The sequence below is a fragment of the Phragmites australis genome, chromosome 12 (genome assembly GCF_958298935.1).
Source record: "Phragmites australis chromosome 12, lpPhrAust1.1, whole genome shotgun sequence".
NCBI classification, from domain to species: Eukaryota; Viridiplantae; Streptophyta; class Magnoliopsida; order Poales; family Poaceae; genus Phragmites; species Phragmites australis.
In genome coordinates this window covers 13,927,392-13,999,480 of record NC_084932.1, presented here as the reverse complement: position 1 = coordinate 13,999,480, position 72,089 = coordinate 13,927,392, and positions in this window count along the sequence as shown.

Here is a 72,089-nt window from a genome sequence, read left to right as displayed (position 1 = left end):
AGGGCTGGGGCTTCCGGAGGTCATTTTTTGGGAGGCTTCGGCAGGTCGAGCCGGCAGAGCCAAGGGAAGGCTTCGTAGGTGCGAAGGGGTACCGTGAAAGGATCTGATGATATCGGAGATCGAGCTTTCAATAGAGGGTTCGGAGATCAAGGCTTCGAGGGACCTGGATGGTAATCTTCAACCATTATCCTTAGGCTGGTTTATTTTCCCTCCAACATTAGCAAAGAAGAATGAGAGCTCCACTGGGACAAGGGTGCTGGAGCGTTTGGCAGTGCCGGAGGAGCTTTTTGTTCAAGAAGTGGTGGAATAATAGGATAGGACATCCATGGATTGACTGGTGTAGTCAACATTGCCCTCTTTAGGCATGTATATGATTTTAGTGATTAATGACACCATAGTTAATGAGACTAACTTGTTTGTAAAGTATATGCTTTAATTGATCTCATGGATGCAATACATGAAGAAACCATCACAGCCCGAACAAAGATTAGGTGAATTGGAGGAGTCCCACGAAAATTGACTACACCAGAAGGTCTAGAGTTGAGTCATTTGTACACACTGGAGTATTTCTGTCAGAAGGAATTAGAGAAGATTACACTAACCTGAAGGTCCGATGATGCCCAGCATGTACACATCAGAGTATTTTTGATAGAGTGAGAAATACCTCATCGAATGGTTCGGTGCTCAGCATTGAGCAACACCGAAGTATTTTGCATTAGGGCAAAATAAGTTGAACTCACTGGAAGGTATAGCGTACTGAGTTGTACTCACCGGATGATATGTGACAGAGTATTTGTTGCAGAGAGGCTTCCAAGTGTTGAAGATTGAAGGTCAATGCACAGGATGGTCTGGTGCTTAGAAGTTCAACATACCGGAGCAATTCTTGCAGAGAAGATTTTAGTGGCTCAGTCAAGCTCAAGAAAACACGTCGGATGGTCTGATCATGAAGTGAAGAACACATTAGAATGTCCAGTGTTCATAAAGGATTTGAGTGGGGTTCCAACGACTAGTTTTTGAAGGATGTACATGCTGGATGGTCTAGTGAGTAGAATGTTGTTTACAATGGATTATCCGGCATATGCAGTAAAGTTGAGCCATTGGGGCAATGGCTAGTCCATGAGGTTGAGGCTATAAATACCCCTCCACTCGATCATTTGAAGGTGCTAGAGTCCAGAGAAGCTCACATACACTTGAGAAGACATCCAAGCCACTAAAGTGCTTAAAGTGGTCATCCAAGGCAAATAAGCACATGATTAGAGAGTGATTAGTGCTAATAGGTCTATAAAGAGTTGTGTCTAGGTGTTGCTACCTAGAGAGGGGATCAAGGAGTGATCCTAGCTTGTACCAAGTGGTACGCCGACACCTTAGAGTTTTGGTGACTCGCCGACACATTGGACCTTGGTGACTCAAACTTGTTGACCCTCCAACTTTGTGTGGAGTGGCAGGAAGACTCTTGTACGGGGATACGGAGACCCTTGCCTTGTTGGCTCAAGTTCTGAAGTGAAGAGGGTGGCAAGTGACCGGAAGAGAGGCTTGTGGTAAGGCTTTATCTTGGTGGCTTGGTAACTCAATCTACTTGAGGCCTAGGTGGCTAAAGGGCCGTGACATGGTGCCATTCAGGAGCTATAGCCTAAGTGGATACTCCAACATAGACTAAGGGTGGCGTTTATGCCATCGATACCATGGGATAAAAATCCCTAGTGCCGAGTTTGTACTCTCTACCATCTTTACGTTTCCGCATTTACTTCTTTCAATCTATCCTTGCATGTTTACCTTCATAGAGTAGTTTTCTAGGTTTGGCTATAGGTTGCAAAACTTTGAACGGTAGAGTAGACACACTAGATTAACATAGAGCACATTTAGATAGAAATTGAAACATGTTTATCTTGTGAAATTTTTGCAGTCAATTAGTTTTAAGTGTCCTAATTCACCCCCCTCTTAGGATGTCTTTGATCCCTTCAATTGGTATCAGAGTCTCGTGCTCTTGATAGGTTTATCTGCCAGAGTTCTAATGTCCATGGTTGGGATGGATACCCATAGTACTTGACACTTTGATGGCAGTAATTTCCCCCAATGGAAAGTTCTAATGACTTGTTATTTGCAAGCCTAAGGTTTAGACGTTTGGAGAGTCACCGAGGAGGGAATGAGGCCACGTCTCACAAACAAGGAGAGGCAATGCAATGCATTGGCAAAGAGTATCCTTTTATCATGTTTAAATGTTGATACATTCAATCATTTTTATTCTCTCAATAAATACATGAAGGCACACTGGATGTGTGCAATGAAATGTATCATGTGCTAGTCTCTAAGCTCAATAGTATCAAACAACTTTCCCATGAAAGTGCTAATGATATGTACTCATGTTTGAATATTCTTGTCAATGAGATCAATGGGCTGGGTTTGACACCAATTGGAGACGATTAAGTAGTGAGAAGAATACTTCAAGCTCTTCTTTGAAAGTACAAATTAATAGTCTCCAGTGAATTGGGCTCTAATTAGAAACTACTTCTACAAAATTCTAGAACAATTACCAAACTTAGCCTACATGGAAAGAAATGCGACTACACAATCAACCAAGCTAGAATACAAAGTAAACGGAATTTGAAAGCTTGCAAGAATGTAAATGCTCAATGTAAATGCTTAAAGTAAATGTGGAAAAGTAAAGAGATGGACAAGAAAAGACCGATTTTTTCCCAAAGTATCGAGGAATTAGCACTCCCCCATAGTCCTTGTTGGGGCATCCACTAAGGATATCACTCTCCCTTGAGCCACCGAGACTCAACTGCTCTCTCATGGTTGCCACTTCTCCACCTTCGAATTGGCGCACATCAAACCAAGTACACCTCTCTTCTCAAGGCTTCAACAAGAACTCCAAGAGCTCACCAAGACACCTCTAATCACCAAAGACCAGCTAAGTATTTTCAACCACCAAGAGATACAAGCCAATAGCTTCACTTGACCAAGATCAAGCCTAAACTACAGCTAGATGCACACTTGCTACTCTATATGCACTAATGATGTCCTTAATATTTAATTAAGAAACTTTACAATCACTCTAGTGCACTCTCTTGCTTCTTGATGACACGCAGTGTATATGCCCCTCTGGGTAAGAAGGAGTCATTAGTGAGACAAAATGAGGAGGTATTTATAGGCTACATGTCGAAATCTAACTGTTGCCCAACCACTCATATTTTCTGTGAACGCCAGATGATCTGGCGTGCACCATCTCACACACACTGGACTATCCGGTGTGTACCTTTTCCAGACATTGGCCACTATGAGCTGTCACTAGCCATTACTGCTCTGAAATGCTCTGGCGAAGCCTCCTGTTCACACATCGGACCATTCGACATGTGCAACCATGCCAAATAGACATTGAAACCTTCTTTGGAAAAATTGCTCCGTTGAAGTTACTAAGTGAACGCTAGACCATCCGGTGAGTAATAACTGCATCTTCTGAAAATTGCACATCCCCTGTGAAATACTCTGACATTCTCTTCACACTAACATTGGATCACCCGGTGTAAGACTTGTGATTTTTCCAGTAAAAAATACTCCGGTGAGAGTAACTTTTCGATTGCCAGACCATTCGGTATACTTATCATCTCTCGGACTTGATCCAAGAATGCTTCGGTGTGTTTAATTCATTGCGCATCGGACCATCTAGTGAGAATAAATTTTTTTGAGCTCATCGAATTCAAACTTTCTAGAGCTCTAACTTCTCGACATCTCAACCATGGGCTTCTCTGAGCTGTCTAGTGCTAGAACTTTACAAGTGTGCATCTAACCAAGTCTAGAATCAACTTAGTCAAGCTGCTACTCTTAGCCCCTACTTATAGTACGGCTAAAAGATTAAGAAAAGAGACATATACTCCTCTAAGTGTCTTTCATGTTATTGTGACACTTAGAACTAGAAGATCCTTAATCTTGATGATCATATCCTTTGGTCGTCCATAGAATTAACTTAGAAACCAAGAATACCCAATCATCATTGTGAACTAAATTTTTGATACCCTTCAAAACTAACTTGTTAGTTACAATGGTACGATTCTTATTAATTACCGAAACACTTACCACTTACCTAGGGGCCTATATGCTACAATCTCTCACTTTTTGGTGATTGATGGCAACACAAATAAGAAGATAAAGATATGAATTGTAGTACAATATATCAAACTAGGCAATTAACATCATAGAACAATTAAGCAGGGAAAGCCTAGCATTAGAACAACCGATCATGCTAGTAGAATAAGGAATAAACTGAGCACAAAAGGAAACATAATGTGATGACAAGCGAAACACATGAAGAGAGAGAGAGAGAGAGAGAGAGAGAGCCAAATAGCCTATCATTACATCAAAATCCAATAAGATCCAACAAGCCGAACCAAGCTACCCAAGCTAAACTCCCCCTGAAACTAAGAAACTCTCTATACACTCAAGCTAGCTCTCTCTCTCGACTCCCCCTAACACTAGACTCTCTCTTGTTTTGGCATGTAAGCACCAAAAAGAGAACACATCTAAACACACAGGGCTAGAGGAGACAGAGGAGCCAACGCTGCCGAAGAAGGGTGCACCATGAGCTGAGAATCAGAATCTAACTCAGAGTTGAACGCGGAAGAATCAAGCTCGGTGGTAGCGGCTTCAAAGACAGGTGAGAGCAATCTCGCTGAAGGCTAACATAAGCTGACGGAGCAGGAACCTCTGATGACACTGCGTCAAGTCGGGGGTCAGAGCTAGAAGTACTGGGACCCTGAGCACCCAACTCCTGAAGTGTGAGCATCAAACGCTAACTACATAGCTGGGGAGGCTCAACTGACAGTTGTTGACTAGGGACGATCAGCTGTGGTGGGTCCTCGAAACTGAGAGGTCCAGTAGTCAAAGGTTGGCAAACACTAGCCTCTGCGAAGTCTTGGCAGGCAGTGAGAAGACTCCGATAGATAGGAGTGGTGAAAGCAAGAAGCCTGACACCAAAGTACCCAAAAGACCATTGGCACTGCCTAGTAGAGGATTCGGGGTTGGAGCAAGTGCTCGAGGTGCAGTTGGCAACTGAAGGCCTGAAGCTTGAAACAGAGATCCCAAACAACCTGAGATGAAACTGAACATTATGTTGTTGTTCTTTCTATCGGACTAAAGTGCTACAACCATGGCTTGCTGCTACTGGTAAAATGACTACATAAACACCAACTATTGCTCCTGTTGGCAAATCATATATGCCTGAAGTTTCATCTACATCTCTACATGTGCTGCCTACTGCTACTGCATCTTCTAAAGAATAAGTGTGAACTTTGAAGGCTGTGTTGTAGAAGTAACGGGAGGTACCTTCTCAGGTGCTAAAGAGGGAGGCACCGAAGTCTATGGTGCTTGCTGAGAAGACCCTCTTGTCTCGGTGTTGTGTGACCTGACGACTGGAGGGTAGTACTCAATGTCATTGTAGTCCAAGTCATTGTCACTATCAATGTCGAAGATAGCCAATGAAAGCTTTGCTTCACCCTCAGCTAGGGTCTGGTCCTCAACAACTGCCCTCTATCACTCATCGACTGGAATCTGCTCCTAAGCATAAAACATAGCACAATAACCATATCGTCTGTCTGAAGGTGCAGTGTTGCGTATTTGCCCGATCCTCCGAAAGGTAATATGATAAGTCGATTGGTGCAGTTTCAACGTTGATGATCCAAAGGCTCCCAATAGAACAGATCGAGAACTCTCGCAATAACTACACCACTACTTTGTGGTTATCAACTGTGCTACGACACGGTTGACCTCGCCAAGAAGGTTTTTCCTACCAGGGAATCGAGAACACAAGCAAGAATAGTAGATGCAATCTGAATATTGCTAATTACCAATGAAGTGCTCGAGTTGGGGTTTCACAAACCAAACATGCAGTGAAATTGTATAAAATAGAATAATCTAAGCAAAACCAAGCCTAAACTACAATGGCTATTGTGTATATAGCAGGATGTGAGGAGGTCGACCTAGGGTTGTGCAGCTGTGGAAAGAGGTGTACACAACCTGGAATCCGACCCCGACACGATTACAAGACCCAACTAGGTCCAAAACGGTGGCGCAACACATTATTTCTTTGACTCTAACTAAACTATAAGGAATATTTGCTCAAGCTCATATCCATTGGAAAGGGCTAACCGTAGGATTTCCATAATGTCCAAGATTTCCTAAAACGGACTTCGTATGAGAGAGTTATGCCCGTTTTACTAACATGTTGTCCTGCGACTCGACCACAACCACGACTTCGACCACGACCACAACTAGAGCTCAGCCTCGAGTCCGAGTAGACTTGGCATTCAAGGGGTGATGTTTGGGTAAGGTTGTGGTGCTTCTCCCACGTTCCTAAGCAATATCACATCACAAGAATTTAGTAGTAATCCATCCAAGGAAGCATGAAAAGCGAGAAACGAGTTCACCAGGTGGTCTAATTTTCGTGCACGTGCTCTTGTAATTGGACCTTGTATGATTTGAGGCTTAATGGAAGTATTGATCATATTCGAAGGAGCCATGGGCTCATCATCCTCCCCCTCTTGAATTGGAGTCGTCGTCGACTCAAGCTCTTGTTCTTCTCCCATGTAGGGCTTCAAATCTTAAATATTAAATATGGGACTAACCCCAAAATCTACAGGTAGGTCCAATTTGTATGCATTGTCATTGATTTTCTCAATTATCTAAAATATTCCATCAGCTTTAGACATCAACTTTGACTTTCTTAGTTCTGGAAACCTATCCTTCCTCAAATGCAACCAAACTAAATCACCTGGTTCAAATTTTATTTCCTTCCTACCTTTACTTCCAGCAATCCTATACTTTTTAGTCATGCTCTCTATATTCTTTTTAGTGGTTTCATGCAACTTAAAAATAAATTTAGGACGTTTCTTAGCATCTAAATTAAGTCTTTCAAAAGTAGGCAAAGGTAGTAAATCAACAGATGCACGGGGATTAAATCCATACACTACTTGGAATGGACTTACCTTGGTGGTGGAGTGTACCAACCTATTGTAAGAAAATTCAATATGTGGTAAACACTTTGTGCCACGATCCTAGACGATAGTATTATGCACTTTTTGTAGTCGAACGATTTCCCTAAAAAATAAATCAGCTATGTTTGTCAAATCATCACTCTTATAGCAAGGTATAAAATGTGCCATTTTAGAAAAAACGATCCACAACTACAAATATGCTATCCCTCCCCTCTTTGTCCTAGGCAATCCTAAAACAAAATATATGGAAATATCCTCCCAAGGTGCATTTAGAACAGGAAGATGCATGTAAAGACCATGTGAATTTAAGCGAGACTTACCTTTATTGCAAAAGGGGCAATATGACACGTAGCGCTCGATGTCACGCCTCATCTTTGGTCAAAAGAATTGAGCGGCTAGCACATCTTCAGTCTTCTTTGTTCCAAAATGAGCCATGAATCCTCCTCCATGCACCTCCTGCAACAACAAAAGATGAACGGAGCTAGCTAGAATGCATAGCTCGTTAGCACGATAGAGCAAACCATCATTTAGCACATATTTATTCCATGTTCTCCCTTCTTTACAATGTTCAAGCATTCTTTAAAATCTAAATCAGCAGCATATAATTCTTTAATGGTCTCTAAACCAAAAATCTTATGATTCAATTGAGATAACATGGTATATCGCCTAGAAAGCGCATCAGCAAACACATTGTCCTTTCCCTTCTTATGCTTGATGACATATGGAAAAGACTCAATAAATTTTACCCATTTAGCATGTTGTTTATTCAGTTTAGCTTGACTTCTAATATATTTCAGCGATTCATGATCAGAATGTATAACAAATTCTTTAGGCCATACATAATGTTACCAAGTTTCAAGCGCACGAACTAAAGCATACAATTCTTTATCATAAGTGGAATAATTCAGACTTGGCCCACTTAATTTCTCACTGAAATAAGCAATAGGTTTACCTTCTTGAATTAGTACACCTCTAATTTCAATCCCACTAGCATCACATTCCAGTTCAAAGTTCTTACAAAAATTAGGGAGTTGAAACAATGGAGCATGGGTGAGCTTCTCTTTCAACAACTTGAATGCTTGTTCTTGTGCAGGACCCCATTTAAAAACTACTCTTTTCTTTGTCAACTCGTTTAATGGAGTAGCAATGGTGCTGAAACCCCGCACAAATCGCCGGTAGAAACCCGCAAGACCATGAAAGCTTCTCACTTGTGTAACAGTCTCAGGAGTTGGCCAACTCTTTATGGCTTCTATTTTTGTTTCATCCAGCTCTATTCCCTGTGGAGTAACAACATAGCCAAGAAAAGAGACTCGACCCGTGCAAAAGATGCACTTTTCGAGGTTACCAAACAAACATGCATCTTTCAAAGTGTTAAAAACAGCATGTAAGTGATCAAAGTGTAGTTCATATGACTTACTATAAATTAAGATGTCATCAAAGTAAACCACCACAAATCTCCCAATGATAGCACGTAAAACTTCATTCATCAATCACATGAAAGTACTAGGTGTATTATTTAACCCAAAAGGCATTACTAACCACTCATACAAACCAAACTTAGTTTTAAATGCAGTTTTCCATTCATCTCCAAGTGTCCTTCTAATTTGGTGGTATCCACTTCGCAAGTCAATTTTAGTGAAAATTATAGGACCACTCAACTCATCAAGCATATCATCTAACCTAGGGATAGGGTGACGATATCTTATAGTAATATTACTGATGGCTCTACAATCAATACACATACGCCAACTACCATCTTTCTTAGGAACCAAAAGAACGAGAATAACACAAGGGCTAAGACTTTCTCGTACATACCCGTGGTCCAAAAGGTCTTAGACTTGTCGCTAAATTTCCTTAGTCTCTTTCGGGTTGGTCCCATATGCAACACGGTTTAGCAAAGTTGCTCCTGAAATCAAATCAATTTGATGTTCAATCCCTCAAATAGGTGGTAATCCCAGGGGTGCCTCAGCTGAAAATACATCCACAAACTCCTGAAAAATATTGGCAACAACAGGAGACAAAGAGCTAGATATATTCTCGAGTGAAACTAAAGCATCGTTGCATATCAAAGCATAGCATGGCAGCTCATTATCACAAATTTCAGTAAGGTCAGATTTAGTAGCAAGGATAACACACCCTTTTAGTCTAATTCCATAGAACTTAGAAGTTTTTGTTGCTTTCTCCATTTTGGGTGGAAAATTGTTTTCCGCTACTTGCTGATTTTCAGATTAATTCTCAAACCCTTTTCTCTTATTTTCAGCTATCTCTTGTTCATATTTCACAATTTCAGCAGGGGTTAAAGGTAGGAAAGTTATTTTCTTTTCTTTATGCATAAGGGTGTACTTATTAATTCTACCATGATGTGTTGCATCAGTATCAAACTCCCATGGTTGTCATAACAAAAGTGAACATGCTTGCATGGGTACTACGTTGAAATCAGCAAAATCATGGTATGAACCAATAGAAAAATGTCCCCTAGCTGTTTGCATTACCTTCACTTTGCCACTGTTGTTGAACCATTGAATATGATAAGGATGAGGATGGTTTCTTATCAGCAAGGCAAGCTTCTTGATCATACCTGAACTTACCAAGTTGTTACAACTTCCTCCATTAATAATGACTCGAACACGATAATCCTTGACTATGAGGAACATCTAAAATAAATTGTGGCGTTGTAGCTATTCCGCTTGCTCCATTTGAGTGCTTAACACTCGCGGCACAATGAGGGTCCTATAATCCTCCGTGACAGTGGCATCGAACACTTCCTCATGGTCAATATCCATCTCACGTTCATCCTCATCACCTGCATGGTTAGCTGCAAGTACATATTCATCCTCAACATCACTAACACTTTCATACCCACCATCTTCTATTGCAATGCACGCTCGCTGACTTGGGCAATCTTTAATGACATGGCCCATTCCCATGCATCGATGGAATACAATCCCGATCGATCGGCCTGTAGAAACAACTAAAGAAGAGCTCTTGGTTGGACCCTGCACACTTACGGATTTGCTTACCTCGGGAGCGTGTGACGGTGTCGAAGGTACTGTTGTACGCGCCCTACTCGAGAAGGGGGCAGCAGACCGTGTAGCTAAATGTGGGGCTATTTTGACTTGTCCTAGTGTTGGTTTTGAAGTGGTCATGCTTCCAAAATTGCTCTTTGGCCTCTATTGTCGTCCCTACAATTCTTTTTCTACCACACATGCAAGTTAGAACAATTTAAAAACACTATTGTATTCTTTGTAATCAACTATATCACAACACAACATACTAATTTGTAGCTCCTGATCATATTCTTCTACGGATCTATCACCTTGGCTTAAGCGCTACAATTTCTTATGCAAATCACATTTAAAAGTGTGTGGAACAAATCTGGTACTCATAGCAACCATTAAAGCATTCCACGTGGTAGGCGCTAATCTATCGATGCATACTCTATTCCACCAGATAATTGCAAATTCTTTAAATTCACTAGTGGTTTTCCTAACTCTATGCACTTTAGGAACTAAATGAGCATTAAACTTCTGTTCTACCATCATCTCCCACTCTAAATACTTTTCAGTAACATAAGAACCAGCACAAGATGGTATGGTAAACTTAACCTTAGCAAATGAATCATCATTAACACGTAGGTTATGTTGCTAAAAATTATTACCTCTCGTACCTTGATGATTGAAGTTTAATCGGTCCTATTGTCGTGCATCAAAGGTGTCTTGTTCTTGCCTCAAAATTTCATCATCTACGACGAACTCCTCATACTCATGGGCTGCGCCATGAGGATCCACACGCCCATGGTTTGGTGGCTGATTAACCACTTGACCAAAGCATGTATTAAGCATGGCAAAACTATCATTAAGTCATTGCAATGTAGTGTTTGTCTCCGCAAGCTTCTTATCGAAGTTGTCAGTAATAGCTTGTCGATGATCACTCAACACCATTGTGAGTTCTTCCCTCAAAACACACTCCTGTGCATCCGATACTTCTCCTGCCATGGTTAGTCGAAGATAGAAAACAACAAAAGATAAATTATCCCTATCAGCTACTAGGTGGTGGAGGTGAAGTCACACACTCTCAAGCGTCTTACCATGCTCTTGCAAGTGTTCTTACCAATCACCACAGTTGGCACAACTGGTGGCTGGTTCGTGATACCTTATCGGGTGCGAGTGAGGTAGTTGTAAGGGGAGAAACCGTTCTGATCGAGATAAGGTGTAACTTGGACAGGTAGTATTTAGGAGCAAGGAATAGCAATAATTGAAATTAGATTAGCAAATCTGAATAAATGTCCATAGTACTCGTCATAGTTGCTGGTCGAACACATTCCTAGAACTAGTGCAAACAAGCCAAAAACTATAACAGACACAAGCACAATGGAACAAAATTTTCAATGCAAAAACTGATTCTCTTTTTTTTAATTCTCTCTAATTTTTTGCACTCTTTGCTTCTTTTTTTACACTCTTTGCTTCTTGCTTGCTTTTTTTGCGAATGTGACACAAACTCAAAAACTCTTCTATTGCCTTTTCTAAGACCAATGAGGTACATGGGTCACAAACTTTTTCCAGAGAGTAGGGTATAAAGGTAATAAAAAGATTCTCTCTCTCTCTGAACTTTAGCTACCTCTGTTTTGGCTATGGAGGTCGGATCTGTGAAGGTGGGTGACTCTGGCTAGGTGGGCGAATCCAACTAGGTGGTCGCGATGACTAGGTGGTCGGACCCGAGTGGGTGGTTGGAGTGACTGGTCGGAGTGACTAGATGATCAGAGCAACTAGTGATCAAACCCGAGTTGATGGTCAAAACAACTAGTGGTTGAACCCGAGTAGATGGTCGACTCGGTGAATGATCGAGCTCGACTAGATGGTCGAAACGACTAGTGATCAAACCCGAGTAGATGGTCGAAATGGCTAGTGGTCGAACCCGAGTAGATGGTCGACTCAACTAGTGATCGAGCTCAAGTAGATGGTTAAAGCGACTAGTGGTTGAATACGAGTTGATGGTCGACTCGACTAGAGACACAATCTCGTCTATAGCAGAATAGGGCAAGCCGAGTAACTTGATGACTAAATTAGCAAAGACTCGACGCTAGAAACTAGAACACGATGACTTGACCAGCAATAAAGATACCAATGATAGACTCAAACTCAAGAACGCAAAAACTGAAAACAAAATTGAGAAAGCACAAAGTGGTTTGGACAGCAGAAAGAACTAAGATCTAAATATTTTTGTGTGGCAATTTTCTGGACTCTAGGTAATGGAAAATGATGAAACAAAGGGGATAACTAAGACTACCTAACGAGCAACTGAGACTCTGATACCACTTGATGTGTGTTTTCCTGATCTTCTTAAAGGTAATATGATAAGTTGATTGGTGGAGCTTTGACGTTGATGATCCCAAGGCTCCGAACAAAACAGATCGAAAACCCTCATAACCACTACACCACTACTCCGTGGTTATCAACCGTGCCAAGATATTCTCTCTCTCTCTCTCTCTCTCTTTGAACTTTGGCTACCTCTGTTTTGGCAATTGATTGCTACTCAAACTTTAAATGCTCAATATGAAGGATGCATGGGGGTGTCCGAGACCAGTCAAAAACAAATATACTCGACTAGACTGTGGAGGCAAAATTGAATGGATAGTAGAATTCAAAAGGATGGTCAAATCCAACTAGTGGTCGAATCCAAAGAGGTGATAAAAAATGACTAGTGATTGAACTTGAGTAGATGGTTGAAGCGACTAGTGGTTGAACCCGAGTAGATGGTCGACTCAACTAATGCTTGAACTCGAGTAGATGGTTGAAGCGACTAGTGGTTGAACACAACTTGGTGGTCGACTCGACTAGTGGTCGAGCTCGAGTAGATGGTTAAGCGACTAGTGGTCGAACCCAGTAGAGGTGGTCGAAAATGACTAGTGATTGAACCCAAGTAGATGGTTGAAGCGACTAGTGGTCGAACCGGAATAGATGGTCGACTCGACTAGTGGTTGAACTCGAGTAGATGGTTGAAGCGACTAGTGGTCAAACACGAGTTGATGGTCAACTCGACTAGAGACACAATCTCGACTATTGCTGACAAGGGCAGGCTGAGATACATGATGACTAAACAGCAAGACTCGACATTAGAAACTAGATCACGATGACTCGACTAGCAACAAAGACACCAATGATGGACTCAAAATCAACAACATGAATACTGAAAACAAAATTGTGAAGGAACAAAGTGGTTTGAATAGCGGAAAAAGTAAGCTCTAAATATTTTTGTGGAGTAATTTTTTGGACTCTAGGTAATGGAAAAAGACAAAACAAAAGCGGATAACTGATATTACTTAACAGGAAACTAAGGCTCTGATACCACTTGATGTGTGTTTGTCTAATCTTCTAAAAGGTAATATGATAAGTCGATTGGTAGAGTTTTAACATTGATGATCCAAAGGTTCTGAACATAACAAATCGAGAACCCTCGCAACCACTACACCACTACTCCGTGGTTATCAACTGTGCCAAGACGTGGTTGACCTTGCCTAGAAGACTTTTCCTACAAGCGAATCACGAACACAAGCAAGAACAAGTAGATGCAATCTGAATATTGCTAATGACCAATGAAGTGCTCAAGTTGGGGTTCTATAAACCGAACAAGCGGTGAAATTGTATAAAATAGAATAATCTAAGCAAAATCCGAGCCTAAAGTACAAGGGCTACTATGTATATATAGGGGGACACGAGAAGGTCGACCTAGGGTTGTGCAGCCATGGACAGAGGCGTACACAGCCTGGACTACGACCTCGACACGATTACAAGACCCAACTAGGTCCAAAATGGTGGTGCAACACATTATTTCTTTGACTCTGACTAAATTTTAAGTAATATTTGGTCAAGCTCATATTCATTGGAAAGGGCTCATCGTAAGCTTTCTAGAATGTCCAAGATTGCCTAAAACGGACTTCGTATGAGAGAGTTATGCCCGTTTTACTGATGTACTATCCTGCGACTCGACCACGACCACGACTAGAGCTCAGCCTCAAGTCCGAGTAGACTTGGCTTTCGAGGGGTGACGTTCGGGTAAGGTTGTGGTGCTTCTCCTAGGTTCCTAAGCAATAAAACATCACAAGAATTTAGTAGTAATCCATTCAAGGAAGCATGAAGAGCGAGAAACGAGTTCACTTGGTGATCTAATTGTCGTGCACATGCTCTTGTAATTGGACCTTGCATGATTTGAGGATTATTGGCGGCATTGATCGTATCCGAAGGAGCCATGGGCTCATCATGCAGTAGGATAATACTGTGTAAAGTAAGTAGAAGACTGCTCGTAGGTCTAAAGAAACTCAGGACACCTAACAGAGTAAGCTAGCATATATGAAATGAAGTGTGAAAGGGCTAATGTCATATCATGGTCATTACATCTAGAATCACATCATCTATCTCACAAAGAATAAGATCCGCAATGTCAAACTACTGGTGAGTGAGGATGGAGAGGATTAGCCACTGCTGAATACTAGTGATCGACTCCGCATATCCAATCCTAGGCCACAAACTCCATTTCATGACCATATGAATAGCCTTCGCCTCAGGTGTGAGCATATCTGGCAAATGAGGGGAACCTGGGACGAAGGGCTATCAGAACAGAGGCCTGATCTCATCATCTGTAGGAAAGATGCCTCCAAGAAGAGCACGGCATGGCGGTGCATCGTCTAGGTGAACAACCTCGTGAAGATACCTGGCACTCGCCTGAACCCCTAATGCCTCAATAATGTTGTTCCTGTATAATCTAACTTGCTCTCCCTAGAACATAAACTGAATGAAGTTGCTCTCTAGACATATTCACACTATGGCGTAGAACAATCTAACCCACTACTCGATGTTTCTATCCACGTCCATGAGAAGAGTTGATAAACCAATGAATGCATCAAAGTGCTATCTCATGTCCACTCCTCCTGCAGCCAACTACAGGTGATGCTAGTTGAGGGTCTTGTGCATGCTTAGACTGACCTTCCTCCTCAAATAAGAAGCATGGAAGCTCTCCTTCAGAATTGTCCAAAACCTAAGATTTACCCCCTCATCTCTCTATAGGGGTAAACCACTCACTGACCGCCACAAAACCTAGCTTCTTAATCCTCGGAGATTTGTAAGATGTTAAGTCGGAGATTTGTAAGCTGTCAAGTCAAGTAGGTGAATCTCTACCTGAGCTGGTGGTTGCTCTGACTACTACTAAGTCGGCTACTTGTCCTCCTCCTCTTGAGGCTCTGGCTCCTGACGAGCCATCTTTTGGCAGCCTGACTGGCCAAAAGGTGTCGAGCCCAACCCTGTAGCAGAACAGCTGTGGGTGGAACAACATGGCGGAGAAGTGTCATCTCTAATCTGAATGCCTCATTGAACATCAAACGCATCTGCTAGTGCAAAGACATGATCCCACTCTTTCTAAGCCCTTGTCTTCTTCTTCTTCGGTTGCCTGAGCCAATTTCTTAACACCGGAAGGTCCAGTGAAAACATTTTTGTACCCATTGGACTATTTTTCAGATTTGTTTTTATTTTGTTGCCATTGATTGAACACCGGAAGGACCGGTGAAGAACACACAGGACACACTGGACCTTTTTCAGGAATATTGTAGACCTAACAGAACAAAAACACCGGATGGTCTATTGAGAAGAAAGAGAGGAACACTGGACCATCCGGTGAGAAGAAAGACTCTCTGTTGAACTAAAATCTTTCACTAAGTCCAAACTTCAAATAATCACTATTGGGAGAAATGCCCCAGCCCACAGGCATTACCATGAAGTTGCCGACTGGTGCCACTCCATAGCCGTAAGGCTCCAGACTCCCCACCAATTATAACCTTCAATGGCCGTAAGGGCTCATCAGGCCGCTCCTTCTTCAGGCAGGGGTGGCAGCTAGCCTCCGGAGGAAATATCAACAAAGAAAGGACACCCTCTGCAGTCATCTAACACGAAATAACCGTCAGTTAATGCCAGTGCAAGTGGAGGCTATCCTGACACCTAGTACAATGCGATGCTATGCCACAATTGACGATCGGCCCAATATCGCACCCTTTCAGTTTCTTGTACCACTGTAGTTTCCATAATAGATAACATCTTCTAGGTAGGGGTAAAAGAATTTTTACAAGACTCAGGCCATGTAAGTTCGACTGCTCCTAGGCCCTGCAGTATGGCGGTAACCTATAACGTTATTTCTGTAGGGTGACCCCTGGCCACCGGACCAGGGGGACACAAAAATCCTTTAATGATCAATACACAAGGTGTTCCTTCCCCTCCACATTTTCTCCAAGCTTGAGCCATTCATGTGAATATTCTCTCACTGTGCTTGTTCATGGAAGACATTTTCTTTCACTAACAATGGCACTGTCCATGGGGATCTAAATATAGAAGTACAAAGAGAGGTAGGACACCACCAAAGACCACCAAAATGCTAGCCCTAGCATCCATTACCATTTCCACACCCATGAAGAAATATGCATGGCAGCTACGACCAAGCACACCATGTGCCCCCGCCTTCTTAACAATTGGGCGGAACAACGATCCTCTGACCAACGATGAACCAACAGCTTGGGTTGGCATGGAGGTCCAAGCTGGTGTGGAGGCCTTCCAACAGTGGCACGACAAAGACCTCGCCGAACCATGGGAGGTTACGGCCAAGACTGCAGACACACATGCTGCTCTCCAATGGTATTCATGCTTGGGCCCAGCTCCGAGGCACCTCTTCTGACAAAACTTGGGACACCCTTACCGAACCAACATCTTCAGAGAGTCTGGTTGCCTGGTATCCTCCTCGAACCCCTCTGGAGGAGAGGAATCCAAAGGGGACTAGGACTCTGGGGCACGCAAACCCCACCAACGCCATCAACGCAATAATCGTGACATCAACCATGTGAAAGAGGCTTTGAGTCCATCTCGGTTGAGAAGGCATAGTTAGGACTACTCCAGCTCCAAAAGTCGGTTCGCCCGATACCCTCGCCGGCCTCCCAGATGGAAAAGGGCTTCGGGGAAACCATCGGATCCGGTGCGCATAGCCCCCGCCGACACCCTCGACACCGACCATAAGCTTCGGTACCACCAGAAGTGTGCGGGTGTATCCTGCACGGGCCTAGACATGGCCACAATAAAGAGGACTGTCGGACCCTCATAACTTTCTGGGAGAAGTACCTCGGAAGGCAATCATGACACGTGACAGGGGAGAAATCTAGCAATAGGTGACACAGGGGTTGTAGGATTGAAGTGCGCCCCCGGGTAGGTCTCCGGGCCTCTGACCTCACTCTTCTGTCGCCAACTCCGCCGCCAATGATACAATACCCCAATGATGAGGGTTGAACCACCCCAACTGCCCTAACCATAATGGAGCTTGGCAGGTCACAGACACAAGGGGCCCCACCTTAGGTTGTGGACGGTCGGAGCTTTTGATGGGCCTCCCCTATCAGGCTCAGTACGGGAATGGTCAGCTGGGGGAAAGGATGCTGAGCCCCGACAAGAAGGACCTGGGTGCTCCGAAGGTCCGTAAGAAACAAAAACCTTCGATGGATGACTCAGGCCAGAGGAACCAACCCTTCCCCCGCCTCAGAACTATGAGGGCTTCTGGGCCTCTGACCTTGTGGCGGAGACCTTATTTTGGCATAGGTACGCCTATTCCCATTTAGCAATATTTTGCCTAGCTAGTACATAGCCTAACTGTTGTAAGTCTGTACGACAGATAGCTACCAGGTGGAAACAGTAGAGATAAAATTATATCTCTATTTCCACAGTAGATAGTAAAGCTTAAGTCATATTCTTGTTCACAATAGACAATGAAACTTAAGTTATATCTTAGTTTGGCATGTGCTGAGAATAGTCTTCTGACCTAGTCATGACTTGTGTCACAGCTAGCCTTTCATTGACAACAGTAGACTATCAAACTTAAGCTATATCCCTATTGAAAGAGTAGGTAGTAAAGACTTAGTTTAAGTTATGCCTTCACTTAAATGGTACACAACAATGAAAGCCTACACACCTACAGGCGTAGCATGCCTAGGTCACCTGGATGGCATTGCATAGCCTTGGTATTGTAGATGCCACGCCCCAGAGGGACATCATCAGTAGCAGAGATACGACGCACCCGAGGGACATCCTCGGTGGCGGACACGGCCACACACCATAGGCATAGCATGCCTAGGACACCTGCATGGCATCAAGCCTAGGTAACAAGGAAGGCATTGCATAGCCTTGGTAGGCAGTCAAACCTACACACTTGCATGCGCAGCATGCCTAGGTCACCTGGAAGGCATATTATGTCTGAGTCACCTGAAAGGCATTGCATAGCTTTAGTCGTGTAGATGTCACACAACAGAGGGACATCCTCGGTGGTAGAGATGTGACACATCCGAGGGACATCCTCAGTGGCAGACAAGCCCATGAACAGTAGGCATAGCATGCCTAGGTCACCAGGAAGGCATCAAGCCTAGGTCACCTGGAAGGCATTGCATAGCGTAAGTAGGTAGTGGAGCCTACACACCTGCAGATGTAGCATGCCTAGGTCACCTGGAAGACATATTACCCTAGGTCACCTGGAAGGCATTGCATAGCCTCCGTAATGTGGATGCCACGCACCAGAGGGACATCCTCGGTAGCATGGGTCACCTAGAAGGCAACAAGAATTTAGCTTTGCTCACATCCAACTTGACAAAACACCCCTAGAGAATCACATCAACCGGTTGCTAGCGACTGCGGGATGCGAGGGGGCCAGGAAAGGAGACAACCAAAGCATTGGTGCGACAAAAAATGTAAGGCAAAAGGTGAAGTCAATACATTCCAATTCCATCTATACGTATTCATATATCATACATAAAGAACATACCAAATATTAAGTAAAAGTCCACTCTGTGTGGCATGAAAGCAGGTATGGACTCCTTCGCTACCCACTACCTGACCATGGAAAAGGGCCAAGGGTGTCGAGGACCCGCCTTCCCTGGCCCAGTCATTAGCTTCACCTCCGGCAAGCGCTGTGGGGTTGCGGATGGCCCTGCCTCCAGAGCCTAACTGCGGCTAAGGGTTGAGGGGGTTGCAGACCACCTTCCCTGGCCCAGCCATCGGCTTCACCTAAGGCAAACGTCACGGGGCTCCGGGTGGCCCTTCCTCCGTACCCTGACCGTGACAAAGGGCCGAGGGGTTCACAGGATACCTCCCCTAGCCCAGCCATCGGCTTGACCTCCAATAAACATCGCGGGGCTCTCGATGGCCCTGCCCCTAGAGCCTGACTGCGACTAAGGGCTGAGGGGGTCGTGGACCACCTCCCCCAGCCCAGCCATAGGCTTCACCTCTGGCAAATGTCACGGGGCTTTGGATGGCCCTGCCTTTGGAGCCTGACCACGACTAAGGGTTGAGGGGGTCAAGGATCACCTCCCCCGGCACAACCATCAGCTTCACCTCCGGCAAATACCATGTTGCTCTGGATGGCCTAGCCTCTGGAGCCTGGCCGTGGATAAGGGACGAGGGGATCACGGACCACCTCCCCCGGCCCAGCCATTGGCTTCACCTCCAGCAAACACCGCGGTGCTCTGGATGGCCCTGCCTCCAGAGCCTGACTATGGCTAAGGACCGAGTGGGTCACGGACCACCTCCCCCAGCCCAGCCGTTGGCTTCACCTTCGGCAAATGTCATGGGGCTTCGGATAGCCCTACCTATAGAGCCTATCCGTGGCTAAAGGTTGAGTGGGTCACGAGCCACCTTCCTTGGCCCAGCCATTGGCTTCACCTTCGGCAAATGCCATGGGGCACCGAATGGCCCTGCCTCCAGAGCCTGACCATGGCTAAGGGTCGGGGGGGGGGGGGTCTTAGACCCGCTCTCTTTGCCTAGCCATCAACTTCACCTCTGGAAATGACACGGGGCTCTGGATGGCCCTGCCTCTAGAGCCTGACTGCTATTAAGGGCCGAGGGAGTCGCGGACCACCTCCCAAGCCCAACCACCAGCTTCACCTCCGGTAAATGCCACGGAGCTCCAAATGGCCCTACCTCCTTAGCCTGACTATGGCAAAAGGAAGAGGGGGTCACAGACCACCTCGACAAATGCCCCAGGGCTCCGGATGTCCTTGCCTCCAGAGCCTAACCGTGGCTAAGGCCCAATGGGGTCATGGACCGCCTCCTCTGGCCCAGCCATCAGCTTCACCTCCGCCAAATGCCAAGGGGCCTTGGATGGCCATGCTTCCAGAGCCTGACCACGGCTAAGGGCTGAGGGTGTCACAAGCCACCTCCCCCAGCCTAGCCATTGGCTCCACCTCCGGCAAACATCACGGAGCTCCGGATGTCCCTACCTATAGAGCTTGATTGCGGCTAAAGGTCAAGGGTGTCACGGACTACCTCTCCTAGCCCAGCCATTGGCTTCACCTCTGGCGAATGCTGCGGGGCTTCGGATGACCCTGTCACTAGAGCCTGATCGTGGCTAAGGGCTGAGGGGGTCATGGACCACCTCCCCTGGCCTAGCTATCAGCTTCACCTCCAGCAAATGCTACGAGGCTCCGTATGGCCTTGCCTCCAGAGCCAGACCGCGATTAAGGGCCGAGGGGGTCATGGACCGCCTCCCCTGGCCCAACCATCAGCTTCACCTCATGAAAATACCATCATACTCTGGATGGCCCTACCACTAGAGCCTTTGCCTCCGGAGCTTAACTACTATAAAGGCCGAGGGTGTCACATGCCGCCTCCCTGAGCCCAGCCATCGGTTTCACCTCTGACAAATGTCACGAGGCTCCGGATGGCCCTGCCTCTAGAGCCTAACCGTGGCTAAGGACTGAGGGGGTCACGGACTGCCTCCCCCGGCCCAGCCATCGGCTTCACCTCCAGCAAATGTCGCCGGGCTTCGAATGGCCCTGCCTCCATGCCTGACCATGGCTAAGCGCTGAGGGGTAGCGGAGCACCTCTGCCATCATAGCAATCGGCTTCACCTGTGGCAAACACCATGGGCTTCGCAGGGCCCTGCCTTCGGAGCCTGACTGTGACTAAGGAGCGAGGGGGTCGTAGACCGCCTCCCCTAGCCTAACGATCAGCTTCACCTCCAAAAAATGCCATGGGCTTCGGATGGCCCTTCCTCTCTAGCTTGACTGTGGCTAAGGGCTGAGGGGGTCACAAACTACCTCCCCTGGCCCAACCATTGGCTTCACCTCCAGCAAATGTCGTGGGGCTCTAGATGGCCTTGCCTCCAGAGCCTAACTATGGCTAAGGGCCGAGGGGGTCACAGACTACCTCCACCAGCCCAGCCATTTGCTTCGCCTCCAGCAAATGCCGCGGGGCTCTAGATGGTCCTACCTCCGGAGCCTGACCGTGGCTAAGGGCCGAGGGGGTTGCAGACCACCTCCCCTGACCCAACCATCAACTTCACCTCCAGCAAACGCTGTGTGGCTCAGGATGGCCCTACGTCCGAGCCTGATCGTGGCTAACGGACCACCCCCCGACCTTGCCATTGGCTTCACCTACCTTAACTCCTTCAGTGCACCACCCCGCGGCTCAAGGTGGCCCCGCCTCTGGAGCCCATCTAGTGAGCTTCAGGTGGATCACTTTGAACTGGAAATCTGCAACAAATTTGGAGAGGAATCTGAGTCGACATCAGATAGAAGAAAGGGTATATCATGCTAAAAACACACAAAGATGTGTCTAGCCACATATTCAGAGAATCACCATACACTTTGTTCCCAAAAAAAAACACTAAGCGGTACCAAGGATTTAGTTACATTACTAAAAACTTGCACATCCAAAGTACACTTACAAAGAGGAGCACCGACATACAGAAAACAAATCTTGAGAGAATAAACCAGAGGGAGAAAGAGTACAAGGTGACAAAAAAACTCCAGAGCCCTAACAACGCCTATGCATGAAGCGGCATATGTGCTTCATTTTTGGCCTACCGCTGTGAACGCTGAAGTAGTAGCCAACCCCCAGGTTCTCAGAAGATGAGGATGAGGACGATGAGACGTCCTCCACAATTTTCTTTCCCTACTCCTTGGCCTCTTTTTCTATCTAGGCCACCCCTTTCTTCGCTTTCACCTTCTCCTCCTCATCGATCTCCTTCCTCAGGAGATCCCAGTTGACCTCTCCTTCATCGCTGGAGATATTGATGATCTCGACAGGAGTGACCACTCGGATTGGATGTTGAGCTAGAGCAGTGGGAGGTGGGCCCCTCTGCAAGGATGCAAGCACAATTATTATCGGTTCCAACCATGCAAGCACTAGGTCTAGCCTTGCAAGCATGCCCGCGAAATCGATCGCCTCTGAAGGCGCCGCGGCAGCAGATCCAAGGCAAGCGTCGGAGGTGACGAACCAGTCGAGGCCATCATCATTTCTGATGGTGAGGAGGAAGAAGGCGCCATGCTCAAGCCAAAGAGAAGTGCTCCCTCACACAACAGTGAGGGATCAGCTGGGTGAACCCTGACGTTTTATAGTCAAATTGATCAGTCATGCACGCCTAAGGAAGAAAACAGAATAGTTGCGGGCGTCGCTTTGTGGCACTTCCCATTACTCTCCTGGAGGCCCGTGGCTACATCCTGGTCAATGCCCGTACATGTGGAAACATCATACGGTGACACCCTAGTTTTTGGCGCACATGTCTCATTGTATTTATAGCTCAGGCCTCGTTTTGGTGCATGTAAGGGCCGCGGGCACAAAACCCCTGGTGAATCAACACGTTACCTAGTCAGATGCACCACTGTCACTTCATGTCCTTAAATCCTTAGGCCAAGAAAATGAGAAGAATACCTTGCTTCCGTACGCAATCTTCACAGCGACGATTCAAGTGGTGAAAGGACTCACCATCAGGGGGGTGAAGGGCTCACTCTGCCCACCCACCCCCCCCCCCCCACATGGGCTTCGGAGCACATGCCTCTGTTGCAACCTCGATGGCCTTTGGCTCCAACGACGGCCACGCCTCCAGTCTCCACATAAGCCCTGGAGCCCAGGGGAAACCAAGTAATTCCATTACTCGCGGTCAATAAGGAGAGACTCTCCAATGGTGAGGGGTTGTTCAGGAGATCTTGACAATGAGATTGGGCTAGAGCTAATTCATTCTAAACATCTGCTCACCCCTTCAAACCTTGGGGTCAACAGATCTGGGGGTACTATTAGGGGAAATGCCTCAGCCACAGGCATTACTAGGAAGTCGCCGGTTGGTGCCACTCTAGAGCCCTAAGGCTCCTCGCTCCCCACCAAGATTACAACTTCTGGAGGCCGTAAGGGCTCATCAAGCCGCTTCTTCTCCAGGCAAGGGAGGCAGCTAGCTTCCGAAGGAAATATCAGCAAAGAAAGGACACCTCATGCAGTCATCTGATACAAAATGACCTCTAGTTAATGCCAGTGAAAGTGGAGGCTATCCTGACACTCAGGACAGTGGGGCGTCGTGGCGCAATTGACAACTAGCTTAGCATTGCAACCTTACGGTTGCTTGCACTAATGTATTTTCCATAATAGATAATATCTTCTAGGTAGGGGTAAAAGTATTTTTACCATGGCTCGGTCTGTGAAAGTTCGACCGCTCCTGGACCTTGCAGTATGACGGTAACTTGCACCATTTTTTCTGTAGGGACATACTTGCACATTTATACCCCGAATGTCACTATAAATATAGACCCCTGGCCACCATACCAGGGGGATACAAAAAAATCCTTTAACGATCAATACACAAGGTGCTCCTTCCTCTCCACTTCTCCAATCTTGAGCCATTCGTGTGAATGTGCTCTCGTTGTGCTTGTTCGTGGAAGATATTTTCTTCCACCAACAACCACACAACAAAAACACAAATTTGGATTAGTTTGAGTGAAGACATTACCCTCTCAAATATTCATTTACAAATATTTTCCCAAAAGGGCTATACCATACATAATTTCGCAATAGGCAATAAGAACCAATAAAGAAAGGAGGGAGAAAACTCCAAGGAAATATATGAGCCATATTGCCTATCAATTCAAAGATTAAGACTTTAAATTCGCTAGGACATGACTCAATAGGCACTAAGCACAACATCTTTTTTTATCACACTTATAGAGGTGTATGTCCACATTGAAAGCAAACAACAATATCAAAGAGTGATATTCTCTTTGTGATCTCTCTACCGTCAATGCACAAGCAATGCAAAACTAGTGCATGAAAGTAAACATGAGTACAAGCTATACGACATGTGAATGAGTAGCATAAAATAAATCTATCTTGTCATATTACTTCCCTTCTCAAGATTCTTAATGGTGAACCCAATAACATACCTTGAGTAAAACTAGGGAGTCACCAACTCAAGCACAACCCATGTTCACCACTATCTTGAGAAGGTTAGACAAGCACCAACATGAATGCATCTATATGACAAGTATTACATGACGTTTGAAGCATCTATCACATTCAACTCACTTCGCAATCTACAAAAGGTAACTTCATCTAGAGGTTTTGTGAAAATATCTGCCAATTTATCTTCCAACCTTACACTACTAAGAGGAATATCATTTTTGGCCACATGGTTTTCTAAGGAAATGATGATGAATATCAATGTGCTTTGTGCGAGAGTGTTGAATGGGATTGTTTGCAAGTGTTATGGCACTCTCATTGTCACAAAGGATTGGAACCATTTCTAGACAAACACCAAAGTCTAACAAGGTTTACTTCATATAGAGGATTTGGGCATAACATGCTTCGGCAGCTATGTATTCGGCTTCAGTGGTGGATAAGGCTATATAGTTTTGCTTCCTCAAACACCATGAAACTAGGGACCACCCTAGCAAGTGTCATCCACCCAAGATACTCTTATAATCCACACAACATCCGGCAAAGTCCAAATCAGAGTAACCCAAGAGTAAGAAACTAGGGTTTTTAGGATACCACAGGCCTATGCTAGGTATATGCTTTAGGTATTTAAGAATCCTCATAACCGCGCTAAGATGCGGCTCCTTAGGATTATCTTGAAAACAAGTGCACATGCATACACTAAACATAATGTTGGCCCTAGATGCGGTAAGGTAAAGAACTGACCCAATCATAGAACGATAAAACTTTTGGTCAACCGGTTTACCTATTTCATTCATGTCGAGATGTCCATTAGTTGGCATGGGGGTCTTACTTGTCTTACTATCATCCATCTTGAACTTCTTGAGAATGTCATTCGTGTACTTCTCTTGATGGATGAACGACCCTTCCTTCAATTTCTTGATTTGAAATCAAAGGAAGTAGTTGAGCACACCAATCATTGACATCTCAAACTCCCTAGACATCATGTCACCAAATTATTTGCAAAACTATTTGTTAGTTGAACCAAATATTACATCATCAATATAGATTTGACATATGAAATGCTCATTGTTGATGATCTTTGTGAATAATGTAGTGTCCACCCTCCCAATCTTGAATCCTTGGTTGATTAGGATGTCACGTAGGAGTTCATACCAAGCTCTTGGGACTTGCTTGGGTCCATAAAGTGCCTTGTGCAACCTATAAACGTGATTAAGATATCTAGGATCTTTGAAACCGGGGAGTTGTTCAACATAAATAAGTTCATTAATGAAACCATTTAAAATTACACTCTTCATATCCATTTGATAAAGCTTAATGTTATGATGTGAAGCAAATGCAAAGAAGGATACAGGTGACTTGAATCCTTGCCACAGGAGCAAATGTTTTGCCAAAATCCAAACCTTCAACTTGTACAAAACCTTGCATGATAAGTCTTGCCTTGTTGTGTACCACCACACCATCTTCATCTTGCTTCTTGCAGAAGACCCACTTGGTTCCAATCACATTCTTGTCTTGATATCTATTTTCAAGAATCCATAGTTTATTGCAGGTGAAGTTGTTAAGTTCTTATTGCATTGCAATCACCCAATCCAGATCCTTTAGAGCCTCATCTATATGTATGGGTTCCAAATGAGAGACAAATAAGTAATGTTCACAACATGATGCATATTAACAAGAGTGAGTTCTTACTCCCCTAGATGGACTCCTAATGATCAAGTCAATGGGGTGATCTTTGAAAATATGTGTTCGCTTCATTTGTGGTTCTTGAGGTGTATCTTGAGATGGTCCAACATCTGGAAGTTCCTCTTGGGAGGTATGGACATCTTGTAATGGAAGTGGTTGATCATCCTTCTCATCACCTTGATCAACTTGAGACACCATGGAAGTGTGTGGAGTTGAAGTAGAAGGTACATCTTCATCCTCCTCATTTGGCTTGATATCCCCAATTTCCTTCTTATTCATTGCCTCTCTCAAGGGTTCATCACCTATATCATCACACGAAAGACCTTCTCCTTAGGAGCCATTAGATTCATCAAATTCCACATCACATGTTTCTTTAACCAAACAGATGGTATTGTTGAATACTCGATAAGCTTTGGAGATAGATGCATAACCAACAAGAAAACAATCTCACCATGATGCTCAAACTTCCCTAGGACCTCTCTTTTCTTGAAGATGAAGCACTTACACCTGAACATCCAGAAATAAGAGACATTAGATTTTCTCCCAATGAAAAGCTCGTATGGTATCTTCTTCAAGAGTCGTTGGAGGTACACTCTATTAGATGCATGACACGCCATGTTGATTGCTTTTGCCCAAAACTTCTCTAATGTACCATACTCACCCAACATTGCTCTTGCAAGAGAGATCAACATCTTGTTCCTTCTCTCAACCATGCCATTTTGTTCAAGTGTGTAGGTTTATGAGAACTCATGCTTGATGCCTCTATCATCACAAAATTCTTTTAATTTGTGTGTTTTTTAACTCCGTCATGTTGTCACTCTGGATCTTCACGTGTGGCCTCAAATTCATTTTGAGCCCTCGTCGCGAACTTCATGAAGATCCTAACAATCTTGCTCTTGTCATCTAAAAAGAAAGTCCAAGTGTATCTTGTATAATCATAAATAATTACAAGGCAATAGAGATTACCACCAAGATTTTTGTAGGTAATTGGTCCGAAGAGGTCCATGTGTAGAAGATCTAGGGGTCATGATGTATACATCATGGACTTGTATGGATAAGAGCTTGCAACTTGCTTTCTCGCTTCGCAAGCACTACATAACTTGTCCTTCTTGAATACCACATCCTTTAAACCAAACATCATTCCATTCTTGAACACCTTCTTGAGTTGTCTTATTCCAATGTGTGCAAGTCGACGATGCCAAAGCCAACCCATTGAAGTCTTGCTGAAGAAGCATGTTGTCAAGCTAGCTTCATTAGAGGAAAAATCCACAAGATCGATATGCCCATGTATAGAGCCTTTAAAAATAAGATAATTATGCTTCTTGCTAGTTATGACAACATCAACATCACTAAATAAGCATGTGAAGCCTAAATCATAAAGTTGAGCTACATAAAACAAGTTAAAACTAAGAGACTCTACTAGAAGAACATTGGAGATAGAAAGATCATTGTAGATTGCCACCTTACCCAAACCTACCACATTTTCCTTAGAATTATCACCAAAAGTAACTTTTTTATGATCGCCCACTTCATCTTCTAGTGAGGTGAAAATCTTTATATTGCTGGTCATATATTGTGTACATTCTCTATCAAGCATCCAATGCTTGCCACCAACTTTGTAGTTCACCTAACATAAGAGATGAAGCTTGTTTTTTATCTATCCAAACAAGTTTGGTACCCTTGATATGAGCTTTAGACACCCAAAGTTGATTAGGAACCTTGGCCTTAGCTTGAGTTGCAATGAATTTAGTCATAACTTTTCCATTTTTAAACTTATGCAATAGGAAATGATGATCATTGAAAGTGGACTTATATTTAGAAGGCAAAGTAGGAAGGGATTTGGTAGGAATTAGACACTCTCTTATATGGTGGCCGGTGATTTCACAATGTTGGCAATATGAACCTACTTCCTTGATAAAGCAACTCTTGATTTTTGGGTGACATGGTGATCTCTCTTGATTTCCGGTGACTGCGTTGAGTAGCACCCAAGACCTCTTTTGTTGTAGTACATTGCATTCTTCATGAGAATTTTTTTGTGCTTGTACCCCCCCTTAGTCAACTGAGTCACACACAAATTGAGACTTTCAATCTCATCTTTGAGCTCTTGTTCCCTTGCAAGGTTAGTCTTAGAAAATGATATAGTATCACATGAAGAGGAGCAAGGTATATCAAGAAGATCATCACAAGAAGTAGATGCATTGACTTTAATAATATCAATTGTAGACAATTCATTAATGCTAATATCAATAGCATCATAAGCTAGCTAAAGTTCCTGATATTTGCATTTCAAGTCTACATGCTCAAGTTTTAGCTTCTTGTTGATCTCTTCAAGAGACTTGCTAGATGCAACTACTTCATCATATTTTTTAAGCATATTGTTGTATTTAGCAAGTAACTCATCATGACTAGAGCTAAGCTTAGCATTAATATTTTTAAGAGACTTGATTTTAGCTTTTTTCTTCTTGATGATAGTAGCATAGGTATTCATAAGCTTAGATAGATCATTAGGAGAACGACAACCATCATCACTACTACAATCATCTTCGTCGCTACTCACCTTGTTGTTACCTTTTGCCATGAGTCACATAGGCGGTGGAGGAAGTAGTGAATCATTGGTGATGGTGAGGTTCACGAAGTTGTTGCTTTCATCATCGCTTGAATCATCACTTGAGCTCTCACCGGAGTCCCATTCACTAACAATGTAAGACTTTTGGCCTTCACCCTTCTTGTTGAAGAGCTTCTTCTTCTTCTTCTTCTTCTTCTTCTTCTTCTTCTTGTCTTGACCCTTCTTCTTGTGCTTGTCCTCAACATCACTTGCATCATTTTGTTTGCTCTTGTTCTCATTTCTCTTGTCGGGATGAGGACAATCATATGACATGTGGCCATAGTCCCCAAAATTGTAGCACTTCTTATTTCCACCACTAGACTTGTCAAATTTTCTTGGGTGAAATTTGTTCTTCTTGAGATCATAGTTGTAGCCCTTCTTGCCAAATTTGGATATCATCCTTATGGTTCTTCTCATGAGGATGGCAAACTCGGTGTCAGAGTCATCATCATCATCATGACTTTCACTTGATGATGGAAGCTTCATCTTCTTCTTCTTCTTGTCATGCATCTTGGCCTTGAGAGTAAGATTCTTCCTGGATGAAGATTGATCACCTTGATCTCCAAACAATAACATATCATGAGTACAAATCTTCCCAACATTATTGGTGATGGTCATGTCATTGATGTCCATTTCATGAAGAAGAGAGATGACAGTGTTGTACTGCGGCTCAGAAAGCACCATCAAGATCCTACGAATAATGCCTCCTTAAGACAATTGAGTAAGTTCAAGTGAATTGATTTCAACAAGCATATTAATACGAGAATACATATCATTGCGTAACTCATTGTAAACATCTTAAATTGATTAATATTGTTCATTAGCACATGATATCTTTCCTCCTGAATTTCCCTAGAACCCTCATGAATTTCACAAAGACCAGTCCAAATATCATGATTTAATTTCTTGCTCCTTACTCTAGAAAATATCTATTCACTAATTCCCTCAAATATAGCATTTCTAGCGTTAACACTTGATCTTACTTGTTGTTCAGTAAAAGGTTGATAAAACCTAAAGGAAGTGGCTAGCCAAACTTTGGGGGAAATAGCCTCGAGATAGCTCACCATGAGAACTTTCCAATACGCGAAATTCTTTCCCTCAAACCTTGGCATACTACTTCCATTCCTGGGGGACATTGCTCTAAGTTGTTAAGCTTATCAAGAGAATGAGGCTCTGATACCAATTGAAATGATCGAATGGCCCAAAAGGGGGTGAATTGGACTCTAAGCCGCGTGGAGAATAGAAAGATTATCAGTTCAAAAAACTACTTCTTCCAAATTCTAGAACAATTAGCAACCTTAGCCTAGATGGAAAGAAATGCAACTACATGATTAAGTGAGTAATCAAGTAAGTAGAACACAAAGTAAATGCAGAATTTGAAAGCTTACAAGAATGTAAATGCTCAAAGTAAATACGAAAAAGTAAAGAGATGGACAAGAAGACACCAATTTTTTCTCGAGGTATCTAGGAATTGGTATTCCCCTCTAGTCCCCGTTGGAGCATCCAATAAGGATATTGCTCCCCCTTAAGCCACCGAAGACTCAAGTGCTCCCTCATGATTGCCACTTCTCTATCTCTGGATGGGCAGACATTAAACCAAGTATATCGCTCATCTCGGAGCTCCCACAAGAACTCGAAGAGCTCACCAAGACACCTCTAATCACCAAAGACCAGCTAGGTGTTACCAACCACCAAGAGTAACAAACCAATAGCTTCACTTGAACAAGATCAACCCTAAACTACAGCTAGATGCACATTTGCTACTCTCTACGCACTAATGATGTCCTTAATCTTCAATTAAAGAACTTTGCAATTCACTCTAGTGCACTCTCTTGCTTCTTGATGACACACACAGTGTATATGCTCCTCTGGGAAAGCAAGAGTTATAAGTGAGATGAAATGAGAAGGTATTTATAGGTTAGAGATCTAAATCTAGATGGTACCTTACCATTAACATTTTCTGAACGTCGGATGATCCGACGTGCACTATCTGACACATACCGAACCATCCGGTTTGTACCTTTTCTAGACATTGGCCACTACCAGCTGTCACTAGCTGTTATTGCTCTGAAATACTCTGGTGAAGCCTCCTGTTCACGCGCCAGACCATCCAGCGTATGCAACCACACCAAACAGATGTTGAAACCTTCTCTGGAAAAATTGCTCTACTTAAGTTACTAAGTGAACACCGAACTATCCGGTGAGTAATAAGTGTATCTTCTAAAAATTGCACATCTCCTGTGAAATACTCTAGCATTATCTTCACAGTAACATCGGACCATCCGGTGTAAGTCTTGTGATTTTTCTAGTAAAAAATACTCCGGTGGGGGTGTCTTTTCGATCGTCGAACCATGCGTTGTACTTATGATCTCTCTGACCTGATCCAAGAATGCTCCAGTGAGTTTAATTTATTGAGCGCCGAACCATCCAGTGAGAAAAAATTTTCTGAGCTCGCCTAATTCAAACTTTTTTGAGCGCTTACTTCTCGTCATCTCAACTATGAGCTTCTTTGAGTTACCTAGTGCTAGAACTCCACAAGTGTAAATCTAACGAAGTCTGGACTTAGCTAGGTTAAGCTACTACTCTTAACCCCTCTTTTTAGTACGGTCAAAAGACTAAGAAAAGGGACCTATACTATTCTAAGTGTCATTCATCTCCTTGTGACACTTAGAACTAGAAGATCCTTAATCTTGATACTCATATCCTTTGACTGTCCATAGAATCAACTTAGGGACAAGAATACCCAATCATCATTTTGAACTAAATTTTTTATAACCTTCAAAACAAACTTATTAGTCACAATGATATAGTTGTCATTAATCATTGAAAAACTTACCACTTACCTAGGGGTCTAGATACTATAATGTCCTTATAAGGGATAGCCACTTCCTCTTCTATCTCAACTCTCGGATTAGATGATTAGCTTAGAGTTGGATACAGTCATTGATTCAAACTTATTACTCTTGGTGCTTGTCTACACCTAGACGGCTTGGCACCGGTCAAATAAACTAAGTTTGTAGAATGGCCACAAGCATTGTGAGTAGGAGTGGCCTGTGCCAGAGCGGCAAAGCACTACTTTAGTGAAGACAGTGGTGAGCATCCGGGTGCACGTAGTAGTAGACCCATCAATGTTTGGGGATATTTGATGGTAAGATTCACAAAGTTATCTGACCCAGGAGATTGTCCCTTGCAAGGAGCACCAACATGGAATAGAGGTGAGAAAAAACTCACTAATACCACCAGAAAATATCATCTTGCCGACTTTATGCTTTGTAACTCATTTACATTCCACACTTATTTATTGTACTAATTACTTTCCGCATTTACCTTTCCTAGAATTTACATGTGTAGGTTGTAGGATTGGAACCTAGATACAAAACTTTCTTGCATCACAGTAGATAAAACTAGAGTACATTTAGATTAAAATTGATTTAGATTTATCTTGTTAAATGAGCTAAATGGTTTTAAGAAACCATAACTCACCCTCTCTTAAGGCATCACCGGTCCTTACAAATATGACTACATTCCTATTACACTCTCCAATGAGTTTGACTTTCACTAATTTTAAATGGATCAAGCTGACCTTCCTCTTGATGTTCAGATCTGGCTCCATGGAATCCAGCATATTGTACTTGTAATCACAAATTCGGGACCATCATGGGTACCTCCAGGAATGCCATAATCCTTCCAATATACATGTCCAGCTCCACCTTTTTATTCTCTAAGCAGATAATCATCCATTTTTAAACCATGCCCACTACGGGGGCAGTATAATAACTTTTTATTCTCTAGGCAGATAATCATCCATTTTTTAAACCATGCCCAGTTGACCACTACGGGTGCACTTTCTACGGTGCTGAAGCCAATTGTGTACGCTGGATTGGGATAATTCATACTCCACTACTCCGCATGTCCGCTTTCAGGAGATGCTGCATCTCTGGTTTGACTTGGGATATGCCACTGCTTAACGTAAAATTGTGTTGATTAGCTGCAATTAACGGGGAAACATATTTCACTACATTTTTTACTTATTTCCAAGAAAATATTTCCTACCGAAAATCAAACAGAAGTGGTAACAATGTAACCACTGCATATTTAGCTAAAGTGAGGATTTTTGGGTGTTATTGAGCCGGGAACGACCTCTTGTTGGGTTAGCAAGAATCAGCCTACAAGGGTTCAAATCCCAGTGCTTGTCAGTAAGTTCAACGTTACATAATATTATAGGTGTGTGATAAGAGGCGCTCTCACATTTGGTATCAATGGTTTGTATCCATGTGCGTTTTCCTTGTAATTAAAAAATAACAGCAACAGAGCCACTTATCCCCTTTTTTTCTTGTCTTTGAGACTTCTGTTCGATTTAGGCATTTCATATTTTTTTATGTATAATAGGTATAGTTGTACTGCACAGTGATGTAACATGATAAATAATATGTTACGTAACATATTGCTGTCGTACATAAAACCAAATCAACATGGCACACAGGAAAGAACAAAAAATGATCTAATACATTTGAAAACAGAAGGTACATGGATGTCAAAGTAATAAAGCTTAACAGCTAAGGTACTTTCAGATCCATGAAACTCTGTTTAGGAAATAGGACACCGCATTTATTTATTTCCTCACAGGGCATTGTCCGATCCATACTGATCCACCCTGCTGTGAGCAAACCTTGGGGCGTGCAGTCTTTTTCTTAGCTTTGTATTAATGGAAAATAGTTTAAAGGTTACACAACAGCCTGAACGGCCATGGCCCGAACAAGCTAGAGAAGATTACAAGAAAGGAAAACCGAACTAAAAACAGGCTATACTTAGATAATACAGCCATAAACCAACAACTGTTCTTTGAGGATCGCCAATTGCTTAGATCCGGCACCGCACCAGCATTCGATGTCTTCCCAGATTAGTGCAACCAAGGAGTCGCTAGAGATGCGTCGATTGTTGAACACGACATCGTTGCGTGACCTCCAAATCCGCCAACAAACAAGCAAGACTAAGGACCCTAAACCCTTTCGGTAGGCTTTATCGGCGCGGCCACGGAGATCCTCCCACCATTCCAGGAGTGAGGTGCTCGAGTGAGGGGCACGAACACCCAGCACGCGCCACAATAACTCCTTCGCCCAGTAGCAATGCAAGAGCAGATGGTCAGTGGTCTCGAGGAGATGCGCACAGAGCGAACAAGAGTCATCAACTTGCAATCCACAACTTCGCCTATGCGCCGCCATCCAAAGGCTGCCATGGAGAGCCAACCAACCAAAGAACCTAACCTTAGTGGGCGCCCAAGCTCTCCACAACATGTTGGCTCCCCCGAAGTAGATGGAACCTTGAAACATGAGTTGATAAGCAGATTTAGCAAAGTACTGGCCAAAGGGAGACCATTTCCATATAATACAATCCTCGTTGTTACCAAGAGAGATGGACTCCAAATGGCACCAAAGGTGGAGGTATTGGATTAAGGCCTGAATGGACAGTGGACCTGAGATGTCCCTAATCCAACTTCGGTTTTGCAGGGCACCATGCACTACTCTTGTTCTTGAGACCGGAGGAGAGACACACCTGAAGAGATCAGGGGCCATGTAATGGACAAAACGGCCATTGAACAAGGCATCGATCCAACAAAAGGTGGATTTGTCGTTGCTAATTTCAAAAGCAGTGGTAACAACAAAGAGCGCAACTACCTATTTTTCATGGTGAAGAGGTAGGGCGGCCCAAGGCTTTGTCTGATCGATTCTTTGCCACCACAGCCATCTAAGGCGTAATGCCAAGCTGGCCAGCCGAAGATCAAGAATACCCAGACCACCATAATGAACCGGGCGGCACACTCTAGGCCAAGCCAAGGAGTAGAGACCGCCGGACATTGCTTTGTCACCAGCCCATAGAAATTCCTTCCTAATCTTATCAACCTCCTTGATTACCCATGGTGGAACCGCAATGGAGATTAGAGTATGAATGGGGATTGATGACAGCACGGATCGCACGAGAGTAGCACGACCTAGTTTTGAGATCATCTTCGCCTGCCAAATAGGAAGCCTAGAGGTGACCTTATCAACCATCGACTGGAGATGATTCTTTCGCAATCTGCTGGTTGTGAGAGGAGCACCCAAGTATTGAATTGGGAAGGGAGAAAGCTCACAAGGGAGGTTCTCTTGGACAACAAAGATATCACCATCAGAACAACAGATCGGGATGGCCATACATTTCTAAAAGTTGGTCTTAAGCCCAGAAGCATTGCCAAAGAAATTGACGATGGCCAAATGCGCACGAATGTCCCTCGATGATGGCGACAAGAAGAGAACAACATCATCTGCGTATAAGGAGCACCAATGTTGAATTGATTCACGGCCAATAGAATCGATGACCCAGCATGTCCAGCCTCGGAAAAGAGATGGGGAAGGGTATCCATAACCAACACAAACAAAAATGGGGAGAGCGAATCGCCCTACCGAAGACCTCGAGCATGATGAAGGGCATGACTGGTCACCCCATTGAGAAGGATCCTAGTAGACGATGATCCCAGAATTGCCTCAATCCATTGACACCACTTCAGTCTGAAACTCCAATAGCGAAGGACTTCCAAAAGGAAAGCCCAATTGACCAAATCGAAAGCCTTGTAGATGTCAAGCTTTAGGAGGATCTTGGGGCACTTGATTTTCTTGTAGAGCCACACGGTGGAGTGCACCAGTTTGAAATTATCGTGTATCGAATAGCTTGAGATGAAGGCACTTTGGCAATTCGTGACTAGAGAGGTCAGCCGTGGAGACAGACGAAGAGCCATTGCCTTGGTGATGAATTCACTAATGCTGTGAATGAGGCTAATAGGCCAAAAATCTGACGGTGACACAACACCCTCCTTCTTCGGAAGCAAGGTAATGAAGGCATTGTTCAACTGGTGTAGACCCCTAGTGTCACCCAATGTAAAGGAATCAATGGCAAGAGTGACATCATCACCTATGATTGACCAAGCGGCTATATAGAATTCCATACTAAACCCATCTGACCCTGGGGTCTTGTTGAGAGGCATGCGCTTGATCGCTTCAAAAATCTCTGACTTAGAGAATGGCACGTCTAGTTCTTGTAGGTCCAAGGGCGCAATCCCGAGCCGAGGAAGTTCTATTGAGTAGTTTCTGGGAGGAGTGACACCAAGAATGGAATTGAAGTGTGTAAACAAAAGCTCCTCCATAGCCTGATGCGAGGTAACCGTGCCATCAACAGAGATTAAGGTGGAGATGGTATTCTTCATCGCGTGAAAATTCACGAATGATTGAAACAACCAGGTGTTAGCATCTCCATCTTGAAGCCAAGTGGGCCTTGATCTACACCGGGCGATCATCCGCTCGAGGGATGCCAGACCGAGGTAGAGCAATTTGAGGTGCTTGTGCAGCTCAAACTCGGCATGTGAGAGGCTCCTACATTCCTGCGCATGATCGAACTGAAAAATGTCCTCTCACACCATGAGTAATTGCTCCTTAAAATTGCCAATGTGCTTACTACTCCACCATTGAAGCTCCTTGGAGGTGAGCCTAAGCAAGACATCCAACCGGCAGAGAGGAGATAGAGTAAGGTCCTCTGGCTTTAGAATCCATGCATTGGCCACAACAGAGGCGAATCTTGGCATCTTGACCCAAAAAGGTTCAAATTGGAAACGCCATTTCCGCGCAGAGCACAGAGAAGTAGACAATAACAATGGGCAATGATCTGAGCAATTTGTAGACAACGCTTGTAGAAAGCAATGAGGAAACACCTCATCCCATTCTAGTGAGACCAGCACCCTATCTAGCCAAACCAAGCTGGGAACCGCCCTCTCATTTGACTAGGTGTAGCACCGGCCAAAAAGATGCAAGTCCTTTGGTTCTTTGTTGTTGATGAAGTTCCTTAATCTATTAATGGACCTCCTATGGATTCTATTGTTGTTTTTATCAGTTGCCAAGGAAATCATGTTGAAGTCACCGATGATCAACCAGGTCCCCAGCAACAGCGCATGAACCACAGAAAGCTCAGCGAGGAATGCATCTTGCAAAGAAGCGTCATTCGGACCACAGATAGTGGTCAAGAAAACATTTTCTCCTGAGGTGGAGGAAACTTGGACGCTGATCGAGAATTAAAGCACCTGTACAGCATTAAGTACAAGAGGCTGTCGACAGGTGACTAACATGCCCCCTTGTCCTTGAGGACAGCAAGAAGGAGTAATCAGAGAAGGCAGGGCCACACATCTAATTGAGTAGAGAACGGTTGATTGCATCAACCTTTGTTTTTGGTAAACATACAACCGAAGCTTTTTGCTCCAAACACATCATTTGATCAGCGTCACGGCAGGCTTTGCAGTTAAGCCCATGAACATTCCAACATAAGATGTTGTGGTTATCCATGTGCTCATCGACAACACGGAGGAACACCTTAACAAGTCGGCTCCTGAGCGGCGGAGACTGCTACTATAACTGCCTGTGCAGGGAACAACTCCTGAAGGGCTCGGATGTGCTGGTCTGACAGAGGTTGCTTAAAAAGCTGAAGATACGCTTAGTGAAGCTGCCACGAGACCACCTCACCATCCTTGAGAAGGCGGAGGCGACGCATGAGGAGTGCCTCCCCACGCTTGGATGGACGCACAGCCGAAAAGGTTGATTGTGAGGCCAGGCACTTGCTTCTCCTTGGAGCATGCTCAGAGCCCAGTGCCATGATGTTTCTACGAGGGAGTGAAGCAAGCGATGTAGGGAGCTCCTGGGTGAGCTACTGAAGGAAAGACTCAACAGTCGATCTAGCAATAGAGGCCACAGGAATGGCCATCATGGTGGCGCTCGAGCCATTGGCAGATAGAGGTCCCTCTTGACTAGCTCTATAGCTTGCCTGACAATGGGCACGACTAGAGCAGTGAAGAGCAAAGCACATAGATGAACGGCCGTCTCGGCCCATAGAGCATGCGTGAAGAGGGGTGGATGGGCTGCCCAATGGAGGCCTCTGAGGAGATAGGCCTGCTAGAGTCAAATTTCCCCTAGCCGAAGAGGCAAAGTCTCCGCTCCACATGGACTAAGCAGTAGCTCGAGTGCAGCACTGGTGTTGTGAATACACTAGCGTGATTTTTGCGTGACAACACAGATGGGCTTCGGTATGGATAGAAAGCCTAGCACAGGATGGGGCAAACAGAGCCTCATCATGGGCGGTGACAAGAGATACATCCACCATAGGGTCGAAGGCTTTGGACAAGACAACGTCATGGGAGGTGTCACATGTGGTGAACTAGTTCACTATAGGGTCCAGCGCCCTATACCATGACCTACAGAAAGGCGGCTGCGTGCCCCCTATTTCTGTCGACGAAGACATGTGAGGAGAGGTCACCTTGGGAGCACCATCGTGAAAGGAGACAAAGGAGATATGCATGGACACTGAGGAAGAATGAAGAACATCGAGCGCCCAACGCACACCGCAGGCATGACCAACGGTCGGCGGAGCAGCAGAACTAGCCACCAGATCAGGGAGTGGTAGGAAGGTCATGTGCCTCCCACTAGGGAGACCCGAACGCCCCATGCAGCTTGCCAGAGGGCCATCGCCCAACCTATCAACCGATGGAACGGAGCCATCGCTGTTGTTGGTGGAAGATGGAACACAAAATTGTGCCAAGGAAACGATCCTGATGTTGACACTAAATCATGAGGTCTGCTTCTCCATGGTGAACGGCGGCAGGTTACCAAAAAGCAGCTAAATCTCAGGGTCATCATAACGGGAAGCATTGGCCAGCTTAGTCACCTCCATGACTATTGAGTTAGGGATGCACTGCGGTGCACACCAAGTGATAACCCGGAGAATGGCGAGGTCCGACTGGTCCAACATAGCGGCGTCATCTTCAAATCGCTCGACCCAGCAGTGGTGGCCGAGGAACGTCTGCACTGAAGAGGCTGACCACGCGTGAGGTGGAACGCCTTGCAAAGCAATGACAACCTGGTAGGCAAGAACCCCAGCAGACGCATATGCCAGCTGGGTCCAAGGTCGGAAGAACCACACAACATCTGTCGTAGATGCCGGCTAGCCAGAGGCAGCAAGGATGCCATGCCAAGCGGACTACGACCGACAACAGATGAGCAATTGTCTGAAGAGAAGGTCTTGATGTTGAATTCATCTTCTAGAACGCCAAGATCTCTGGATAAGAAGGTAGAGAGGTCCAATGCACGAAGGTCCCACCAAGCACGGTCCGCATAAGCCACAATCACCCACCAAAGATGAGCCTCCTCCTCGGTGATGGCGTCGGACCATGGTACAACACAGTGCTACAGCACCCCTTCCGGAACCCTGACAACCACCTCTTGAGCGGAGGCCTGGAAATCAACAGCGATGCCGCCATGCGTCTGGCAGTGCAACGGCAGAGAAGAGGGTGGTGTGGAACATCATGCCACTAATCCAGAGGGGGTGGAGCCTAGTCGTGGACACAACGGACCAGAGTTAGTGGGGTGGGGCGGTGTGTCGACATCAACCGCAGAGCCAAACGGCATGGAATATGTAGGAGACCCAATCTGTAGAATCTGACGAGAGCGGCCAGTGACATCAAAACCAGAGGAGCTTCCCCATGCTTGTTTGTAGTCTTTAGCATGGCGTTGAAATCCCTTGTAGTGGAAGCACGGGGGGAGGCAACAATCCGCATGCCGGTGAGTGCAAGACAAGTAGTTTAGGCATCATCCGTCGAGGGGAGCAGGCAAACTACGTTGAGGAGGGGAAGGCCTGCGAGGAGGACCTTCGCACGGCCTTCTTCTACGCCAACGACCAAAGACACCAAGGTCCAACCATCATCAACAACCTGGCTAGAGCCAAACACCAAGGGTGGTGGATGATGAGAGGAGTGATCCCCGAAAACGGCAAGCAAGGGAGCTCAGGCGGCAGAGCTTAGGCCAGCAGAATCGGCCAACTGCAGGTCGAAAACTCCACGACCCTGGACTGAGGCACCCCTGGCCAAACTACAACCCGACGACTCACCCTAAATTGCTGCTTTACCCTTACGCTCTCGAGGCAACAGACCAGGGCTAGGACCACTGCTGTGGAGGGAGGCCGGATTGGAGGTGACAAGCCGTCCGAGGAGGCAGAGAGGGGCAAATCTTGCAACCATCGCTGCACCTTTGTTCTTCCCGCCGAGGTCGCACCCAGCCAGAATGGCGGCGCGAGAGGAGAAAGTGGGGAGGAGGTCACTGAGGCTTGAGCGGTGGAAACCAGGTTTGGAGAAGGAGGGGAAGGCGCAGGTGGATGGGTGGATGCCGAGCTCGGGCTAAGCGCCTGTAAGGGGGGAGGAGGGGGAGAGCAGCGACGAAGGAGAAGGAGGGGGGAGAGCTCCATCTCTCACTGTCTCCCCATTCAAGCTTATCAGGAGAAAGAACAACTCAATTTGGGGCATGTAGTCTTACGGGTAAACCTCAATGATGCCACGGGCTCCTATTTTCTTAACGATCTTGTAGTCGGAGAAACCTGCTTTCATAAAGATCTCGCGCAGTCATTTTCGTCCCGCTGCCTGCCTCCAGTATTCACCATCATGAGCATGTTCATCAGGACTTGAGCTTCATACATTATTGGCCCCGTTGAAGGGCTAAGAACTATTTCTATAATGATCACCTTCATCGAAGAGCTTCGTACATTATTGTCAATGAATGTGACACAGTGCACTTGATGTCAGGGAATGCCTTAATGATAGCACTCACAATCGTGCCATCACCACATCAGTCAATCAGTGATTGCAGCCCCTTGAAATGGCACTCCTGAATTATTGTTCCAATTGCCAAATTGTAGTGTGCTACCACACATTCATTGACAATCATGTCAAGTTCCTTGTCCAGGAGCGGCATACTCTCGTGAAGGACTAGCACACCATGTAAATCCTCGAATGGTGACGACACTGGTGCCACTAAATCCTACTTGAACCAGTCAGCCAGAGACAACCCCGCCTCAACATAATTGTAGAATAGGATTCACGATTAGAGAGAGGTGAATATACGTCTTAATAAATTTTTTTCAAAATCGATGACCTTCTCCTATTCTTCCAAACACATCTCAAAATCACACAAGCAAAAGCACAAACTCTAGAGAAACAAAGAGAGAAGGAAAGTTCCAAGGCAACATAACCCACAGATGGAATATGAACAAAAGGTCGCAACTTGAGCAAAGAACAAAACAAAAGAGATAGTTACCAAAGAAACAATTCTCCAAGTTGATAGTCCGACAAGAGGATTCAAGACCCTCTCAAATACATGAGTATAAAAATATTGAAGTCTCTAGCAATAAGAAGAAAAACTTGCTAAAGTGGAAAAATCACAGACAAAGACAAACATGAAAAATCAATAAGAAAAAGGAAAAACTTGCATGAAAGGCAAGAAAACCAAAAGAAGGAGACTAGAAGGAGATGAACACGAGTATATGAAAGAAAATAATGTTTATTAAGCACAGAGATCAGTCCTATTTTAGACAAATTATAAAGATTTTTCTTCTCACAAAACCCTAGCCTAATATAAGACTAAGTCTATCCTCTCTTCTCCTCCAAAACCTTTCACTAGGCTCTCAAATAGCTAGCTCAAGACTCTCTCACAGCCCTATCTCTCTATTTATAGCACTTGAGAGGTTCCTTGGCCCTTAAGTTTTCTTACTCCCAAAATGCCCTTCACCGGTAGTGCACCCATACCTACCACCAGTCATTTTGGTCTATTTTTGCTCCGTCTATCAAACAGCCACACCTTCTTCACAACTTAGCTTCGCCATGATGCTTCACGATGATGCCATGTGACCCTCCAGTCCTCTCGTGGTTTTATGGCCAAACCGCGAAACCCTAGCATGCTTTTCAAAGCGTGACTAGCCACCACTTGCTTTACCTCAAGCAAGCACTTCAATGTCGACGTGTGTCATCCGTCTTGCGATCTTGACTGCCAGCAAGTCTCTCTCACTCCCGATCCCTCGGGCCACCTTGTCACTTGCACATGTATACCCTTCGCTTGACTTTGTCAACGCGCCATCTTCATCAATCTTCATCTCATGCTTTGCTTGACCTCCCGTGTACTGCTAGGATCACAATTGACTCTGTTCGGTCTCCTTGATCATCCGACACCAAACTCTCCATTTGGCTCCGATCACCCACCATCGACCACCAAGATGCATCCATCACCTGTATACCCTGAGACAAGCAAATATGTTTCTCCAACCTACATCACTTGTTAGTTCAACACAGAATTCATCGCTGAAATCAGAACTCAATTCAGAACAACGCCAAGAATTTTGTGAACACCAGATGTTCCAACGTGTTTACCCTTTGAGTACCGAAACATCCGGTGAGTGTAGCACCACAGCACACTGAGAAATTTTGCTCTCTGCAAGAAACTGTCCGATAGAAGCTTTCAGTGTTCCAATGTCCATCACCAGATTATCCGGTCAATTCAAATACACCAAACTGTGATTTGCAACCCCTCTGCAAGAATTAGTCTAGCGAATACTCCAGTGTTCACAAACTTAGCACCGGACCATCCAGCATCCCACTCCAAATTCTGGCGCAAAAAAATTCTTCTATGCCCGAAATAGTCTAGCGCATACTGAGCCTACCACAGACCATCTGGCGTTTACTTCCAATTTTGCTTCAGCACTGAAAAAGCTCTCGTTTGTCTTGTTTGGCAACACTGGACCATCCGGTGTAGTCAATTTCTCAAACACCGAACATTCCTATGAATTCAAATTTCTTGAACTTAGAAACAGACAACTCTAACTCCAACTTTGGTTAGCCATAAACAAAATCATACACAAACAAGCTCCAGCGAACCAAGTTCAACTCAAGACCAACGTTTCAATGAATCATCACAATAAAATGAAGGCACATCTTAACTTGGTTTCTCAATAATGCCATGCTGAGCATGAAGTATTTCCGGTAGGTGTGGTCTTCCGCTTCCACACCTTCCACCAGGAGCCATGTTCAAGGCAAAAAGCATCAAAGAGATAGTTCTTCAAGTTGATGCCATTATCACTGTGAATTGCTTTCAATGCACCTGGGAGTTCCTTGAACAATCTCAAGGCTAAGCTGTGAAAGTGTGAGAACACTTCATCCTTACTCATAAGAAAGAAGACCCAAAAGTAACGAGAGTAGTCATCAATAATTACAAGTGCATACCACTTCCCACCCGCCGAACAAACCTAGGAAGGACCAATAATGTCCATATGGAGAAGTTCTTCCGGTCGTTCAATCATTACCAGATTGATTGGTGGGTGAGGAGCGACAACCATCTTGCCATGAGGACAAGGAGCACAAATAAGGTTCTTCTCAAACTTGAGCTTGGGCAATTCTCGGATCAAACCTAGGGCACTCAAATGAGTAAGCAAATAAAAGCTCATGTGCCCTAGTTTCCTATACCACATCCAAAGCTCCGAAGAAGATTGAGCTAGTAAACATCGAGAAGAACCAAGAGACTCAGAAAAATCAACTCCAAAAACTCTCCCAACTCAAGAAATCTTGCACCAAAAGAATAAAAAAAAACTCTAGAAGTATTGCACTTGAAGTGCACTTCCAAGTCCACATCTAACAACTGAGATATTGAAAGCAGGTTTTATCCCAAATGCTCAACTAAAGTCACATATTTGAGAGTGAAACTCTCATTTACCTTTACAGTTCCTTTGGCCTTCACTCTACCTTTCTGATCATTCTCGAATGTGATGTACTCTTGATACCTCCAGTCATGTGGCGCGAACAACTAGAGTCGATGACCCACTTGTTCTCCAGGCCTCTGCCTGCCACGTACATCAAGTAAGACAAGCTCGAGTGCTCAGTGCTGGGGTGAGTAAGAAACTTCCTAGGAATCCAGCATCGAGGCACTGGATCAGCAGAGGTAAAAGCAGGTGTATGCAAATCAACACTAGCACACTGGAGGCGAACACCACAATGAAGGAAACGTGGTCCACCATAGCGCTTGCACCCAAAACCTCTTACACGTGGACCAAGGCCATATGAGCCATGGTAAAGTTCACGCCAGGCAACACCTCTAGGATGAGACTAAAAACCGTATGAAATTCGTGGGTAGGAGCGAAGAAAAGACCCATGTACACCAACAGAGGGTCGGTACATATCCCGGGTGCTCCACTCCCACTCACGTCTCTCTTCCCTACGGCAAGAGTAAACTAAATTATACGAAAGAGTGGAACACGAGCTGATTAAGTCAGCATTAAAATAAATTGCAGGAATGGGACTATTTTGGACATTGGGCACAACAAACCTTATCGCAAGATGGGTGACAGGAGTAAGTAGCATACATAAGTAACTAGCATAAATAAGTAACTAAACTATAGGTAATCATGGAACGTGAGGTGGTTAGGTCAGTATCAAAATAATTTCCAGGAATGGGACTATTTTGGATGTCTGGCACAACCAACCTTGTCTCAAGATGCCGTGACTGAGGTGTAGTTAAACTGTGCTATATAAGAAAACAATGCACAGAAAGCTAATGTTCAGAGATCCACTAGTAGCCACAAAAACAATCCATAGATCTAGTTCAGATATACAATTTTTTCTAGTACATCAATTTACAAAAAGAGTAGAAAAACTATCACTTGAGAATACTATTGAGAAGAACCTGCTGATTGCTATGTGCAATGATGGTGAGATGATTTTGTACACCGCTCACCAACTCACCGGTACTGCTGTCGACTGGTGGGATGCTTTTTGGAATGCACATGAAGACATTGTGACTATCACTTGGGACGAATTCAAGGTATGTTTTTTGCAATGCACATGAAGAACGTGAAGGAGTTTTGCAACCTGAAGTAAGAATCTATGTTAGTGAACGATTACGTGAACAAGTTCATTCAACTTTCAAGGTATGAAATAGAGGATGTGGACACAAATGAAAATAAAGAAGAATGTTTTTTTGGATGGACTCATTTATCGGATGCAAGCTCAGCTAAGCACCAATGATTACCCAGACTTCCAGCATCTTGTGAACAAAGCATTGGTTTTGGAAGAAAAGCACCACATGCTTGAGAAGGACAAGCGTTGCATTCTATGGTGTTTTCTATGTCAGTTTCCCTGTGGAGTAGTCATGAAGGATAAAGTCTATGTAGTTCAGTTGTAGTCTTATTTGCTTCTTTGACTCTCGAATGTCACTTTTATAAGATGACTAAATACGATTAAGTTAGATATTGCAATGATTATAATCAATAAAGTAATTATGTGTTTGATTGATTTTTGGGCTCACTGCATAGATAAGATTGGTCGATTTCTTAGATCAGTCACAACAACGAGGCAAAATCAGCCAAAACAAAACAAAGCACTAAGTTTCTGGTACGCGAGCCGGTTCCACGTAGCAAAATTCAGCCAAAAACAGAACTATGTGTAGAACTGTTGGGTGCATGTAGCAATATGTTGCATACTGATGAACAGTAACACCAACGATAGCAATGCCGTCAACAGGCGTACGGATGAACAATAACACTACCATCACAAGGTTTGACTTACCGTTTGTGGCTCGGTTACCGCTCCCGACTGGTAACCGAAAATGCGCGGTTATCGCGATAACCGCTCGAAATTCGGCTGAAACTCATACAAAATTCATTTGCTAAAATTTGAAATTTGGTCAAGAAATTGTAAGAATCGCCTCTTGGTAACCGGTCGAATCAGATCGGATACCAAGCGGTTTTGGCGACTAACCGAGCGGTTTACACGATAACCGAAGACTAATTAACTGGGCGAATTTGATCAAAAACTGAGCAATTTGAAGCGGTAACCAACCGGAAGAACTCGTAATCAATGATTTTGTAAGAAAATTAAAAAAAACACAAAAAAGACCAAAAAAATCATGAAAAAATAGTAACAAATATGGCATGAGATTTGCTATTTTTTCTTTCATCAGAAAAAATTTTGGCATGACCTTTGCTATATTTTGGAAGTTTCCATGGCAAAAAATAGATACTAATAGCAATACGAGTATGAACATATAATTGTTTCATCGAATATATGCATACATTACATATGTAGCACCTCAAATTAATAAATATATGTCGAATTGTCCGTACTAAAGCTAAAAACACAATCACATGACATCCATCAGTACTTACCAAAGTGATGGTCGATGCTTAAAATATAGTTTGCATAGTATCCATGCCACGTGCAACCTACGAGATGGAAAAAATTAGTATAATACCATGGTATGGAAATAAAGTAGTTGCAAAAAGTAAATTTTCATCACCTTTAGAACCACCATCTTGGGGGGCGATTAAATTCGGCTGTATTGTACTCCTCGGTGGACATAAGCATTATCTGTCATGTAGATAGCAACTCTGCCTTAAACTTTGCCCAAGTTTGCCACGTCCATGCAGAAGTGGTTGACCATTGTCATTGCAATATAGCATAAAACTCAGAGTCTTGCCAATCATAGACCCACTGAATAGGAGGCTCTGACTGAACATTGGGGACAGGATAGTGGTACGAATACGATCCAGAACTATTCTACATGCCTGTCGGTGTATCAGGAACCAGGGGTCCCTGAGTCCCGAGGCCAGGCCAGCCGTCTGCCACGTGTCCCCATCCCGCGAGGTCCCTCCTGCGGGGTGAGGAAAGTCCAAGTTCCAGGAGAAGGTGCTCGGGGCCACAGTCACTGGTCCCCGGGCACCCCAGTTCCCCGATGACCCGCGGAGTCTAAGTACCGGGAAGAAAGTGCTCGAGCCAGTGCCTGGTCACCCCCGAGCACCCTAGTCCCCTGATGATCAGAAGAGCTAAAGTTTTGGGAGAGAGTGCTCGGGGTTGCGGGCAGTAGCCCCCGAGCACTCGGTTCCCCGAGATTCCACACAAAGAGAGTGCTCGGGAGAGAGTGCTCGGGGCTGCACGCAGCAGCCCCCGAGCACTCGGTTCCCCGAAGGTTCGTATAAGAGTGCTCGGGAGAGAGTGCTCGGGGAGGTGAACAGTACCCCCGAGCACCCGGTACCCCGAGGGCAAGGATAAGCATTCTCGGGAGAGAGTGCTCGGGGAGGTGAACAAACCCCCGAGCACTCGGTGCCCCGACAACCCAGAAAGACCCCTGAGGGACCCGCCGATGAGGTGTCAATCAGTCAGAGGTCCGAAGCCGCATTTAATGAGCGTGCGTGGCCTGACATCCCCAACTGCTCCCGCCGCAGTATCAGTTCCTGCCGTGTTTTGGCAGAGAAGCGTGGGGCTATTAATTGCACGGGTCCCGTCCCGTATCATCCGGCGTATCTCGGGATAACATCACCAGGATCAATGCGTTCCGTCTGCCGCCCTGCTGTGGCAGAAGGACAAGACAGGGCGGGCACGCCGGGTTGCTCTGCGGCTGCCCGGTGGGCCCTCCCTACGGCGCCCGTTGCCAGGGCGTTTATGGTGACAGGTGACCGGGCGTGCCCGCGCTTTCCACCTCCCGGTCACTTCACCCAGAAGAAATGATGACGCCTTTTCCAATCATGGTGTCTTGGAACTTGTGCCCCCTCCTTCCCGTTTGGGGCATGTCACGGCCGGCGAGTGCATAAAAGAGTCGACACAAGGAGGGAAAGGGCGGCCCGAAAAAAGGATCAACGAAGAATAGACTGAAAGAGAATCCTACCAAAGATACATCCGAGACGTCCCAGAGACCGCAAGCATCGAGCACAGAAGCACCAAGAACCAAACCGTAGTCCCTGCCCAAGAACAAGGAGCCTCAAGCTCTTAGTTACACACAATATTCTTGTAACCAGCAACATCCTTGAGGGACTTCCTTAGGACAGTTATTACATCCACACAGGAGTAGGGTATTGCACCCCTGTGCGGCCCGAACCAGTCTAAACTCCGGTGCATTTACTTCCCTTTGCACTAGGTCGATCATCCCCCACCACCGGCCGTTGCATTTACTTCCACTTCCATTTATTTCTCCGACGAACTTATTCAGGATCATCCCCCTGCCGAATCTCTAAAAAGGGGTCTCTCGGGATCCCTGCGACAGGAGTTAATCCTCCGACAGCTGGCGCGCCAGGTAGGCGGGAACAACCCTGAATCTGTTTGTTTGTTTTCTTCCACAGGAAAAAATGGCCGGTGGACACCGCCTCCAGCGTTCCGGCTCCACTTCCAGTGAGGAAATGCAGCCCCTTGCACAAGAGGTCCTAGCCGCTGCTGCGTCCCAGCAGCAGCCGCAATCTGCACGTGCGGCTTTCCCCTCCCAAGGGGACCAAGGCGCTGGGCCCAGCAGGGCCGCCGTCGTCGCCGTCGGTGCACCTTCCGACCCCCATCAGGTGGTCGAAACTCTGGCCGCCAGGTCTGCCTCTGGACAGCGCCGGGTGCCACTTCGGCGTAGACTCACTTTCAGCGAGGCCGCCCCGGGGAGCGCGCTGCTTGCAGCGCACGCTCTCCTCAGGCATCCGCCTGTCCAGGCGATGCCGAACACCCCGGAGGGTCGCTGGATCCAAGAAGTCGCTACCCTGGTCAGTACTGCTCACCGCCAGGTACTGGCCGGCAACTCTCGCACCACCACCCAGCGTGGCGCCACCCGGACTGGCCCATCAACAGGCAACGTTCGCACGGGGCGGGCGCCTCCAGGCAGAGCGCCACCCCCCCTATCCGCGTCCGAAGCCCAGGACCTTCGGTGTCGTCTCAACGAGCGGAGGGGCCACGAAGACGCGCGCGTCACTCTCGAGCGCCAGCGGGAGACCCGGCAGGAGGCCGAGGCTGAGGACCAGGCTTCCTCTTTTCCGGCCCACGACCGCCAGGAATCCCCGGCTCGCTGGCATTCACCGCCGAGGGGCGCCGCCCGCACCACAGGGTACGGCAACAGCTGTCGTGCCTTCTCTAGTGAACTCCGACGGGTCAAATGGCCCTCCAAGTTCCGCCCAGAGCTGCCAGAGAAGTACGACGGGTCCATCGACCCCATTGAGTTCCTCCAAATATACACTACGGCCGTCCAAGCGGCCGGAGGCAGTGAAAAGGTGATGGCAAATTATTTCCATGTTGCCTTGAGGGGTTCTGCCCGTTCTTCACTCATGAACTTACCCCCAGGATCTATTTGCTCCTGGGACGACCTCTGCCACCAGTTTGTGACTAATTTTCAGGGCACGTTCATGCGCCCCGGCTTGGAGTGCGACCTCCATGCCGTCAAGCAGCAGGAGGGGGAAACACTGCGGCGCTTCATTCAGCGTTTCAGCCAGGTCCGCAACACCATCCCGCGGATAGCCCCCCACGCTGTCATCGTCGCCTTCCGGCAGGGCGTCCGCGATGAGCGGATGCTCGAAAAGCTAGGTACGCACAAAATCGAGACCACTGTGGAACTCTTCGCACTGGCCGACAAGAGCGCCAAGGCGGCGGAGGCCCGGGCGTGGCATGCTCCGCGCCCCGCCACCGACCAGCCGAGTTCTTCCCGCTCCGACAGGCGGGAAAAGAAAAAGAGAAGAAAGCGCGAGGCCGCTCCTGTCGAACCGGCCCAGGGCCCCGCCCATAGGCCGGCCCAAGAGCCCGACCGCTGACAAGAGCGGCGGGCGGCCGCCGACAGACGGCCCGCGCCCGCGAGGGCCCCAGCCAGGGCCCCTCCTCGGGCTCTGGCTCCCGCAAGGGCCCCGGCACCTGCAAGGGCACCAGCTCCCGCAAGAGCCCCGGCACCCGCTCGGGCTCCTGCTCCAGCGAGGGCCCCCGCTCCCACGGGGCCCGAGCCAAGCAAATGGTGCCCCATCCACCAGACCAGATGGCACGATCTCACGGAGTGTCGTACAGTCAAAGGTCTCATCGAGCAGCGCCAGCGGGAGCGCAACGAGTCCCGCGGGGAAGGCGATGCTGAGGCCGCCCCCGGCAACGCAGAGCTCGGCTTCCAGGAATCCAAGCACACCGTCGCCTTCATCGACGGAGGCACTTACACGCCTTCCTCGCGGCGTGGCATCAAGACCATGCGGCGCGAGGTGTGCTCAGCAACCCCGAGCGAAGAGGCCACCAGGCTCCTGAAGTGGTCGGACGCTCCGATCACGTTCAGTATAGCCGACCACCCCACCAGAACTGCAGCCGTGGGGCGACTACTCCTGATGGTGTCCCCCACCATCTGCAATGTCAATGTCGGCAGAGTGCTGATCGATGGGGGTGCAGGCCTCAACCTCCTCTCCAAGGAGGCCTTTGAAAAGCTGCAGGTGTCCTCTAGGCGCCTAAAGCCGTCGCTCCCATTCTGTGGAGTGACGCCCGGGCACTCCCTGCCCCTCGGGCAAGTCGAGTTACCCGGGACCTTCGGGAGTCGGGACAACTTCCGCACGGAAAACATCCTCTTCGACGTCGCGGAGCTCCCTCTCCCCTACAACACCATTCTCGGGCGTCTGGCGCTCACCATATTCATGATGGCCGCGCACTATGCGTATCTCACGGTTAAGATGTCGGGCCCAGCAGGCCCCATCTCTGTGACTGTCGACTCCGGTGGCGCTGTCTCCTGCGTCGAGCAGTCGTACATGGCCTTGGTCTCAGCCCAGGCCGAGGTCGAAGGCTGCACAGGGGGCCCGGGACCCTCTTCATCCAAACCCCGACTCGTCGCCGACGCCTCTGTTCGTACGAAGGAGGTCATGGTGGGCGAACGCGCTTCCCAGGTCGTCCGAATCGGCTGTGACCTGGGCAGCAAATAGGAAAGCGCGCTCGTCACCTTCCTCTGGGCTAACGCCGACGTGTTTGCGTGGCAACCGTCTGACATGCCCGGGATCCCTAGGGAGGTGATTGAACACCACTTGGATGTGCGCCCGGTCGCACGCCCGGTGAAGCAGAAAGTCCGACGACAGGCACCAGAGCGCCAGGAATTCATCCGGGAGCAAGTCAGCAAGCTCCTCGATGCCGGATTCATCCGAGAGGTTCTCCACCCCGACTGGTTGGCGAATCCAGTTATCGTCCCGAAGGCCAATGGCAAGCTCCGCATGTGTGTGGATTACACCGACCTAAATAAGGCTTGCCCCAAAGATCCCTTTCCCTTGCCCCGCATAGATCATATTGTAGATGCAACCGCGGGGTGTGATCTTTTGTGTTTTTTAGATGCAAACTCTGGGTATCACCAGATCCTCATGGCCGTAGAGGACGAAGAAAAAACTGCTTTTACCACCTCGGTGGGGACTTATTGTTATATCTCAATGCCTTTTGGTTTGCGCAATGCTGGGTCTTCCTTCCAGCGCGCCATTCGTATCACCCTTGGTTCGCAGGTTGGCCGCAACGTCGAGGCCTACATCGACGATCTTGTGGTCAAATCCCGAGACTGCGCCACCCTCCTCGACGACCTTGCCGAGACTTTCAACAGTCTCCGCACTACCCGCCTCAAGCTCAACCCCGAGAAGTGTGTCTTCGAGGTACCTGCGGGCAAGCTCCTCGGTTTCTTGGTTTCCAGCCGAGGGATTGAGGACAATCCAGAGAAGATCCGGGCCATCGAGCTGATGCGACCCCCGGCTCGACTCAAGGTGGTCTAGCGTCTCGCCGGCTGCATGGCGGCCCTCGGGCGCTTCATCTCCAAACTTGGAGAGCGGGGCCTCCCCCTCTTCAAGCTCCTGAAGAAGACCGGTTGTTTCGACTGGACGCCGGAGGCCGAGCAGGCCTTCCGCGATCTGAAAAAAAACCTCACCTCACCGCCCGTGCTGGTGGCCCCATCCGAAGGCGAGCCACTACTACTCTACATATCGGCCACTCCTCAGGTCGTAAGCATGGTGCTGGTGGTGGAGCGCGACGAGTGCGCGGGGCCAGGTGCTGGGTCCCAGCTCCTGGCCGCCCCCGGGCACTCCCCCGTCCTCGCGGCTCCCCCCGAGCAGGGGGTCGAGCCCGAGCACTTGGCTCTCCCCGAGCAGGGGGTCGAGCCCGAGCGCTCGGCTCCTCCTGACCGGGGAGTAGAGCCCGAGCACCCGGTCAGCCCTGACCACGCCGCCGAGCCTGGGGGCTGTGCCAGCCCCTCGGGTGAGGCTGCGGTCCGGACCCGCCGGGTCTAGCGACCGGTGTACTTCGTCAGTGAAGTCCTCCGGGAGGCCAAAGCAAAGTACCCCCAGGCTCAGAAGCTGCTCTACGCCATGCTCATCGCCTCGCGGAAGTTGCGCCACTACTTTCAAACGCACAAGGTCTCGGTGGTTATCACGTATCCACTGGGACCCATCCTTTGGAACCGAGAAGGCACCGGGTGAGTTGTCAAGTGGGCGGTGGAGCTGGCGGAATTCGACCTGCACTTTGTCAGTCGCCAGGCGATCAAAAGCCAGGTGCTCTCCGACTTCGTGGCAGAGTGGACACCCATCCCCGAGGTCATCCCAGAAGAGATTTCTGCGTATCCCGGGCACGACGCGCCCGGGTACTGGGTCATGCACTTCGACGGTTCCCTCTCGCTGAAAGGCGCGGGGGCCGGAGTGGTTCTCACCTCCCCAACGGGTGAAGAACTCCGGTACGTCGTGCAGCTGCAGTTCCGCGCATCCAACAACATGGCGGAATATGAAGGTCTCGTCACTGGTCTCCGAGCCGCGGTGGGCCTCGGGATTCATCGCCTACTGGTCAAAGGGGACTCCCAGCTGGTGATCAACCAGGTGTCCAAAGAGTACCAGTGCACGGATCCTCAAATGACGGCGTACGTGACAGCAGTCAGGAAGCTGGAGAGGCGCTTCGATGGCCTGGAGTTGCAGTACATCCCTCGCCGCGACAATGCTCTGGCCGACGAGCTCTCTCGCCTGGCCTCCTCCCGCGCGCGCGTCCCTGTCGGTGTCTTTGAAGAAAGACTCACACGGCCTTCCGTCCTGCCTGCCGAACAGGACGAAGGGGAAACCTCGAACTCAATTCAGGGGACCCCGGCGGTGCCCTCAGTGGGAAGCCCCGTCAGGGTACCACCGTCCGGCAAGTGCGCTGCGCTGAATGTTCTCAAGATACCTCGTGGATGCACGAAATCCGAGGGTACTTGAAGGAAAAGTTCCTTCCCGGGGATGATGCGTCTGCCGAAAGAGTTCCTCGTCAGTCCAAGCGCTATGCCACAGTAGATGGGGATCTCTACCGGTGTAGCGCAAGAGGTGTCCTCCTGAAATGCATCTCCCTGGCAGAAGGCGACGAGCTCCTCGCTGAGATCCACAAGGGTGAGTGCGGTGGCCATTCATCGTTCCGCACGCTGGTCGGGAAGGCCTTCCAGCAAGGTTTCTACTGGCCTACAGCCCTGCAGGATGCTTTCGAGCTGGTTCGGCGCTGCAGGGCGTGCCAGTTCCACGGAAAGTAGATTCACCAGCCAGCTCAGGCTCTTCACACCATCCCCATGTCATGGCCTTTCGCGGTCTGGGGGCTGGACATTCTGGGTCCATTCCCCCGAGCAATCGGGGGCTATGAGTACCTCTACATCGCCATCGACAAGTTCACCAAGTGGCCGGAGGCGGTCCCAGTCATCAAGGTGACCAAGAACACGGCGCTCCAGTTTATCCGCGGCATCACCAGTCGTTTTGGTGTCCCGAATCGGATCATCACCGACAACGGCACCCAGTTCATGAGTGCTCTGTTCGGGGACTACTGCGAAGACCTCGGCATCAAGCTCTGCTTCGCCTCCGTTGCTCATCCTCGGAGTAACGGGCAAGTTGAGCGCGCCAACGCGGAGATACTGAAGGGCCTCAAAACCCGGACCTATGACGTGCTTGCAAAGCACGGGAAGGGATGGGTGAACGAGCTGCCCGCCGTGCTATGGGCTAATCGGACCACTCCAAGCCGCGCCACCGGGGAGACTCCATTCTTCCTCATGTACGGCGCTGAGGCGGTCCTCCCCTCTGAGCTCACTCTAGGCTCCCCTCGGGTGCATGCATACTCTGAGGGTGAGCAAGAGCAGCAGAGACGCGACGACATCGACTACTTGGAAGAGCGCCGGCGGCGTGCCGCCGTCCGGGCGGCTCGTTACCAGCAAAGTTTGCGGCGCTATCACCAGCGCCATGTCTGGGCACGGTCCTTTGAGGTGGGGGACCTAGTTCTCTGACGCGTCCAGTCGCGCAAGGAAGGAATAAGCTGTCCCCTATGTGGGAAGGTCCCTTCACCGTGATCGGGGTTCCGCGAGAAGGCTCTTTCAGGTTGGCAGCAGAGGATGGGCAACCGCTTCCCAACACGTGGAACATCGAGCACCTGCGCAGGTTCTACCCGTAGATGGCTATGCTCGCGGCTCAGGTCAACCAGGCCGGGGGCTCCCCCCCCCCCCCCGCCCAAGTTGACCGGGGGCTACCACTAGCTAGGTAAGTCACCCAACCTTGCAAAATTTGTCAATTCAGTGTAAATGTTAATGTGCAATCGTATGTCAATTTCGCTTTTCTGGATTTCGTATGTTTAATTTGTCTGGTAAGATGCTCGATTGTGCAACAAAAGTTCGCTCTCTCTTTTTCCCCGCTGATAAAAGAATCCCGATCGGTATGCGCGCGGGCAGCTACCACTGACTTACGTCCGATGTGGTAGGCTATGGTGTTCGGTGTCGTGGCTGATCTCTGGGCACTACCGAGTCCCTGGGTGCTCTGGGTAATCCTATCGCTCGAGCCGCTCGAGTAGTCCGGAGCTCAGGCCCCAGGGGCGGGCTGTCGGTGCTCGGTCTGGTCTGTCATACCCAGGCGCCACCAAACCATAGGACCTCTGGGTTATGCCTCTGCCTGCTCTTGTCCGCCGGTCTGGGTATTCGAGAGGTCTCGGGTCGAAAACGAGAGCAGTCTATAACAAATACCGCACTAACAGAGCGCACAAAACAAGGATTTTCTCCTCTCTCTCTCTCTCTCTCTTAAGTCACATATCGATAATCAAAGCAAGGCAGCTCGACCGCAAGGGCCTCGATGCCTAGGTCGCTGCTCGGCTCCAAGGGTCCGCGAGTGGTCCTACTGCTTAAGCATGAGTGGTCGAGATCACCCGACCCCGGGCTCCTCGTGTGCCCCATAATGCTCGAGCGCCCCGGCTGCGGGAACCAAGTCCCCGGCCACCCCGAGCTCGGAGCGCACGCCCCTCCTGGATCGGTTGGCCGGAAGGCCGACAGCTGTCCGGTGAGTTGTTAAATTCAGACGAATTTACATTCAATAGTATTTTGTTCCCAAGTCGTCCTCGGGGGCCCTCGTATTCTAATCTTCCCAGTGAGATGGTCTCCTCGCGCACAAAACCCTACCGTGTGTCCACTTTTTCCTAGAATGACATAACGGCCCGCATAAAGGTGCACCGTGCGTGCGGTAGTGTCTGATCGAAGTCTTTCATGGTGGTCGTGGTGTTCGGTCCGCTTTTAAGGGCCCCGAGCACTACCGAGTTCCTGGGTGCTTTGGGTAATCCTATCGCTCGAGCCACTCGAGTAGTCCGGAGCCTAGGCCTCAGGGGCGGGCTGTCGGTGCTTGGTCTGGTCCGTCTTAAGCCCGAGCACCACCGAACCATGGGGACTTTTGGTCACATTTCCGCCCACGCGTGTCTCCGGTCTGCCGACTGAGTGGTCGCAAAGTGGAAAAGTGTTCACCGGTTATGGCGTGCTCTGTGCTGGATCGACCTATCTCCCGAGCAAGGAAGTTCGTGTCTTTGTCTTTTGGCTTAGCCGATGCGGACTCGCGAGGGCTCGGGGGCTCAACGCACTGAGAAGGACGGTCGGGATGACTTCGCTCTCGGGGATGGAAAGGTCAGAAATAAACCGACTAAGTACTCCTCGGGGCATCATGGCAGAACATCAGAAACAACATCAAACACTCAGAAGAAACGCTAAGTACTCGAGAATACCAGAGTTGCGAGCCCGAAGAAAAGCTTCTATCATATTTACAAGGGGAATACAAGCATTTCTGAGGGATCACTCCCGTATTTACATCAAGACAAAAATAAAAGAAGAAGAAATTACTACAAAAGCCTAATCGGAGGCAGAGTCGGCGTCGAAGCCGTCTTGGCCATTCCCGGGGGATGGCGGCGGTGGCACTTCCCGCCTGAAGCCGGCCGCCACCTCAGCAGCGGTGCTCCGAACCGCTTCCCGGGCGGCCTCTCCCTCGGCTTCGACTACTCCTTCCCGTGCTGGTTCCAGCGGGAAGTTCGAGTCTCTGCTCTGGTAGCAGGCCAGAACGTGCTCGGCCACCGCTTGGGCCAAGCCGCGTCCTTCCCGGGCGGCAAGTTCTTGAACGGCCCAGGGCAGCGCCTCGAGGCGCTCGTAGACTTGCTGAAGTCCCAGGACGTGTCGTCCGGGGGCATCATTCTTCTCGTCCGTGACAAGTCGCCCAAGGCCGGCCCTCTCCACGGCCCGCCGCATCCGCCGGAGTACGTCCTCCAACATCTGCTGCAGGTTGACCCGCGAGACAAAGGCAGCCTCGAGCTTCTCCTTCGCGGCCCGTAGCTGCTCCTCGAGACCCTGGCCCCCAGCCGCACCAGAAGCGCCAGCGCCGGGTGCGAGGCCGGCGGCTTGCTTCGCCTACGCCACTAGTTCGGACAGAGCCCGCTCGCGGGCGGTCAGCTCCGCCTCGTGCTTAGCGTTCTCCTCCTCCCTGGCAGCGACAGCCGCCGCCGCCTCAGCAGCCTCCCCCTCCCAGCGGGATAGCAAGTCCTCCCGGGCGCCCAGGTCCGCCGCCATGATTTTGGCGTCGAACTCTCGGATGGCGACGTCCTCCTCCCAGCGTCGGAGGTCCCCTTCGGTGTTCTGGAGCTCCGCTGCCCAGCGCTGGAAGTCGGCGTACACCCAGTCGACCTCGCTCTCCCGGAGGATCAGGTCAGCTTCGTGGGCCTCCGCCGCCCACTCGCGGCTCGCAACAGCCTCATCCCGTTCCTACGCCCGCCTCTCCCTGGCAAGGGCCTCGGCAGCCTGCTGCCGCGATGCCTCAGCCAGGCGGGCGGCGTCTTCTCGCTCCCACGCAGCTTCTGCGTAGGCGCTCCCCAGAACCTCCCACTCCCGCGCGATCTCCGCACGGGTATCTTCCAAAAGCTTATGCTCCCGCGCTGCTGCCGCGCGGGCCTCTTCCATGGCGCTTTGTTCCTCCTCGTTGGCAGCACGCTGCGCGGCGAGGCGGGATTCGAAGGCGCACCGGGTGGACGCAAGCTGCGCCCTCTCTGAGTCCAGCCTGGCGCGCTCCGCCCCAAGCTGATCCTCCTTCGCTTCCACCGCCGCACCCAGCCGCTCGACCGCCACCTGGACGCACTCGATCGCGGCCAGGAAAGGGTCGGCAGGTCGGCTGGGCGCCGGTTGTGCGCTGGCTTCCCCGTGACCCTCCTCCAGGGGGTTCGGGGTCCCCGAGGGCTGCAACACCATCATCCGCCCCGGGCTCGGCATGCCCGGGGTAGGTTCGACCGGCGCCGGGTGCTCGGGCGACGGCTGCGTCCCCGCCTCGGCCGCCGCGTCCGCTGGCCCCGTCAAGGCCACTGCTTCCGCCATCATCGCCTCGACCACCGCATCCGCTGGCCCCGCCATGGCTGCTGCGTCCGCCGCCCCCGCCTCCATCGCCGCGTCTGCCTGCCTCGGCTCCGCCGGCCGGCTTGGCTCGGATGCTGGCGCCGACGCCGGCGCTCCTTCAACCTCGGCGGCGCCCGTGGGTGGCCTGCAGGAGACAGACGAAGGTCAAAACCGAAGCTTAGTTCAGGCGGAGCGCGCCCAAGAAAGAACGAAGAATGAAACTTACGCGGTCGTAGTCCCCCGGTACTGCCATTTGGCCGCCGGGAGCCTGAACTCCGGGCCCGACAGCGCCGGCCTGGAATCCTCCCGTCTCCTCTTCCGCCGGGGGCTCGGCGGGGCCGCCGCGCGGTCCCCGGGCGTCGAGTGAGGCCCCATCCTTATGAGGCACGGCTCCAAGACCGGGAACACCACCGCTGCCGATGGCGACGGCGGGGACTCCGGTGTGGGAATGTAGACTCAGGGGCGCTTCCCCCGGTCCCCCGGCGCCGCCGCCACTGCGCTGTCGGCGGCGCCCTCTTCTCCGGTGCAGCGGCTGCTGCCCGCAGCGGCTCCACCGTTGGCCTGCGGCTCGCTGCTCACGGCGCCCGGGCCACTGGTCCGCACCGGGCTGCTCGCAGCCCCCTCGCTGGCCACCTCATCCAACCCAGGGAGCTCGGGGGCCTCGATGAGCCCCTGGGCATCGAACTCCGGCAGCTTCGCCAGGATCGTCGCGCGCTCGGGGTTGGCGCAGAGCGCCATTTTCGGCCATGGGAGCTCCGCCCGCTCGTGTCCTGCACGCCGGTCACCACCCGGATCATGCCCCTCAGCTCCGTCGGGCCTAGGTCCCAGCTTGCGCCGATTTGGGTCCTGGTGATGTCTTCGGGCCCGGTGTAGAGCCAGCATGGCCGGGCCTGCTGCCGCAGGGGCGCCAGGCAGCGGTGCAGGAAGTCCACCACCACCATCACCGATGTCAGCCCGGCGTCGCGCAGGAATCTGATGCGCTCGAACACTGGCTCCAACCTCACATCCTTCGGCGGCAGCGCCTCCCACGTTGACTTCTGGGGCTCCGCCGCCACTTCCGGTAGGGCGAGACGGTCATGGGGGTCGACGTCGACGAAGAACCAGTCCCGCCGCCACTCCTCCCATTTGCTTCATAGCACCTGGGGGATGTACCGCTCCCCCCGGCCATCTCGCAGCCGAAGATTGCAGCACCCCGCGACGTCCGCCGTGGAGTACCCCCTCTTCTTCCCGGCCGATCGCAGGACGAAGAAATGTCGAAGAAGCGTCACCGAAGGCGCCACTCCCATGAACATCTCGCACAGATGCGCGAACACCGCCAGCACGACGACGGAGTTGGGGCTTAGGTGCACCAACTGCACGCTGTAGGTGTCGAGGACTTGGAGGAAGAACGTTGAGAACGGTGGCACCAGTCCCGCCGCCACGAAGGATGTGAACAAGACAATGCGCCCGGGAATGGTCGTCGCCGGTGGGAAGTTCGCCGGCGTCACCACCGAGGCTCCTTGCTGGCCCTCGGGGACCAGTAGCTTCCTGACTTTCTCCGCCGCCTCCTCAATCTTCAAGCGGGACTCCGGCAGCACGCTGCCTAGGGTCCTGTCGCGGTGGCTTCCCCCGGCTCTCGGCATCTTGTCGGAGGGGGAGGTTGTCTGGGTGGTGGAAAGGAAGAAAGGGAAGCGCTCCGATCGCCTAAGGGATTCTAGGGGCTCAGGAGCGTCAAGGAAACGAGAGCAAGATCGCAAGATGGCATAAAGAGGGGGACGGATCGATCCCCTCCTCCTTTTATATCTCAGAGAATTCAAACGTCTCCTGCCAACGGTGCACTCGTCGGGACGGTTTCCTCGGTCGACGCAACCGCCAGGCGAACTCCCGCTGGTCGTGCGGCGTCAGCGGCTGCCAGGCGTATTTTCCTCGATCTGCGTGACGGTCACGCGTGCCGCCCATCCCGTTGTCGTGCCCTTCGGGAGTTGTATTGACGCGCGTCCACTCGTCTCCCCGTTGGGCTGTACCAGAGGCCCAGTTCTGAAGGGTCACCTCTTGAAAGTTTGCCATGTGGCGTCCACGCCAGCCTCAGCGCGACGAAGGGCCCATCCGCAGTCTCCGTGCCATCGCCTGCCAATAGGCCCGGGGGCTACTGTCGGTGTATCAGAAACCGGGGGTCCCTGAGTCCCGAGGCCAGGCTAGCCGTCCGCCACGTGTCCCCATCCCGCGAGGTCCCTCCTGCGGGGTGAGGAAAGTCTAAGTTCCGGGAGAAGGTGCTCGGGGCCACAGTCACTGGTCCCCGGGCACCCCAGTTCCCCGATGACCTGCGGAGTCTAAGTACCGGGAAGAAAGTGCTCGGGCCGGTGCCTGGTCACCCCCGAGCACCCTAGTCCCCCGATGATCAGAAGAGCTAAAGTTCCAGGAGAGAGTGCTCGGGGTTGCGGGCAGTAGCCCCCGAGCACTCGGTTCCCCGAGATTCCACACAAAGAGAGTGCTCGGGAGAGAGTGCTCGGGGCTGCACGCGGCAGCCCCCGAGCACTCGGTTCCCCGAAGGTTCGTATAAGAGTGCTCGGGAGAGAGTTCTCGGGTAGGTGAACAGTACCCCCGAGCACCTGGTACCCCGAGGGCAAGGATAAGCATTCTCGGGAGAGAGGGACAAGACAGGGCGGGCACGCCGGGTTGCTCTGCGGCTGCCCGGTGGGCCCTCCCTACGGCGCCCGTTGCCAGGGCGTTTATGGTGACAGGTGACCGGGCGTGCGCCGCGCTTTCCACCTCCCGGTCACTTCACCCAGAAGAAATGATGACGCCTTTTCCAGTCATGGCGTCTTGGAACTTGTGCCCCCCTCCTTCCCGTTTGGGGCATATCACGGCCGGCGAGTGCATAAAAGAGTCGTCACACAGGAGGGAAAGGGTGGCCCGAAAAAAGGATCAACGAAGAATAGACCGAAAGAGAATCCTACCAAAGATACCTCCGAGACGTTCCAGAGACCGCAAGCATCGAGCACAGAAGCACCAAGAACCAAACCGTAGTCCCTGCCCAAGAACAAGGAGCCTCAAGCTCTTAGTTAGACACAATATTCTTGTAACCAGCAACATCCTTGAGGGACTTCCTCAGGACAGTTATTACATCCACACAGGAGTAGGGTATTACGCCCCTGTGCGGCTCGAACCTGTCTAAACTCCGGTGCATTTACTTCCCTTTGCACTAGGTCGATCATCCCCCACCACCGGCCATTGCATTTACTTTCACTTCCATTTATTTCTCCGACGAACTTATTCAGGATCATCCCCCTAGCCGAATCTCTAAAAAGGGGTCTCTCGGGATCCCTGCGACAGGAGTTAATCCTCCGACAATGCCATAGTTCCTGGAATAGCTCCCACTATCTTGTGATCCATCGTGGCCACCCTGTATGATATGCCTTTATGAGGATGGGGCACCGTGGTCCTGGTCCTATGTGGCATGCGAAAACTGACTCTCACCAATGAATTGCACGGGAGCAACGCACGAGGATGGGCATGGAGGAACATTGGCACCCTAACCATCATTGTCACCACTATCTATCTTTGAGCTATTGCCATTCGATTCTTGGTAAGTTGGGCTCTTTGGGTCACTATCCATGCTCTCATCGCTTTGCACTTATCTTTTTCCCTTACCCTTAATCTTCTTGCTCTTCTTTGTATGTGCCATTTGCTTCTTCCTCTTTCCCGTGTGTGTGTCACCTACCACTTTAGCAGCCCACTGCTGTAAATCTTGTGGGTTCGCTATGTATGTCACCAGGTGAGTTGGCAGGGGTATGTCACTGTATGTGTCCTCCTCATAAAGCTCAGGGGCAGCATTTGATCTACCGGTCTCCATCCAGTCCCGGAGCGGATTGTTCTTCTCGTTCAATGTGAGCTCCATAAGCCGCTGAAATGGATCATTATCAACAATCGACCTGATGCCTGCATCCAAATTGTTCTGTATTCTCAGGTTGTAGTTGACATATACCAACTTATGGAGCTTCTTATAGCTTAAGCGGTTGCGATCTTTCGTGTGGATAAATGCATATGTACTCGAGTTCCTCTCACACCCACTAGATGAAGCGCACTGAGACACTAGGCTTCTGGCAAGCATTGTTAGTGTGGGAGTAGACGAACCAAACATAGACCACCATTGCGCTGCGAGTAGGTAAAGTGATATAAGGGTTGGAAAAGTAGATAAAGTGATGCAATGGTTAGATATTTCAACGCAATTTGTACCAGGTTGAGTCCTGCCGTCACAAGCCATCCGTGAAGCGAGTGAAACCTGCGAACGATAGAGACTTTGTCTGATATATTTCAACCTCAATAAGTGCTTCCACGGCAGTACTAACATCAGTCATCCTCTCGAATGCCACCCGAAGATCTTTGAACAAGTTTGGACCCATGCCATACGTGTAGTGCATGCGGGGTTCAGTGCGGCCGCTGCAAGTTGTTGATCGAAACATTAGTACCATAAGCATTAGAAACATAAGCATTAGTACAATAAGAATGCAAGTGGTAGGAGTGTATCACCCGCATTCATGTAGGTCTCATTCGCTAGATCATGCATTCTGCGATCGATAATTGCCATGTACTTTTCAAAAGAATCCCTATCATTGCGATATAACGAATCGTACTCCTGCTTGACAACGGTGTATCTCAAGAGCACCTCACTCAATGTTGGCACCTTGTCTTGATCAGCAAATCGGAGGAATGCACACAATGGCTGAACGAAATCGACAACCATTTTAAGATTGTCCCACCATGGTAAGCTGGATAGGCAACTATGTGCATATCTCTCAATATCAGAACTAATGTAGCGAGACTGCTGGAGCTCACTAGATGCCATCCATTGCATGAACCTATCCTTTCGGTGTAGAAAGCTATCAAGAAATAGATAGTTTGTACCAAATCTTGTGGCATTCCACCTCACCAACTCTCCACCTATCGTGGCCTTCATCGTTTCATGTAGCTTTGAATGATTATACAGCCATTGTGATATAGACCTTGCACTTTGAATGATCATGTCGTGTTCTCTAACTTCACCAACTGATTTCAACATTAAATTTATCATATGAGCCACACAAGGCTACAACGTGATAGCAGGATATTCCCTTCTGAGACCTAACAGGCCTTCTTATAGTTGGACCCATTATCAGTCACGATCTGCATAATATTTTGTGACCCCAAATCATTGACCACTACTCTTATCTCCTGAATAAAAGAATCAACGAAATAAATATGCAACAATTGAAATACTATGTTACCAACTTAGCAAAATAATGTACTTTGTCCAAATACTTTGCATCACTACTACACAAACTCCTATATATACCGGCCCATCATTGTCGATTCCTAATGGGCCGGCAATAATGGGGAATCACTGCCGGTTCATAAGCCACGCGGGAAAAATATAGTCATCGTGACTTCCAAACCGGCAGTGATAAGGGCATCACTGTCGGCTGTTGGCTTGAGCCTGCAGTGATGCCCTGCTCCATCTTCACTGTCGGTTTAATCCACCAACCGGCAGTGATAGCAGGGCATCTCTGTCAGCTTATTATATGAGCCGGCAGTGATGTCTCGACTATATAAAAGTCACCCTCTACTTCCCCAAGCCTGAGCACACAACAGAGAGGAGCTCTGTTTGCTCGGTGGCGGCCATTTTTAGTCACCAAGTTCTTAGTGGATTCAAAATTTTGAGAAATTCTCATGCCCTAGGTGTTCCAAGGTATGTAACTTCATCCCCAATCCATTTCTAGTTAAATTTTATTTGCTAAATTGCTCTAGATTTTGAAAAGATGGAGATGCACCTATGGCCATAATGTTTTAAGACAATGTAGATGCAATTATATCTCATTTATTATACAGGAGCTTCAATTAGTAGCTTATAGTGGAAAGTGTCTTTATTATTGATTTACATTAGCTATAGGTTTGAGCATATTTATTTTTTAATTAATTTAGCAAGCTCCTATATAGAAAGGTATGAGCATATTTATTTTTGATTTATAATGAATTAGAAAAATTAGCCATGATATTTAGGTATGTTGAAAGCTCAAATTATATTTTTATATTTTAATTAATTAGCATGCTCCTATATTTAGATTTTTAATGAATTAGAAAATTTCTCCATGATATTTAGGTATGTAGCAAAATCCAATTATATGTTTCATATTTTATTTAATTAGCAAGCTCCAATATATAAACTTTATGTATGAGCGTTTTTTTTTATTTTTACTTAATTAGTCCTACAAAAGAATTGAATAATAAAGAAAATTTCTATGAATGGTACCAACAAATACTCATTGGAAGCGTACGCGAAAGCATACAAAAGGCGGCTCCTCCAACCTAGGCCAATTGCCGGTAGGAGATGACGAGGTAATTTAATAGTTGGTGATCGCAAAAATTTCTAGATGTTATGAATTTAGATTTACAATAATGATATAATTATAGATGGACAGAAGATGGATGTACGATGTGAGCCGTGTGAGCACAGAGTATAAGAACGGCGTGGATTGTTTCCTAATACAAGCCGCGGCGCACAAGTCAAATACACAGTCTCAATACATGTGCTGTCCATGCGTCGATTGCAAGAACAAGAAGTAGTTTTCCACCACCCAGTAGATACCTTTGCTATACTCGTTGGACCGAGCACAGCGAAGCTGACATCGTACAGGAAGGGCAATACATTATGATGTGGGTGCTAATACGAAAACTTGTGCACCGATATGCTGGCTGACGAATACACCGATATGCCCCATGCCGAAGATACGTTGGTCGCTGATAATCTAGAGGAGATGTTGGCCGACGCTGACGCCGATGATCTGCAGCAGATGTTGAGCGATGGGGAGGGGAACTTTACCAATGAAAGAGGGTTTCAAAAGTTCCAGCGTATGGTAGAGGACTCTGTAACACCATTATTCCCGGGCTGCGAGAGGGAGCACACAAAGTTTCGTACCGTGCTTTCGCTGCTACAATTGAAGGCAAGCAACGAGTGGTCTGATACAAACTTCACAGAGTTGTTACTGTTCTTGTCGAAATTGCTTCCAAAGGAAAATGTGCTCCCAGAAAACACGTACCAAGCAAAGTAGGTTGTGTGCCCATTGGGGTTGGAAGTGCAGAAAATACATGCATGTCCAACAATTGCATGTTGTATCGCAGAGACCATGCAGACTTGGAGGCGTGTCTCGTCTGTGGTGCATCACGGTACAAGCGTGACCGTGATGATATCGATGGTGAAGGAAAGAATAAAAGGCCTCCCGTCAAGGTGATGTGGTATTTTCCTATAGTCTCCTGTTTGGAGCATTTATTCGCGAACAAAAGGCATGCCAAACTAATACGGTGGCACATCGAAGAGTGCAAGGATGATGGAATGATAAGACACCCCGTTGATTCTACGTAGTGGAGAAACATCTTTAGGAAATACAAGGAGCCCTTTGCAGAAGATGTGAGGAATATAAGATTTGGGTTGAGTACGGATGGGATGAATCCATTCGGCAACATGAGCAGTAGTCATAGCACTTGGCCTGTGACTCTATGTATCTACAACCTTCCTCCTTGGTTGTGTATGAAGCGGAAGTACATTATGATGCCGGTGCTAATACCAGGAATGAGGCAACTTGGCAACGATATCGATGTATACCTGAAACCATTAATGGAAGATCTTGTAATACTGTGGAACGATGGTGTGCAGGAATGGGATGCATACAAACAAGAGAACTGCACCCTACGCGCAATGTTGTTCGTAACAATCCAAGATTGGCCTGCCCTTGGCAACCTATCGGGCCAGACTGTCAAAGGCTACTATGCATGCGTGCAGCGTTTGGATGAAACAGAGAGCTTGCGGCTGAAGAATAGCTGAAAAATAGTGTACCTAGGTCATCGTAAATTTCTTCGCAAAAATCACCCATACCGCAGCAACAGGAGAGCTTTTGATGGGAAAGTTGAGACTCGATCAGCTCTTAAGCATCGCACTGGGAGATAGGTATATGATATGGTAAAGGGACTTAGGGTTATCCTTGGAAAGGGATGTAGGAGTACACCAGTTCCAAAATCTAATCTTAGAGCTCCTATGTTCAAAAAGAAATCTATTTTTTATGACTTAGCTTATTGGCCGGATTTGGTAGTTCAACACGCAATCGATGTCATGCACATTGAGAAGAGACTAGTAAACATGAAAGATTTGAAATTAACTGGCATGAAGTCTCATGATTGTCATGTGATGATGATACAGATGCTTCCAATTGCAATTAGAGGTATTCTATCGCTGAAGGTCCAAAACCCAATCATAAAGCTGTGTTCATTCTTCAACACGATATCACAGAAGGCCATTGATCCAACCAAGCTAGATAACTGCAGGAGGACGTGGTCGAGACTCTATCCCAGCTTGAGGCATTGTTCCCTCCATCATTTTTTGATATCATGGTGCATCTCATTGCTCACATTGTGAAAGAGATACGGATTCTTGGCCCCGTGTTTCTGCATCAGATGTAGCCTTTCGAGAGGTTCATGGGAGTTCTTAAGAAATATGTTTGTAACCAAAATCGATCGGAAGGCTGCATGGCCAAGGGCTAGTGAACCAAGGAGGTCATTGATTTCTGCGTCGACTACATGAATCTTAAATCGATTGGTGTGCTTGTATCTCGCCATGAGGGAAGGCTACAGAGGAAAGGGATGATAGGTGCAAACGCATTCCGCACTAACGATCTCGTTTCATTCATGCAATCACATTTTACAGTTCTGCAACAATCAGTTGTAGTGGACCCATATGTCGAAGAACACCAGAAGATGCTACGCACCAGAAACTCAGGGAAGTCCGATGTTTGGATCGCGCGAGAGCACAGAGATCATTTTGGTGCTTGGTTACGCAAACAAGTGATGCATAAGCAGATAGAGTGTACTCAGTTGAATGTGTTGGCTCACAGAATGTCTACTAAAATCCTCACATTTCAAGGATATGACATGAATTGCTATACATTTTATACGAGAGCTCAAGATAATAAGAGCTCCAACCAAAATAGTACTGTATAGATGCCTACGACTGCAATGGAAATAGGGAGACCTATTATGGATTCATAGAGGAGATCTGGAAGGTCAACTATGGAGTATTAAAGGTTCCTCTTTTCCAGTGCCAATGGGTCAGACTCACAGAGGGTGTGAAGATCGATAAGTACGGTATGACTACAGTGGACCAAAAACTCATTGGATACAGAGAACCATTTGTACTTGCGAATGATGTTATGTAGATCTTCTATGTTAAGGACCCAGACCCGGATAACAAGTAGGAGCGCCACGTGGTTCTTCAAGGAAAAAGAAGGATTATCGGAGTGGAGAATATTGTTGACGAGAAAGACTACAATCAATTCGACGCGCTACCTCCTTTCGGAGAGGACATCGACCTAGGTCCCATGGAAGACACCGACGAACATCCCTATGTACGTCGTGATCATAATGAAGGGTGAATCATTAAGACAAAGTAGCTAAATTGTATTAATTACTATGTATGAATTTGTTTTGGATGCAATTATACCTCATTTTTGTTATGAAAGCTTCATTTGTAGTGTATGGTGGAAGATATATTTATTATTGACCATATTGATTTTTGATTTTAGGTATATACAAAAATTAATTGTGGTATATAGCAAGTTCAAATTTAAATAAATATGTATTAGGTCTGCTAGGTCAACTTAATGTTAATAAATATAGATAGTACAAACTCAGTCAAAACCATCTAAATAGTGTAGCGGTTTGTTCAGTCTTACTTGGTGTAGGGCTTGGGTTCGAGTCTCTGCGCGCACGCATGAACCTAAAACAGATTTTTTGCACACCGCGGCACCAGCAATGAAAGGGGTTTCACTGCCGGTGGACATATTGGGCCGGCAGTGAAAATACTTTCACTACCGATGTACTTATTGAGCCGGCAGTGAAAGTAGTTTCACTGCCGATTGTCCTAGTGAGCCGGCAGTGAAGGTACCCTTTCACTGTCGATGGTCATATTGAGCCGGCAGTGAAACTCCTCACCTATTAAATAGCTCGACGCCCTATGCCCTTTAACACATAGAAAATTTTTCCCGTTCCCTGTGCCGTCGGCCAAAACGCCTCTCGACGCCGAGGAGCCCATGCCGTCGGAGGTCCACGAGCCGGTACCCACTGTCCGTGTCCTCCTCGACATCGTCATCCTCCTCCCTAATGCCATTCCCGTCCTCCTGCCCAATGCCATTCCCGTCCTCCTCGACGATGTCATCCTCCTCCCCGCCGCCATTCTCGTCCTCCCGAGCTCCAATACATCATCGCGGTGAGTACTCCACCGCCTGCCGTCTCCCTCCACCTCCCAGACGGGGTTTGTGGTTGCTGCAAAGTGATAGACTGTGAGGTTAATGGTTGATTTGGTAATTGAGTTCTAGTTTCACCACTGGGTAGTTTAGTCAATTGAAATTGAGTCGAGTGAGCTCGGTTGTGGTGTTTAGCACTTGGGTGCTCAGGCAATCGATTAGTGGTGGTGCTGTGTTGGTGGTGATAAGCTCTGTGTTGGAGGTGGTATGCTCTGTGATGATCAAATGTAACACTGAGGTTGGGCTAGATGTCTAAGTGCAATAGGTGTTAAATCTGTATGGTCAACTGCTGGGACTCCAAGGCGCTGGTCACCTTCATCCCGGTCTTGATCACTAGCCGAACACACAAGCTCGACTTTTTCCAATTGCATATTTTGACCCATGCCAAAACTAGATACAGGATTGTCATGAAACATGTTATGAGGTGTGAGCGATCAAGATGGAATTTGCCCCTCCTTGATAATAGGAGAGATATCTCTGGGCCCATCGAGGTAGTTGGATCGAGAAAATGTGTGGCCATGCCAATATGATTAAAGAGTTAGTCATGATGAATCCACTACTTGATCGAGTGAATGGTCGAGCTATCACAAGGGTGGCACATATCTCTCCTTGAGCTTGACTGGTATCGTGAGGCGAAGGGATCGGTGTATGTGTATATCAAGGTTCAGCCGATATGATCTTTTGTTTATACTCGGGAGTCAACATGTCCTGCTAGGGACCCTTATTGATTTCGGTTTGGAAAGGGTTTTCCAGTCATAGCCATTTGTACATGAACCTAACAGGTCACACACCTAATCGGTTGGAACAAAACATGCGAATTGCATTCGTATATGTGTTTTGATTGAATTGTGATCCATAAGAAGTTAGAGTCCTAAAGGGCTTACAACATGGGAGCCTATTGGCATGCTCTATGTAAGGAGAGGCATGGTGATGCGTGTTTGCCTGATCTTTTGAAGGTAATATGATAAGTCGATTAGTGGAGTTTCGACGTTGATGATCCAAAGGCTCATGATCAGAACAGATCAAGAACCCTCGCAAACACTACACCACTACTCCGTGGTTATCAACCGTGCCAAGACGTGGTTGACCTCACCAAGAAGACTTTTATTGCAAATGAATCGAGAACACGAGCAAGAACAAGTAGAGGCAATCTGAATATTGCTAATTACCAAAGAAGCACAGGAGTTTGGGGTTCAACAAGCCGATAAACGGCAAAACTACATTAAACAGAATAATCTAAGCTAAAATCAAGCCTAAACTACGATGGCTACTATGTATATATAGGGGGGCATTAGGAGGTCGACCTACGATTGTGCAACCGTGGAGAGATGTGTGCACAACCTGGACTCTCCGACTTCGACACGATTACAAAACCCGGCAGGGTTCAAATTGGTGACACAGCACATTATTCCTTTGACTCTGACTAAACTATAAGGAATATTTGGTTGAGCTCATATCCATTGGAAAGGGCTCGTCGTAAGCTTTCCAAAATGTCCAAAATTGCCAAAAACGGACTTTGTATGAGAGAGTTATGCCCGTTTTACTGACGTGTTGTCCTGGAACTCGACTTCGACCACGACCATGACTAGAGCTCAGCCTTGAGTCCTAGTAAACTTGGCCTTCGAGGAGTGACATCTAGGAGGGGTTGTGATGCTTCTCCCATATTCCTAAAAATAACACAAAACTTATTAGTACTCTATTCTTTTACGAAGAAAATAAAAACAATAAGAGGCGAATTCACCTTGTGTGTATCCTATGGAGACGTGCCCTTATCACATGGTTAGGGCATGCTAAGGTTGAGCCACTCCGAAACCCTAGCCGCAGCCTTCTACACGATCTCCCAAAACCCTAGCCGCACATGTAGTGCTAGCACATCGGTGCTCGACGTTTCTACCCAGAACGTGTAGATATCGTAGAGATGTTGCTGCTATTGCGGCACTGATCTTCTCGGCGAGTTGATTGCCATGTGTTCGGGATTGGTCACCTACCATGAAGAAATGGTCGACGTACCTACTCATCTAATCGCGGAGCACAATGTGACCACTCGGATCTAGTCGGACAGCACGACACAACCACTCAAAACTGGTTGAGGATGCGACAGACCTGATTGGGAGCTGGTCGAGGGACTGGTCGAGGAGAATGACCACTTGCTCGGAGTTGGTTCGGGAGTGTGACCACCTGCGTGGGGCTGGTCGCGGATCTGATTGAGAAGCTGCTCGAGGAGTTTAACGCGCACGACGTTGGATTAGTCTACTCCAACTCTTCTTATGTTGCACTGCGCGTCGAGCGGTAACAATCTAAGATCTCCTACTATCATGGTTTCCTGGGTGAATGCAGTAGAAAAATTCTATTTTAGGCTAGCGTAGCATGCCCGTTACCCAACAGTGGTATCGGAGCCACCTTGCGTAGTTTTTAATCTAGATCAGTCACATAAATGTGATCTGTGGTAGTAATAGATTGGATATATTATTTTAGTGATCGGTTCATGTGATAGATTGGTCGCTGCACGATTTGGTGTAATTGGGATCGGATGAGGTGCGAGTTGATGGAACCATACGACCAAAAAGATTAGCTCGATCTCCCACCTAGCCACATGTGCGACTTGCCCCTACCTGCTGGAATCACCATCGAGGCTGATAGCATGCACCGCTTAGTGGTCGGGAGAACAACAGATTGAGGTTGTACCTGTTGTCATCATTTCCAGAAAACCTCACGTGATGATTAATATGATTGATCCAATGAAAATTGAGGCATTGTGAATGACTCGGAATCGGCTTGATATGATCAATCTGATGAGATTTTCATAGCATTTCATAGATACGATCTATGAATTTCTGAGAGGTTTTCAGGGCACTGCCCTGAAACCCGCAGGGCGCGGCTTCCCCCTCAACCCCTACCTGCTAACCGGCTAGCGGGACCGCCATGCTGTCCGAGCCTAGGGCTTTTAGGGATAACATGTTTTCATCATCCCGTTAGAATTCGATTATACGCTTAACTTGTTTCTACAGGGAATGATGTGAATAGTATGGCCTTTATGAGTATATGTTACATGAGTGTAATTTTCATGGCCTGCGTGTCATGGTTAATTGCAACCAAAGACTGTCATATTATTGTATAACGGCCTGCATGCCGACTTGTGATGCTTCTATTTCTCGATAATTTGTCTAATGCTATTAGGTGTAATAGACTAATACATGATCATGGAGACTTGAAGCGTGATGACCCAGAAGGATAAGGACCATGGCGATGGGGATCACCATGTGAAGGGACCATACTATGTCACAGTGAATATGATTGCCTGTGATATTTATCTATATTCCTATCATGTTATTTTATTCATGTTTTCTATGTGATGGATATGTTTACATGATAGAGTAGCTTCCCTTAGAAAAATTAAGAATAATTGATGCCCTTCCAATAGCTGCACATATTTAGGTTTTGATCATTGTTTGGTAGGTCTGTCAAAGCAGGGTGCCATTTTTTTATCTTAACCAGTTAGGGTGGATGTCGGACATCCACACGTATAGTGTTGATTTACTTAATAAAGCTATCAAAATGGTTTTGAGCTTTGGGGCATAGTGTTGGGTGCCGGGGCATTCGATGCCACCCAACAAACAATAGTCCCATAGGGATGTGATTAACAAGTTGTTGCTTACCTATGTGACCAAAGTTTCTAGCAGTGATGCCAAAGCTCACTAGAACCTAGTTGAATATGGATCTTGTTTCACTATATGTCGTTAGAGGGAAACGGCTTCAAAAAATATAGTGGGAATATCTTTTGTTAAATTGTTTAATAAAAGGTTTACATAAATATAGTGCTAACTTTGTATATTTATTTTTGTTGTAGATCATGGCACCTACTATTAACACTAATTCTAATTTTAATTTACGTTCGATTCTTGAAAAAGAAACGCTATCTGGAACAAACTTTATTGATTCGTATAGAAATATGAGAATTGTTCTCAAACAAGAGAAAAATGAGTATGTTCTAGAGGTTCTCTATCCTGATGAACCAACTGATAATGCATCTACCGCTGATCGGAGGGCTTACGAGAAGCATATCAACGATTCACTAGATGTTAGCGATCTCATACTTTCCACTATGTCCTCTGAGCTTCAGAAGCAATATGAGAACGCGGATGCTCATGATATGATTGTGGGACTTCGAGGCATATTTGAGAACCAATCTAGGGCCGAGATGTTCAACACCTCAAAGTCCTTTTTTGCATGCAAGTTGACAGAAGGCAGTCCAATTAGTCCTCATATGATCAAGATGATTGGTTACATTGAGAACCTAAAAAAACTTGGTTTTTTCCTTAGTCCTGAGTTGGCTACGGATGTGATTCTTCAGTCACTCTTTGCGAGCTTCAAGCCATTCATTTTGAATTTTCATATAAATAGCATGGAGAAGAGCATGGCCGAATTGCATGGGATTCTTAAGACTGCTGAGAAAAGCATTAAGAAAAGCTCTACTCATGTGATGATGGTTCAGAAGGATACTAAGAAGAGAAAGCGCAAGGACAAAGCTAAAGCGTCAGATGAGATCTCGAGCTCAAAGCCTAAACCTGTTGGAAAGTCCAAGGCTGGCCCTGCTGCTTCTGATCCTTGGCACCACTGCCATAAGCCTGGCCATTGACGGAGGAACTGTAGGCTATACTTGGAAGAACTCAAGAAGAAGAAGGGAAGTAAAACTTTCACTTTAGGTATAAATGTTATTGAAATTATTCTTGCTACATGTCCTAATGATTCAAGGGTATTTGATACCGAATCAATGATTCATACTTGCAAATCGTTGCAGGGACTAAAAGCATTAGGAAGTATGTGAGAGGCGAGATGGATGCTCGTGTTGGCAATGGTGCAAAAGTTGCTGCGTTGGCCGTCGGTGTTTATTCCTTATCGCTACCCTTAGGATTAGTCTTGGAATTAAATAATTGTTATTACATTCCTGCCTTGGGCAAAACATTATCCCTTCTTCATGTTTAGAAGAAAATGGATATAATTTAAAAATAAAGAACAAGTGT